This window comes from Glycine soja, chromosome 2 (genome assembly GCF_004193775.1).
Source record: "Glycine soja cultivar W05 chromosome 2, ASM419377v2, whole genome shotgun sequence".
NCBI classification, from domain to species: Eukaryota; Viridiplantae; Streptophyta; class Magnoliopsida; order Fabales; family Fabaceae; genus Glycine; species Glycine soja.
Window position 1 is genome coordinate 3,668,703 of NC_041003.1, and position 60,948 is coordinate 3,729,650.

The window sequence follows — 60,948 nt, forward strand, 5'->3', positions numbered from 1 at the left end:
ATAACTTATATCCAAATTTTCTGTCAAAAAAAAATCCAAATATTTTCTCACTATACACGACTTCAACAAATATAATTAATTATTTACGTGGAGATTTTTAAAATAAAAGAAATTAAAAGTATATCGGAACTAAAAGAAATCTTTAAAGTATTAAAAATAAAAAGAAAAAAGAAGTTATTTAAGCTTATATATTATACTCCTGTTTTTGAAACTTGAATTTATAGTTATCGGGAAGTAATACGTTGTCATCTAATTCTTTGAAATATATTTTTCCAAATACGTTCTGTAATTTTTATGATAACAACATTGAAACTTGAAAACGGAGTCTCTCTCTTTGAAGCTGACCAAAGACCGTTATCCTGTGTAAATTGCAGGCAACATTGCCTTCTTGTTGTCTTTGCATTCGTTCCCTTTCTTTGCATTACAAGTTTCAATATTTGAAGATTCCAAAACCCTTTCTTTTTTTATTCCTTTTCTACAATTTGTTCTCTGTAGAGTTCCACATCTTTGCATTCCGAGGCTAGCTCATTTCTGTTGAGTATGAATTCATCAAAAAAATCACGCACATACAGGCATGTAATTTTTTCAAGAACGAGAAAGAAAGGAAAAAACAGTTACAACGGAGATTATTTTTGTTTCTTATTATTGTGATCAAATACACAAAATGATATTATATCAGTTAGTTTTTTCTGCCACTGAAGTGGCACGTGACTAATACTCAACCAACACATATGTGGTTCAGCACATATATAGGAGAGTATTTATTTCACGTGACAATATCTATATCAATCAATAACTAGCTTATTTATTCTATTGAGTTTAACAGTTTCTTGTTAGCACCATCAACCTCCTCTCATTGCTCAGGCTACGACAGTAGAAGTCATCAATTAATCCCTTCTCTGTAAGTTCCTTTCTCTCTTCCCCATGAGTATTGCTTTCTCAAAGTTGCGTTTTTGTTAATGCATTTTTTTCTTCTTCTGAAGTTGATATTGTTCAGTGGTGTTTGAGCCAGAAATAATGGATATATTACTGTTTTCGATTTTGGGTTGAGAATATTCTCAGTTACTGTTTGTCGGTTGACTTGTTACTCCGAGGAAACGGGACATTGGGTTTGTCTATGATTTTATTCTCTGTGTAGGGTCTTATGTTTTCTGCGAAATTTTTTTGCCTTTAAGAAGGTTTCTTTAAGCTGAAAAGGCACCTCTTTCAAAACCTATATCTTTTTGGTGCTTGTGTGTACTCTCTGTATAGTATAGAATGCATTGGTGATAAAATGTAAGTAATTCTTAAGGTAAGGGATAAGGTCATTCAGCTGCATAGTGAAACCAATATCCTTTATTTTTTTGACTGCTAGTGAAACCAATCCTATTATGTGGCTGTGGCTGACAGAATACACAGCTAGTCTGTCACGGGAAACTTTTTTTGGAGCCTAGCTACAAATTAATGGAACAAGCTGGAAATACTATATCGGGATTATTATAATTTAGGATAAATTACTTTTTTATTCATCTAATTTACTTTTAAGTTGGATTTATTCTCTAAATATTTTAAGGTTGAATTAGATTCCGTATTTTTTAATAAAAATATTTGAATTTCGTCTTTTATTTTTAATATTTTAATTAGATCTTTTATTTTTTTTTAATGAATTCAATTTGATCTTTATTTTTCTTTAATTTGCTTTGAAAATTAAAAAAAACTAAAATTAATTTTAAATAGAATCAAATTAAACATATTTTAAAAAATAAAAAATCTAATTGAACCTTTTAAAAATAAATGATATAATTTTGAACTATTTTTAAAAAAAATAAATTAATATTAAGATGACCAAATTAAGTAAACCTACAAAATAAATTAGAAGATAAAAATAATTTAACCTACAATTTTTTCACTGGACACTTTAGTTTAACAACTAAAAAAACCTTATAAATTAGACTGATTACATTTTATTACTGACACATACGTACATTGTCTGATTATAATATAAAAGGTTCACGTGCATTATATTTATATAATAAAAGTATTATATTATTATTTTATAAAAATCAATCATTTTACTGTACATAATAGTCTATAATTAGATAATAATATAAGAATAATCTATACTATTAATGTATTTAAATAAAATCCCTAATTTATTTCTTTTTCTCATATATTATTTTTATACTATGATTATGCATTTTTTTCTTCATAAAAGTATAAGCTTTATATATATATATATATATATATATATATATATATATATATATATGTAAAGAAAAATATTATGTTTATTTTCTTTGACACCATTAAGTCAAAGATTAAATAGAATAATCTACATAATAACTTCACTTGAGCTGTAAGTTTTTCTTCATATCTTCCCCTGTCATGCTTTCTTAGAAGTTTTTGACTATTATATTGTATGTCTAGTAATATATTTCCCTGCAAAATTTATATATATATATATATATATATATATATATATATATATATATATATATATTCTATAACCAATATTGTAATTTTGTAACTGGTTCATTTTACTAAAAATAATCTATTAATTTTGTTGTAGCTAATTTTATAATTTCTTGTAGTGTTAATTAACTCAAAATAAGATGTAGATTAAGTACTTTTGTAAGTTTTTTTAGAGCTCAAAAACTTTTTTTGCCTTCGATTGGACCCCATCTCTTCTCCTAAATTTTCACTAAAAAAATCATGCATAAATAAAAACCTCATGACTTTGTGGACTTTTTTGGCCTGGTAGCTTTTTATACTGGGACTTTTTGCCATGGCCAACGTGGAAGGCGCAGCCTTTAGGCTGAGCCAAATTGACAGCTCTCCTAAGGACATTATAGATACATACTTTTAATATTATATAATTTATTAAGTAATAAATTAGACCACATTATATGTCCTGCATGATAAAAAAATAAGATTTTAAAAACTGGATCGATCATTGAATCGCAAAAATATTGATTGATTCAAAGTTTAATAATTTAATTGTGATTGAATTGATAATAATTAAATAATATTTTTAAAATTTTAATATAACAAATTATATAATAGTCATAACTTTCTTTAAAATATCATCATTAACAACATATAACATATAAAATTGCATATTAAACTAAATCAAATATAACATAATATTTAATTTCTACAACACAAAATAATATATCTACCAACAACTAAAAGGGGAAAATATGAAAATTATAATTGCTAATACATCAATTTTTTAGAGTTAATACAATACTGGTCTCATTTATTATAATATTTAATTTAATACATTATAAAGTTAATGTATTTCATTTTTATTAGTAAATTTTAATCACACTACTTTTCGGAGCATCTTTTTACTCTGCAATGTATGAAAAACATTGCTTTTTGTGACTTTACCTTTTACATGTTCACTTAGCTATTCATTAGAGTGTTCACTTTCACTTTGATTGATAGCTAGGTACATATTGCACTTACACAGTTTTGGATAACGTGTTCTCTTTCACACAATAGTACTTTTTTTTCACTTTATGAGAACCGTTTAGAACCGGTGAACCTCAGGTTTTGACAGATTTATACCGGTTTAACGGTTTTTTAACCGGTTCTTTTACAATCCTGTTTCATGCCTCAGAGTTTGAATAATAACCACGAAGCAAATACAACACGGAATAAAGACAACAAGAAAGGATATCCATTATATTGCTAAGTGCTTCAGTGTCTCTCATATTTGACAGTGACACGTCCAAACATACAACATCTATAAAAGCTAAGAGGAGGCTATACTTGCAAACTTGCAAGTCCCACATAGGATAATGAATGTAACATCTAATGTTCTTGTCTTTTACTACTTTGGGTCTCAAGGGGAAGATCCAGGTGTAAATAGACCATGGAAAATCTTCAATTTTGTTAACGGAGAAAGCAGTTTTAGCAGTCAAGTATTTTAATTTTGGAGTGAAACTTTTATCTTCTTTAAATGACCAAAAATAACTTGTGGAGAGGGTTAGATATGACTGAAACAGTCAGTGAGGACTGAGTTCTTGTTTTCTCTGTTATTATCAATGGGCGTTATTTTTAGTCTTTTTTTTTGTTTTTTTTTATTTCCGTTTAATTTCAATGGGGAGGAAAACTGATGGGGTTTGGTTGTGAAGGAAGGACTTTTGGTTCTAGATGAAGTTCAATATAGTTGGTTTTTTGGAAAAATGGTTTTACGCATGAATGAAAGTCATTCAGTTTTGCAATAATGTTTTTCTATTTTGGACCTTAGGTATTGTTCATCAATTAAGCTCAAAGGCAATCCTTGCTTTAATTTTTCAATATATGTGTGTGTGTACTTCAGTGTATTTCGTGTTCTGCTTTATAACAGAGAATATGGTAACTTCAAATTTTGTTGTGTTGATCAGTCAAATTTGTTATTGATGCAAAATCATGCAATGTTATCGAGAAACAAATATATTAAGCATTGGGTTGAAATAGCTTATAAATTTCTAATGCTTTATCTCATAGCAAGCAGTTTTTGATGAGGACTGAATGAAAGATTCAATTTGCTATGACGTCGATCAAATCATTGAGATGGCCGATGAGAAAAAAAAGTGGATTGTCTGATGTGGTTTGTCCTCTTTTCTTCTAATCTCATTACTTTGGATTTTGTTAGGAGAGTTTCTTGTAAAATATACTTTAGCTCTGAAGATTTCTGCGTTATATCATTGTTTTAACAATAGATTTTTTGGGCAGCGAAAATCAAGTTTCAAGACAAAACAACTGTCTTTTCTGGCAGTTTTTTGTACAATAATGTTCATTATGTATAGAATTACAAAGTATCAATATCACCAAGAAGAGGTATGAGATCACTTGAATTCTTTGGAATATCATTGCATGTACATCATAACAAAGGGTCAAAATATTTATTAAATGTTTGGCTAATTGATGCATAACAATTTAGCATCTTATTAATAATAAACTAGTACTGCTTTGTCCAGAGAGTCCTATAACTATGTCAATAATGCACGCATTGTTAAATGACATGTACTCTTGTGCTGGGTGGTCTAACTTATTCCCTCATGCATTTGTTTATATTTGTAACTATCAGATTGACAAAAAATCGAGTTCCTGGGGAGAACCAAAGGTAAAACTATGATGTCAGATTACTAGCCCAAGTAGCTTTTTTATTCTTTTTTTTTTTTCAGATTTAATCTTCAATGCTTTACAAAATCCCTACTAGTTTTAGCAAATGACAGCAATGATTGATTTCAAAATTTGTTATGAACCTGTCCGATTCACAATTCTTGCCTAATATATGATTTTGTAATTTGAATGCATTTTTTATGTGTTGGTGTAGGTGTATCCTACAACTTCTGGGAATTTGAAAGGGTTGCCACAAGGTATAGTTCATGCTAATTCTGATTTGGAGTTAAAACCATCATGGTCGACAAGTAGTTCAAGGTCAAAGGTTAGAATTTTGCATTATTCTTCTATATTTTAGTTTTATTGAAACTGTTAAAAGATAGGTTAAATTTGGGAATTTGTTGCATCACCTGTGTTAACAATATAATGATTGCTTGGGGTTTATGAAATTGCAGGCTGTTTTCTCTAACCGTAACTTATTGGCAGTTCCAGTTGGTATTAAACAAAAGCATAATGTTGATGTTATGGTGCAAAAGGTATTCTTGATGATTGCTTAGATCATTCAAATTATTTGAATTAACATTCTTCAACTAATTTCATTTTTTTCAGTTTCTTCAAGAAAACTTTACAATTATTTTATTCCATTATGACGGCGAGGTTGATGGATGGTGGAATCTTGACTGGAGTAGCAATGTCATACAAATTGTTGCTCGGAATCAAACAAAGTGGTAAGTATATGCGACCAAACACTTAGATGTCTTTTTTTTTGTTGTCTGAAATATGTTCATTGAATAGGGATTGCTTTAATTCATTTGAGGAAACTATAATAATAAATGGAGCATATTATATCTTTATTCAGTAAATGATACTTTGAAAATCAAAATGTCTCTTTGACTCAAGATTCAAATTATTAAATCGAAGTCTTATTTTTATTTTTTTTATCTTTGCATGGAACCACCACTGATATTGAAAATGTATATCATAACAATATCATGTTAATGCCTAGGCAAGACTATGGGGATTAGGAATCTTCTAGTTATAGATGATGAATTGGGAAATGTATACCTGAGCTATCTTAATATGGTTTTTTATGGTATCTGTATTCAGTAAGTTGTAACTATGAGCATATCATACTGCAAGTTGTATTGTGATAGTTTTCCACGATTTTTATTTATTTCCAATGTTATATGCTTGTATATACGTACTTACTTATATATGCAGTTGGTGGTTTATTTTTCTGAAACTTACATATTAATTCACGAGTTCTTTGTCAGGTGGTTTGCAAAAAGATTTCTACATCCGAATATAGTCTCCATTTATGATTTTATCTTTCTTTGGGATGAGGATCTAGGGGTGGAGCATTTTTCACCATCAAGGTATGAAGGGATGTTTCTTTGCTTTTCTGTTATTCCTGTTATTTTGATATGTATGTGCAGTCTACCTTGGATGTGAATGATTATCATTTTATAGGCTTGCAGGAACCTACTGGTGTAAATGTTATGAAAAAAGAATCCAATTTTATTTGTTTACATGATTATATATTAGTTTTTCCCCTTTTATGATTTGATAGCTGAATGAAAACTGACTCTGAATTTTCTGCAACACACTATAAGATGTATATTATCCTTCATTTGGTTGCTAAGAAATCTTGGCTTTTCTAGGGTGGTATCTTAAAAAAGAGGTTATTTGTTGGGGTTTTATTCTTAAACCTGATCTAATTTTAAGGCTAGTCAGTCGCCTCTTTACAGGGTTTTTTCTCGTCAAATAAAAAAATGAATCAATATAGGCTTCCTTTTTGCAGATATATTGAAATTATAAAGCAAGAAGGTTTGGAGATATCTCAACCAGCTCTTGATCCACATTCAACAGAGATACATCATAGAATTACAATTAGATCTATAACCAAGAAATTTCATAGGTGATTTTTTGTTAGACTATTCCATATGTTCTTGCCAAACAATGTTTATTGTACTTACATTCGGTGTTTCATTGAAGCAGGAGAGTCTATGAACGACGCAAACGCCGTGCAAGGTGTTCAGATTCAAGTGAGGAACCGCCATGCACTGGGTAATTGTTACTTTCTTTGAACCTGCTAGAGTTGTGTAATATTTCAAGATGTTTGTGTTGGATCTTGTTGATGTTTTTTTTTTTTTTTTTTTTTTTTTTGTTTATCATCCTTCCATCTACCATCAAGATGATTATGTTATGGTTTAGTTGACTACCTTGTAATATACTATGTTTTTCTTCTCTCTACTTTTGAAAGCATTATAACAAATACAATGAGACAAATTCCTTTGTGGTGATTTATGATAAATCCTGGCATGCATGTTGTGTTGTGAATGACACAAAAACTTCAATTCAACTTGTGTAGGTTCGTGGAAGGTATGGCTCCGGTTTTCTCTCGATCAGCCTGGTACTGTACTTGGCATCTTATACAGGTAATATTATTTGCATGTATATAATATTAAATCTAAAATCTAACCAAAGACATGTTGTAAACTCCTTTAAAACTCATCCAAAACTTTTGTTTCTTCTAATTGTACTAGTGTGTTACATACCACGGACAACTTAAATTTTTTGTCCAAAAATTTATTATTGTTGTTTATAGTCGTGTTAGTTTTTTAAAGTTACCAAAATGATTGCCAATAGGTGTCCTTAAATGAGGTTTACCTTCGTCTAGCTGCTCAAAAGAAAACTTGTTCTGATTTACTTGCATTTTATTTTGGTGGGCTTCCTGGTGAAGTTTAACCTTGTTTGTTATGAAATTTTTAGAATTCAAATTGTCATTTTTGTCATATATTACAAATAGATGAAAATAATCCTCCATGTTGGTGCTCAATATTGGCTCATCACTATCATTTGTATCTTCTCCAGAATGACCTTGTCCATGGATGGGGACTGGATTTGAAACTAGGATATTGTGCACAGGTGAGAAATATGCATTTTCTAGACACTTTTGGTGGTTGTAATTTTTTTTATTTCTTTATTTTCTTTTTCAATGATGACACTTCCTATAAGATTCTTATTACCTTGCAACTCTATTTTTCGTTCTTGGAAGTGATTGATATAGCCAATCGTGCTTATATGATATTGGGCAATTACTACTTCCTCCAACAAGAGATAAAGGTTATGGAATATTTGCACATTCTCGTGTGAAATCATTAGCATGTCAATTTTAAATGCATCATGTGTTGATATATTAAATTTATATTTAATCAATCAATCATTTGTATACTAGGACTTAGGTTGCTCTGCCTTGACTTTTTTAGCCAGCATTATATCATTAGTGAGAATAATGTCATTTTTTAGGGACGTCGAACTAAAAAAGTGGGAGTTGTTGATAGCGAATATGTTTTTCATAAGGGAATACAAACTTTGGGTGGGAGTGGTCACAGAATGACAAAGGTATATGTCTCGTCCTTTCATAATTGTGGAATTCATTGTGGAATTCATTCACTGCAAAGTGTAAACCAAAAATATAAAGTGCGTGCTCCAACATGGTATTATTCAATATTCAGTATAGTTGTAACTTGAAAATACTCTTATATACACTACCTCTCCTTCTTTATCGAATCAAATTCCTTATTCCTTATGACACTAAACTTAAGAACAAACATGGTTTTTTACATATCATTTCGTTATGTAAAAAAAAGTGTTCCTTTTTCCCTGTATTCATTTGTCTGGACAAATTTGTTGGTTTGAATTATAGCACCAATAAAGTTGTGTTGTTTGCTATTTTGTTGCTAATTAACCATTAGATATACCCATTTGATCTGATCTCCCGAAAATTCCCATATTTTTTATAGTTTTATTAACATTAGCCCTCAGATTTACTTTTTTTCTTAATAAAAACTTTTAATCCTTGACATCAAAATCATTTTTTGTATGCATACTAAATATTTGAGACATTTAAATGATTTGGAAATGTAATTGATAATTGTTAAGCATTAAGAGCATTTCATGCATTGTTGATCTCAGTATAACACTTTTTAGATTTTGTAATTTTCTTAAAATTAACTTAGCATTTGTGAAAGACATTATTCTACCATTTTTAGTAGTAGTTTGTTGTTGATCATTTGCTTGATAATAATAGATTTTGTTTCTTTTTCTGCAGGTTTCAAAACTACAAAAGACAACTATGGTAAAGTTTTAATGACATTCTGTGGTTCTTGTCTGCAATCCTATTTGGCTATTTCATTAATAATCCTAATATTCAGTTTATTGTTGATTTTCTATCATTTCCTAAGTAGAAACAAGGTGGAGTGGGAATTGATGTGCGAACTGAGGTGAGGTTTTTAAGCTTAGTTTCAAACCCAATTGTTATGGTATTGACCAAAGAGTAACATGCATTGCAAAACACTATTTACATATTAACGTATGGATTGAGCAGATAAGAAGACAATCAACAAGGGAATTTGAAATCTTCCAAGAACGGTGGAATCAAGCTATTTCTGAAGACAAAACCTGGGTTGATCCATTTAAAAGTGACCAAAGACGCATAAGAAAACAACGAGACACACAACGCCTTTCTAAGCACTTTATATCTTAAAGTTTCATTCACAAAACATTACCTTTATTTATAGGCATAATTTTGTTTGTGTAACTCAAAAATTCATTCAATTTTTGAAAAATAAATTATATTTTTCTTTATATTTTCTTGTTATGGTTTGAACTTTGTTCTTATCACTATTTTCCTTTCTGAACGAGATCTCAGATCTCTGGTTGATGCTTTCAAAGAACCCTAATCTCATGGTTATTGTTTCGTGCATTTTCATCACTATTTTCCTTTCTCTCTCTTTGAAAGTTATAATCAGTGTTTTAAATCTCCGACCTATCATTAACACCAATGATAAAACTCTTTTTGCAAAGTTTTTATGAACACTTAATATGCAGAATTTTTTAGTTTAACAAATATGATAAAAAAATGTTGGGATTTAATTTCATTAAAACATTCTTTCTCATAATACAACTATCATTCATTCAATTAAAGTTGATATTTCATATATTATTATGAACCTATAAACTTACTTAGACATGTTTGATAGAGATAAGTTTTTTCATATTTATATTATCACATCTTTTGTTCCACATATATATGTATTAATAATAAAAAGAATAGGAATGTGAAATTAATTAAAAAATTTAAAACACATTTCAAAAAGATAAAAGATTCATATTTATTTTTCTAACATCATAATAGAACTTGTCCAAATAAATAATAAAATCATTTTGACTCAAAACAAGACCGTCCAAAACTCCAAAGAATGAACTAAAGACTCAATATGTGAAACAAAATGATAAAAACTACATGTCTAGAACTTCATGTAATTAATACAGAAACTCATGTTCCAATGTTACATCCTATCAAAGCATTGTGTTTCAACGTGTTCTATCATGAGGTTCTCCATAGTCATCCATCTTACCATCCGCTCCCACAAACACAAGGTTCGAGATTATTACAAGATCCAAACACAAACAACACACAGGAAGTGAATTATCACATTCCTAACTAATAGAAAGAAACGAGACAACATGTAGATATACATATCATATAAATGAAATATCGCTTACTTAAACATAGCTCACGTCATTCCACCAGTTGTTGCGTAATATCACATCTCAACACAGCACATCTCATTCATTTTCACATCATTCACATATTCAAGGATCAAAACACAATATCACTCAACCAATCAATATCGATCAATACACAAGCGTTATGCAACAAATATACTAAAACTCAATCTTATATGCAATGTGGTACCATGTCAGTGAAAAATCTCGTCGGGTGCCTAGGAGTACATGACAAAATAAACCACATATTGGTAAGTCAAGTCACTCTCACTAGGTAAAATCATAGGGACACCAGTCAGGGTTACTCTGTTTTGCGAGAGCACTCCAATCATATGAGATCAACATAGGCTTTAAGGAACATTCAAATTGAGTGTATTTATCCTTAAGACCTACACTTCGAAGAGTCTGTCAGGGACTTGCCCTCCTAATTCGTTTCCAACCCAGAAAACATTTTAGCATGCAAATTTTATCTATGAACTGTACAAAATACACGACTCTTCAATTGTTCTCAAAATATTTTTAACTTGTCGCACCTCAAAGTGATTAAACTCGTCAGGTTCTCATAGTGGATTCCATCAGAATATTCGTCGCGCATTAACTCGTTACCTTTAAAGGGGTCTTACAGTCGTGTGATTGTACGGTTTATAGCTCACAACTCAATGCACACAACATCTCAATACACATGTGTGATCTCACAATTTAACATATATTCAAGTGGTCACTTACACATAGTTCATCACACTTCCATAATCCCAAGACAACACGTTATCACACCTCATGCATTATATACACTTCACACAATAATAATATTAATATGTTATGTTCATATGATTAAACCCCTCAAACAATTTCACATAATCATATCAAAATCAAAGGAATCAAAATCATAAGTAAAAAATATGAAAACACCAAGAGTGTTCAATTTTATCAACCAATTCACATCAGCATATCAATTGACTCATCAAACACAACAATCTTGTAATTATAATCATAAAAGAAGAATCACAATACATTAAACATCCTAAAATAAATCTCAATTTGATCCTCTAAGGATTCCTACACATGTTTATTCTAACCCTAATTACAATAAATTCATCTCTTACCTCTAAGCGGACTCACATGTATAATCTGACAGCGATAACAACATCTCTAGCATTTCCCTTAGATTCCTCAAACTTTTCTTCTGATTGCTCTGCTAGGGTTTCTAAGCGTTAGAGAGGAGAAGGGATTGGAGCCTCAATTCATTGTCTGTGTGCGGGGAGAATTTCTCCCTCCACAGTCATTATTACAAAAATCCCAACAGTGGGGATGTGCTAAAATGTGTTTTAAACTTGGTGTTAAAATTTCATGACGATCCAATGACTCACGTGTGTAGTCTGGCAGCAATAACAATATCTTTAGGTTTTCCTAAGATTTCTCAAATTTTTCCTCTAATTGTTCTGCTAAGGTTTCCAAACGTTAGAGAAGAGAAGGGATTAGAGCCTCAATTTCATTATCTTCGTGCGAAGTGAATTTCTTCTTCCATAGACATTATTATGAAAATCCCAATGGTGGAGATGTGCTAAAATATTTTTCAAACTTAGTGTTAAAATTTCATGATGATCCAATGGTTAACGAGTCTGAGATTGTAGTTTTATGGGACAAATTTGAGTGTATACTAAAAAAAGATAGGGTTTTGGAAGAGTGGGAAGGGAAAACAGATTTGAGAGAAAGAGAGCATTATATCTCTATTTGTAGTTAGGGTACTTTCAGCCTATTATTTAATCTATTTTTCTTTATTTTTTTATTTTATAAAATAAACTTTATTTTACTCTTTATCAAATGCATAAATAAAACTATTTTTCCTTATTTTATTTACCTTAAAACTATTATTTTAATTAATAAAACTATTTTTCCTTATTTATTTAATTACAAAAATCTCATTATTTTTCTAAAACTTAATTTATTTTTAAATAAAATATTTTTTAATTTATTTTACAAAAAATGAGGTGTTACACATACTCGAGAATCATGATTTTTGAAAATGTGTAAAATGTGTAACTAACACTTCTTGTTTACTCCAAAAAGTTGAATTCCTACTTTCCTCCTTAAAAATATTTTTAGTAGAAAGTGAGTTAAGATTGATTCTCAAGAATTATAATTTTCCCATAATCTTTTTTTTAAGTGAATATCAAACATGGGATCATAGTTTCTCAATCTAAGATTTCCTTGGAAAATAAAAAAATTTCGTCTAACAAACACTCCCTTAATTAATTCCTTATAATAAATATAAATTTCTTGATTAAACTATCAATTCTTTAAATAACTTTACAAAACAATTTCCATTAAGATAAGAGACTAAAAAATGACTAATATAATGCTTATTAGGGGTTACATTTTAATTTAAAATGTATTTCCCAATAACATTTTAAAATTTTCTAATCTCTTTCACTTCACCATTCCAACAAATAAACATTATTTTATAAGTTTTTAAAACATAACTTAATTTTGTTTAAAGAATAACATCAAAATATCTAAAATACTGTACATAAAACTTATCTTTAAAACATTAAATAAAATACCAATAAACGATTATATTAAAAAAAAAATCAACATTTTTTAATTTTTGCCTGAACTTATTCTGACATATGGAGTGATTACTCAACTACTTCATTAAACAACTGGTAGTAGTTTTGGTAGCCCAAAGAAATAGCCACTAAAATTCATTAAAAACCACTGTTTCAATCTGCAGTCAAGATTGTGCGTTATGGAAGATCACGAAAGCCAGAGAAAAGTCAGAATCCTGTGCCTCCATGGATTCAGGACCAGTGGTGAAATCCTCAAGCAATTAGTCTTAAGATGGCCTGAACCTGTCTTGCAAAAGCTGGACCTTGTGTTCCTCGATGGCCCGTTTCCTGCACAGGGAAGATCTGATGTTGAAGGCATTTTTGACCCTCCTTATTTTGAATGGTTCCAAGCCAATGAGGTTGTATTGTAAGGACAATTACTCAATGTTAATCATAATCATATGGTGCTAATTAACTTTTATTTATTTGTGTGCAGGAGTTCACTGAGTATACCAACTTTGAAGAATGTTTAGCATACATTGAAGATTACATGCTAAAAAATGGTCCTTTTGATGGTTTCCTTAGCTTCTCTCAGGTGCGGGCTGTGCGGTTATGATATTTTCTTAATGAAGTTTTTGTATGTTCTGTTTTTCCAATTTTGACAAATCAGGAATGTTAATTGTCTTGTCTCTTAGGGAGCAATTTTAGCGGCTGCATTGCCAGGAATGCAAGCGCAGGTACTAAAACAGAAACTCATCGTATTTTGCTGTTTAAACTTTCCCTTTATAGATAGCAAGTTGACCCTTTTTAGATTTTAGTTAGAAAAACTCAAAAGTACTTTTACCCTCAATGTAAAAAATCATTCCTCCTTCCTTTTTGTGTATTGGAACTTGTAATTGTACATTAGAATTTGCCAGAGTACTTTCCTAACTTTAATCCAATCATAACATTAATGTTATAAGTTTGCAAGGAGGCTAAAGTTAAATAAGTTTGATTTGATTAAAGTGAGTGATGACTAAAGGGTGTGGCACTTGGGAAGGTGGACAAGATCAAGTTCCTGATTGAGATATCAGGAGCCAAGTTTGGTGAAAACAGGTTTGGAATGCCTAAACTGGCTTCCAATGCATTTTCAAAACCAATTGATTGCCCGTCCCTTCACTTTATAGGTAGTTTCAACAAACCCAAGTCCCTTATGATTCTTTGCTTCATCAAATTTTCCATTGGATCTTCTATATTGTTATTATATAATTGAACTAATTAATAGACTTTGTCTGTGTTATGTGGTGAAGGAGAGAAGGATTTCATGAAGGCAGAGAGCATTGCTTTGTTGGAAGCATTCCAAGATCCTGTTGTGATTCACCACCCTAGAGGGCATACAGTCCCCAAACTTGGTTAGTGGTATCTTCTCCTTTAATTAGTAATTTTGTTAACTATGACTGTTGTCAGGACGTATTTGAATATTGGTTTTGTTTTGTGCACACAATGTGTCTGAAATCTGAGACTTTGATCTGGTGCTTCTTTCTTTCAGATGATTATAGTCTTGAAATTATGGTCAATTTCATTGACACGATTCAGAGAATGATTTAGGATGGCCATATCAAGTCTTGAATCTTATGGAGACCTTTTGTCATTGTATTTTGTGAAACTTTACTGAAGCCATGTATAATAAGAATATTTTCCATGTAATAAACTCGAATATATGAAGCCGGTGTCAATCAATTGTTAAATTTGGGTTCATTTTATATAGTTTCATGTTAATCATTTATTTATTGCATAGATACATTTACTCAGTTAAATTGGCATATAAGGTCCTAGCATCAAAACTTAGGCTGTATTCGAATCTTGTATTTGGAAGCTAGCTCAAGACCACATCCCCTCCCTTAAGAACTAACCATATAGAGGTATTATTCCAACCAATGAAGTCATGTGTAAAGGTTGCCTTAAGGAAGTCAACGCTACACTTGTATTTTGATTGCAAATTTTTTTTCAAAGGTGAGTTGAATGCTTGAGCTAGTGGGACATTAGTTCAGTATTACATAATAATGTTCAAGTTAATTTCTGTCAAAGTTAGGGATTGTTTAATTGTGATTTGGCTAATAGAATCAAGTGGCTAGTTGTATAGTTTTCTATTGTTTGATCAATATGGTTGGCCCAAAATTTTCTTATGTTTTCAACATCCTTGGGGAGGGGGAAATGGTTGAAATATTTGAAGTTGTACTCTTGGCAGTGGATTATTTCTAGGCGCGGGTTTCTGTTAGGAAGAAGATGCAGCAGTAGGCCAAGAGGAGCACCACGCTGGTTCAGCTTAGGAAGAGCACTGCCATAGTAGTTAGTCACAACCATATAGAGGTTGTTAGGTCCACTACCAGTTTGTTACTGGTTTGTTGTTAAATAATCTGTTAGAAATGTAATATGAAGGAGTGTATAAAAGGAAAGTTAAGGAATGAATAAAGCAGAGAAGAATTTCAGTAGTATACATTAGAGTAAGGAGGTTTTCCTTGTCCTCGAAACAAGGATTGTGTCCTCTGTTCCTATCAGTTTCACAATCCATGAGCTTGTTTTGAAGTGTTTTAGTAGATGGTGTTAAGCTTGAGGTAGTAGGTGAAAGATACAGGAAATTGCAACTGGTATGTTTTGGAAAGGATTTATTTTGTTATGCAATGGATTTGATTTATTCTGCAGCTTCTGTGCAGTGGAAGGGATTTATTTTGTTATGTAGTGGAAAGGGTATATTTTTGTTATGCAGTTGTTCAATTTTATGAGCTTACATGCTGATTTAAATTATAGATGCTATCGGTGATTGGTGCATTGACCGTTCGTTGTGCACTCTACCTTGTTTGATGTTTCAGTGTGCTATGGAAATTTGCATAGTATATACTGAATAGTATTTCTTCAGTTTTTTTTGTGTGTGTGAATAATACAGAGGAACAAGAATCCTCTAGGAAAAAGAAATACCAGCAAAATCAGCTCTAAGCACATTACAAGCTAAATCAACTCTAAGCACACAAAAGTCATTCCTTGGAGCATAACACAACATTTTCAAATAATTTTGCTTCTTCTTTTATTTACCTTTTCCTATTATTTCACTTAATATTTTCTCAAGATTTATTTTTAAACTACAAATTCTACAATTTCGCATTATATATTGTGAAGATTAAATTTATTTTATAAACTAATGCTATATATTCATTGATCAGCTCATCTCTTATCACAATTGCTTGTTATTCTTGATAATACTATCAAATGGGATTTTTAAAAGAAATAAAGTAGTAAATGTTTTGTTTATAAAGGACCATATTTAATTTGTTTAAGAAATAAGATTAGATTAATAGGTAGTCATTCATAAAAAGGATAATTTAATAGGTGAATATTTTCTGTAATCGTAGCCTATTATTAGGGAAAAGATCTGAGGATGAAAGGATAGCATTCACAAATAAAAATAACAAAAAACATGAATTCAATCCCTCTTGTCCATGTCTCCAAGAACATTTCAATAAAAATTTACTATCTCAAATATGATTACAAGTTTTCCAAATAAACATGAGAAAATCCTGACTATTACACAACCCCTTCTCACTATGTACGACATCTTTTCTCTTCATAAGGGAATCTTTTTATAATAGTGCTATTTATGAATATGATTTAGTAAACTTCAATATTTGTCCCATCTCTCCACCAGCCTTCTCATTATTTTTATTTTTTTATGCTTAAGAAAGTTAAAACAAAGCAAACAAAAGGCAGAAAATACAGAACAACTATATCTAACACGAATAAACTAAGGGGGCAAGCATCAAACACGATCCAGAGGCTGTCTTCAGATATATGTTTCATACTTAGCTATGCAGTCAGCTACATGCATATGGTTACCCTCTCTTAATGTGTGGTGAAAAGTGAGAGATCAATTCTTACATGTATAAGACTGAATCATATCCATCAAAGGAGCATTAGGGTGAGGTTGTTCCACTCCCTGGGGAATAAACTGCAAATTAATTATGCTGTCTGAGTCAGATATTCATAGATAAGATTCATAATTCCACAAGACTAATATAGTTAAGACCCTTATATATGGCATGCAGTTCAGCAGTAGTATTTTTTTGTCATACCACGAAAACCTGCATATCCATTAATCCATTAAGCATTTGAATCCCATGTGGAGGAGGAATCCACTGAACTATATTGTGCTTTGAGGCTGGCGATTTGGTTGATGAGAAATATCAAGAGCTAACATTATAATTAAGATGCATTTTACTACGTACCATTTAGAATACACATCTTAAATTTTCACTCAAATTAATATTTGAAAATTGAAATTAAATTTTTCAACGAAATATCTCAACTTTACGACTTAAGTTAATATCACTTAATTGTATTCAAGTGACACTGACTTAGAAATAACTGATATAAGAAATATCTCAACTTCACGGCTTGTCAGTGTTACTTGTATAATCATAGAATAAAACGTCTAATTTCATCATCCCATTTTTAATGTATAAAATTGTAGGAACTCCCGGATCTTTTAAACTTTGGTTGATGCAAGATCAGTTAGTTGACAAACGTCAAACTTGTTGAAATAATATTTTTAAGAGCTTTTTTTTTGTAAATGTTGAATTTTTATCAATTTAACTATTAAATTATGTGATATTATCCTAATGATCATTTGTATCTTTTTTTTTTTATAATCTACAAATGTGTAGTTATATAATTTAATCATAAAAAGTTCCTTATATTTTACAGGTTAAAATATAATCTGAAGTATTAATTAGTTTTTACATAATATGTTTCATAAACTTTTTTTCTTTAGAAAAGATGATATTTCATAAACTAATTAATTTAATTCGTGAAAACTTTTAATGCCATGGTTAAATTGATAAAATCTAATATTTGTAGAAGTTATTATAGGTACATATTATGTAGTTTTTCTGCAACGTATCAATTGAGGTTTTTTTTTTTAGAGGATCAATTGAGTTATATAATTCATATAACACATTTGACATTTTCTACAACAATATTTTTATCCTGTCGCATGAATTATTTTAGCTCACACTTCTATTCTCCATTAATGTCTAAATTCTCTACGCCAAAGACCTCATCGATCAGAGTTGAAAGAAAACCCACGTTCTCCAAATTCCAATGGTAAGATAGGTCTTTTCTTGCTCTACAGCTATCTCCTGACATATGAATAATGGAGAACAGAGTGCAAGCCTCAAAGTAAAACAATCATTTCCTAATTTTCTAGAACATGCAAATATCATATGAACTTTCATAAACTTAGGGCCTGTTTGGGTGTAAGTTTCTCTAGAAGCACTTTTAGAAGAAGAAAATAAGAAGAAAAAAATGAAATGAGATTCTCCATTAGTTAAAATGAGTTTTTCATTAGCTAATTTGTAGATGTCATCTCATCTTTTAGAAAAATTATATTGATGAGCTTCTAAAAATTAACTCATGGAGAGTTTATTTTTGCTTATGAAAAAACTCATCTCATCTTTTTTCTTCTTATTTTCTTCTTTTAAAAATGCTTCTAAAGAAATTTATCCAAATAGGCCGTTAGTCCAAGAACATAGAAAGTGTTCGTGAGACTGACGTGTAGAAGCACCAAGACCCTTTACAATTAATTATAATCTGAATATAATTACTTCACAACGTCAAAAAGATGTTTATTTAAGAGTGAGACATTCACTAAGAAGAATCCTTCAAAATTTCCCTAGTGGGGCAGTGATTAATCATTACACACTCTACTAACCCATTTATTTTTTTCCTTTATTTCCCCTCCTACACGTTTGGCTGAAGCTTCTAATCAGTTCAATTTTTTTGTTAATTAAATGAATAATGTTTGTGCCTTATGGCAAGAGATGATTTGGCAGTCTTTGAAGTCGTTCTCAAGGTTGAAAAAACATATATCTAGGCCGGTGTTTAGGGCCTGGCGGTGCGGTGTCACTAAAACTTAATAGCAATTTATGATATCAGAAAGTTGGGGCCTATACTTGAGGTGGACCATCATCTACTATGGCCTTAGATTAATTCACAGGCCCGTAATGCATGCTTTAATGCAACCCCGTCTGTCACACCAGGAGTTGGAGGCAGCTCGTCCCATTTCACTCTTCTATTCTCGCATTTTTTTGTTTGTTTGTTTGATACATAAAAATTAAAAAATAACTTATTCAACTTACTCAGTTAAAATTTACTAATTCTATTCTAACATCTAAGTAATGCTTTGATATAATCGTCTTTATATTGATGAGGTAATGTTCGGCCTAAATGGTAGGTTTTGGTATTTAGATGAGATCATAGGATATAATTTCAATGCAATTATTGTATATCAATAAAAAAATTTAACTATATAAGAAAGGATAAAATAAAAAATAATAATATGAAGAGATAATATGTGATATTTATTTAAAGAAACTAAAAAAATTAATTATCGTAGTTCTCACAAGTGTGAAGATGATTTACTTGAGAGTGGAGACACTAATGAAAAAAAAAAGTAAACTACATTGTTTCAAGAATGGGAAAAGAGATAGAGATAAAAAAAAATCTTATAATTTATAAATATCTTTTGAGAATTTGATTTTGTTTGTATTGAATCAAGTAGTGTCGTGTAATTTATGTTATTTACGTAAGAGTAAGGGTAACTCTCCAATGGGAGTTGCCTCTTATTTTATGTAAGACTATAAACTTAAGTGAAGAAACTATTTTTTATAATTTTTTTAATTATTTGAGTAAATTTATGTGATAATGAGAATTTTTTAAAATATAATATTTATATTTTTTATAAAAAAATTACAATAAATTATTTTTTAGTAATAAAAAAAAATATTTATCTGACACATAATAATATCATAATTAAGTAAAAATAAAAAAATTTAAAAATTTGAGTTTTTAAAGTTTTTTACCATTGGAACAAAATTATATATTAACTTCTTACATTGAATTAACACTGTAGGAACCATAAAAATATCATAAAAATAAAAAAAAAATAACTTTAAAAAGGTACTTAAGAAATTTGCTTAATGTAGTAATTGCCTTCTGTTTTTTAGTTCTCATTTATAATTAAAATACTTTTTTAGAAATAGATTGTGAAGTTCATTTAAAAAACTTTATAGTGTTATACTGTTTTTGGATTGAAGAAAAATTTATTAAAAATAATAAAAGTATATAATTGTTATGGAGGAGTATTGCATTTTGCAACTCTCATCAATTGCATTGTTAAAGATACTCTTATTAAATGTTATATAACTGTTATTGTTCTTAATTATTAAACAAAATCTTAATCAAGGAATCCAGTTAACTGTGCATAAAGCAGGTCTAGATGACCCACTTATATATATTTCACTTGCACGCGGGAATGTCATTTCGTAAGATTACGCTTTACATTTCCATCTTTAAGTAAAACTAAAGCTGCAAGCAAAAAGCGAAACCAAAGCAAAGCAATTATTTTAGGAAAATCATGCAAAGTATTAATTAACCATTTAAGCTTTTGCTCAACTGCCCATAAACATAATTGAAAGAAAAATGTACTTCTGCTTGCAGCTTGTAGTTACTATGGAATCAGTAGATAAAAAGTCAATTCATGAACAGAATGACTCATGTTATTAATATATTTTCTACATTTCTTAAAATGGGTCTAAGAATGATTATCTTATGACGTTGCTTTAGAATAGTTTTAAGTTAATGATGTACCGTACTAATGATTAGCCTACACAGTATTTTCTGTGTAGAAAATTTTATTTTATTTTACCATCTAACATTATGTCCAATACTCGGCCCATTGCCTTATGCATGATCTTCACAGGTTCAAACCTCAATTTAAATCATACTTTATAAACTGTACATTAAAATGTTGTCTAGTTATACAGAATAAAAAAATTATGCTATGCATCATCTTTATATAATCTCCATGCTTTTCGTTTCTTTTTGTTTTCTATTATTTTTCCAATTAGTAGTACATGGAATAAGTGCAGTGACTAAGGGAATATATGAGTACCTCTACCATTCTTCGGATACTATCTCATTTTAAGTGGAACAGTGTAACAGTGTTTTTATCGTACCATAACAGTGGCCACAACCATTTAAACCAGTTTATTATGGCATTGTCATACCCCAAAAGTATGCAATTCCACTGTTGCATTAAATCATTGCTTTTCTTCTCAAAGTTCTCCATTTAAATGATTCGGTAGTTTGCTTCCCCATCAAATTTCTAACAAGTTCGTGGTAAGTGATGTCGGTGTGCTCTATGAACCTTAACTTTGTAGGGAATTATTATTAAGTGTCTTCAATTTTAGCTTTTAGCCTCCGTATATTATGTCTAAATTTGCTATCATTTCTGGGCCCATTAAATAAATATTGGTATATAGTTTTTTATTAACAAGACTTTTGAGGGTTACCTAGTATTTGTTCTCATTGCCTCTGAATTCTTTATTGCATTTGGACATTTGGTGGAAGGAATGGAGATGGCTACCTAAGGGTGGATGTGCTAGCTTTTATTTATTTATTATTTAATTATTTTGCCAATTCGTTTTCAGAATATAATAACATCTTTAGGTGTCAATTGCTAAAACTGACTCCCTTTTACACTTTTCCCCGATTATTTCTCTCCGTGCCTGGGGATGAGTTGGGTAAATAATTATATACGATTATTTATGAAGTGGGGGTAGTGCACGAGTTAGTTGAAAAAAAAATCATTTTTTAATTAATCAAGCAACTTTTTTTTCTTTTTGAAAAACATATCGTATTATTGTACAAAAAAAGATTAATAATAAAAATACATTCAAACAAGTCCTAGTTTTTTTTTAGTTTGTTTTAAATTTTGGCAGAATTAATTTTAAAATAACCATATTAAAGGAGTTAATTAAATAAAATAAAATTTCTGCTCATTGTAAATTTTAATTTGTTGTGCGAAGAAAAAGTTTACAATGTGATCGCAACTTAATTAGCAAGTTGATTGAAGAATTTAGATTGATGTTTAGTCTGGTTTTTATGATTAGCCTCACACTTGATTGTGATGGCAAGTTATATTGTATGTGTTTCTTGCTTAGTTAGCTTCTTAACTTTTTATATGGCCAAGTTATGAAAAGATTCAAGTGTTAAAGCAATTTAAACACCATGATTTCCATAAAATATTGAATTGTTTATTTTTTAAAACTTAAAAATCAACCAATGAAGTATTAACACCCCTTCGTCAAATTTTTGTATCTCTTCATACTATTTAGCAACGCTCTTATACGAATATATATGTTTGTTTATAACATGTCTTGTAAAATCCAACATGTTTCATTCTCGTCTATCGACAAGGTGCCATTTTTAAAAAATTGCATGATCAACCATATGCATTCAAACGACTCTTTTCCATTGCTAGCTAAAGGTCGACATTGGCTGTATGTTAGGTTTCTTGTATGATCAATTTGTTACACCCTGATTTTCTCGTGCTAGCCGATTTGGACTACAGCCTTGAGGTTTTGTTCTCTGATATTGTGCTTTATGTTGCATTCCTTAATGGATTTTGTGGGTTTTCGCCCATATTAATTAATTAATCCCAAACAAATTACTCTTATAGAAATTAACTTTAAGATTAAAAACAATATCAGAACTTTGAAGGACAACTGTTATAGCCTGCAATTTTTCCCAATTCATATTTATCTAAAATAGCATCATCAACATATTGTAATAGATATACACTTCCCTCATCATCCTGAAAACCCTAGAATTATCCAAGTTCAATCGCCTTCCTAGCAAACTAGTTAACCCTTTGGCCACAATAAGAAAAAAAATGGGTGCAAAGGGATCTCCTTATCAATACCAAAAAAATATGTCCTTGCCAAAGACCTTTTGCACCACATGAGAAGAGCTATCATTCACTAGAGAGGCATATATCAAAAGTTTAAAATTTTATAGAAACTGAAATCATAAGGTGACAGATTAATATTTTAAAAAAATAGGGACACAAATAGAAAAGAAAAAAAAATAAGAGGACTAGAACAAAAACTGCATAATTATATAGATTAAAATATTATTCAAAGCAGTAATTGTTTTTTTTCAAAACCAATTAATTAAATCAAATCAACCTATTCTGGATATATTAATTTCATTTGAATTCGGTCAATATACATAAATACATATACATACATACATAATGTTATATAAGCGTATAAAATGATGGCAATTTATGTATATTGTGAGAAAGAAACATATATCCAAACAAATAAATCAGAATTTCGTATTTCAAATTTAATGATATGTTAATAAACATCATTTGTGTATGTTTTGTCGTGGTATAGTCGGATGTATTAATGACAAAAACAAAAGATATGGAAAAGGGAAATTGTGTGGATTATATTTATATGTTGTACAAGGGAAAAGAATAAAGGAAATATCGTAAGGAAGATGAACTCCACCTATTTTATTGGAAGGAATCACAAGGTAGCTATATGTACCAAATAATGAAAAATATGATTTGGGAAAATAAACAAAATGAAATGGAATCTAGATAAGTTTTCATATTTAAGAATTTAGGGACATGATGATGCCATTGTCATAAATTCAGACATGGAAGTCATGATTCATTGAGGGATGGGTGAGGGCACGCAAGAACAGGTGAAGAGTCACTGGGTAATGGTATCTTCCATTTTGGTGCAAGCTGGATGCAAGTGGAGTAAGCATTTGAGAATGTCAGCCCTAATATAGTAGCCTGTTGTCTTCTTTAGAATTTAGTCTTCAATAAAAAAAGAAATTACATCTGAACATCAATTGTATACATTTTTTTTTAATAATAGAGAGATAAAATGAGAGGAAATCGAAATATAAGATAAAATATTATATGATAAGAAAATAAATAAATATTTTAAAATTTATTATAATAATACTTTTCTAAATATATCAAATTTTCTCCCAAAACAAAAAGTAACAAATTAAGATCCAGTCTCACATCTAACACAATCGTAGGTTCAAAATCTACTCTTTTTCTTGATGAGAGGAAGAAAATATAAATATTTTTATAAGTATTCTTGTATTTTGGAGCCTTCATTTGTCACACCATCTCTTTCCCCTAAATTTGATCGATCTCTACCAAAAAAAGAAAGTAACAAACGAAGTAGCAGATAGAGAGGGCCACCCCCCTCCCCCTCTCCCTATCTCAAAAGCTATATATCCCATTTAAGAACCTCTCAGTTGTTCCACTAGCCTTTTCGCTCCTCCCTCTCAAGCATTCTATGCAACAAACAACATTATATATTCGTAAATGATCAATGGTGCAAAACATTTTGATGGAATTTATGAACGAAGATGCGTGGCTAATTTTCGTCACATTTCATATTATTTTTGCTTTATTTTATTACAAAAAAATTATAAGCATCTCTTACATAATATCGTCATGATTCGTGCATAAATAATTTGTAATATGAGAAAAGTGAATAACATATTCATTTTATTTACCGTTTATTATAAGTAAAATTTTATTAAAATTATAAAATTTTATAAGTGCCACCTTTTATTTAATGAGCTTTTCACTCATAATTTGAGGTTTCTAATAAATTTCTATTAACTGTAGAACATGTCTTAAAATAATGTATTAGAAAGTATTGTTAGAACTTTATATTATGCTCTTAAAATAAAATTCTTTATAATTACTCAGAAATTTATTCAAATAAGAACTAAAGAACATTGTTTTTTTTTAAGGGAAATCAGAACATTGTTCTTGTATATTTCACCTTCGGTATACCCCTTTGTTTGAAAAGCTTATTTTATTGGGATTGTCTTCCCCGTCTCACTCTGTACTGCCAATTGTCAGTTGCTAGGGTTTTTGTCTGAGACGCTGGATTTTTTTCTCGATTTCCTTCCAAGAGTTAGAAGGATTGAGAAAATGTTACATTCAGTTGATAATTAATTTGATTAAAAATGTACATATATGAAGACATGTTTAATTAAAAGTAACGATGAATAGAAGTATTAGAATTCGAACTTAGGAGAGAATAATTAATGGAACAGATGGTCTTTATTTATTTTTAGTGTGCATAAGGTCATGCCAAATTAACAGTGGTTGGTGGGTGATAGCAAAACGTTAAGATCATTACTACTCCCTTTTCTTTTTGTGCATTGCATATCTTGCAAACACACACACGCCCTTATCTCTCTAGCCACATAAAAAGAAGTGGTCCTAATTATGGCTGTGATGACGATATCAGTTCAGAGTCATATGCATTATGATTCTTAACTTCTGAGTGTATTTCTAGTTTGCTTGCAGACATATGTGTATATGCTATACAAAACCCGATTTCGTGAAAAAGATTCAGAGGGGGAAAGGGAAAGAACATGTGTGACCAGGACTGTGTATGCGTTTCGTGGTAGTAAGCTCACTCACTATATAAGTTGAAGAATCATATCTGAGTTTAATTCAAACATTCATATATTCATATATATGAAGTAATTAAACCCAATCAAGATTGTTATATTTTACTGAAAGCAAAGTATTGTTATACTTTAAAATTATGAAATTAATCTTTTGAGACGTAAACATTATTGAAGTAGATTTTATTTTTTAATAATCTTTTTCATACATATGATAAAAAATCAAATATCTATTAACATATTTAAAAAAGCCAATTATCTACTACCTATATGTTGAACTATGTTCTTTTAAAAAAATGTTAGGACTATGTTATCAATGTTATTATCTTTTATGTTATATATATATACGAATTAAAATCTCAAAATTATTATATTTTATTGAAAGAAAAGTATCCTTGAACTTAGAAGTTATAAAACCAATCTCTGAGAAATAGAGATGACTGAAATAAGTCTTTTTTAAAATAAAATCTGTTTCAAACATACAAACAGAAATTTGAAAATCTGTCAATATACTTAAAAACTCAATTTTTTACTCACTGTGTTAGATTATATATGTTGGTCAATATTATTATATTTTATGTTATGAAGTAATGATACATAAATATTTTTAAAATTTAAACATTTTATTAATATATGTCTTTTTTGGTCAAATTACAAATTTTATAATGTCTATGTTTTTTTCTAGGTGTTGAATATATTAACAGGTGTTCATCAAACTTTTTTTTATGTTATGATATAATTGCACAGTGGAAACGGCAGGGAAAAGTGCAGAAAAGAGAGTGAATTGTTGGCGAATGAATGGATGGAGGTGATGGTGGTGCGACAAGCAAGCTGGGGTTGTGGTATGGGGGCCACAGTTTTCAGTGTAAGCCAGTCGTATGTGTGTATGTGTGTTTGTGTTATTAGTACAAAGAGCAGTGTGAGAGAGAGAGAGAAAAAAAGCTGCAAGAGAATATAGAAATGCAAATCACGGTCGTCCCATTCTTTTTCTTGTCTTGTCACTATCCACTTCTCTTTTCCCCGCAATTCCCTCTCTCTCTATCTCAACGGGGAGAACTTTTCCGTCCCGTTCGTAATTTAATTAAAACTAAAACTTCATTATTCACCATTCAAGTTAATTTCATGGAGAAACTGTGACTATGTCCGTTTTTTGAGAAAGAAGAGAAGGGTGCTTTGGCGTGCAAGGAAGAGATTAATAGAGAGAGAGAAGACGGGTGAGAGGGATGCATCGTCGTTGGTTTCACTCATTCATGGTTTTGTGTTTGGTGACATAGATACAGTACATGTAAAAAGTTGCTTGTTTCTCCTTCTGTCTTGTTTTATCTGCGGTTTCCCGCCAGCTGACAAGCAAAAACAATAATATAAACATAATAAGATTTATGATATGAAAAAAATATATATTTAAAATTAAAGATAATTTGTATATCATGACAACTTGAGGCGAGGAAGGGCGTAGTAAACTCCGAAATACTTCGGGGAGTTAAAAATAAATATAGATATGAGGATTTCCGATAGCAAGCTGCTGTAAGTTTTACATAATAAGATATATGTAATTTGAGTAATCTCTTAAAAAATATTAAGAATTTATCATAAAACTAAAATTGGAAGGTTCCTATGAAAATTTTGAGTATGTGTTTGTCACAATTTAATTTGGTTTTAATCATACAATCAGTCAATCACGATTAGTTTGAAACAAATTAAAATAATATAAAGTACTATAATATATATTCATGCAGTGTAATAATAATAAAAAAATCAAAAGTAATGGGTGATAACTGATAAGTCTCGACGAGCACATGCAGGCTCCATTCATGAATTAGTTGAAGATTGGATTGCGCACGAATGTTTCTGGATAAGTTTTATATATACTAAAATAATTCAAAAGTTTCATTTTTGTTTAACATTAAAACAATTACAATCAAGCTAGCTAATTTTAAGTATATAAATAATTCTAAAGACATTAGATATATGATGTATATTCTATAGGGAAAACAGACCGATCCTGTAACAAATTTAATAAGAGAGTAACAGCAATAGGCAGCTGACATAACTTCTCCAAAACAACCTACCTACATATTAATATATTAATAAAAATAGAACGTAAAATAGAAATAACGAGCACACACCCGACACAATTTGTTTAATGTGAATAAATCTCTCAATACAAAAATAAAGATTACAAGTCATTTAGATCAAAGAAATAATTTCACCATAATTAATAAATGTACAAGAAAGTTTCCAACAAGTAAAACATGTTACAAATGGATAAAAACAGAACACCAATATTTACAATAAGAGATAAGAATATGAAACTCTAAAATACAGAACAGAGAATACAAAGTGTGTAAAACCTATTGTCCAATGATAAATGAATTCATAATTGCAATCTGAAAAACACTATTTGGGATGTGCAAAAATCACAATAATTTTTATTCATTTCCTTTCACTCTCAATGTTTTATAACTTTTTTTCCCTCACAAATAAGTCTTTCCTACCCTAATCCGACCCCTCTTCACATACAAAATAGACATTCTCATGTAGTTTTTTACTCCATATAAGAAAAGAACTAAAAAAATCCAACAATTTTGTATCAAACATAATGATAGAAGCAGTGTTATTTACACAAAATGTTCTTCCAGTGATTTTTTCCGCTAAATATATTATTTTTTAATTGAAGTAATTTTAGGCGAGACACCATCAAACATAAAATATAAACATTTCTTTGTATTGGAATTTGAATATTGATTTCTCAAGTTATGAGAGAATAACTTTTTCGAACTCTTGTTTTTTTCCTTCCAATGATTTATAGGCATAAGAGAGAAAAGTATATATAAACTAATGTGACAAAAAAATATTTTTTTAATGATATCAATAATGTTATTCTAACAACAAATGCGTGAGATAGCAATTTACAACTTAAGTTATGTTTGAGAATATGGTTGTAGAGAAACAAATGTACGTTCAATGAATGGATTTTAATCCTACTTTTCAACATCCAAACACATATTTCAACAATTTCAATGGAAAAACAAACATGTTATTAGACACTCCTAATATTTTAGTTCTTGCAATTGATCGAAATTAATTTAACAAATGTTTGTAATTTTTTTTAAAGGCAAAACATGATATATGTTAAACATAATCAGTTATAAAATTATTATTTTTTAGATCAGGTTACAATTGTTTTAACTTCAGTTTTTTACAGCAATTTTTAATTCTAATAAAGATGATTGTAAGGGGAAATTAACTTGCAAATTATTCACATATAGATTTATTCAAATTTTATATATAAGATAAAAACACGTAAAAATTTGAACCAATTCAACTAAATTATATTTTATATAAAAAATTTATTGTAAATATAATGTAATTATATATATGTCTTTAGTTTAGCATAAATAATCGTTATCTTACCAAAAATATGTCACTTTTTAACTATTTAACATTAAAATAGTCTTTGTTGATATAATTTTATTTAATAAAAATTAAATTACGAATTATGAATTTATACTAACAAACAAAGATACTATTAATATATTAAATATTAATATAACTTTCTAAAAAATGCCGATAATATAGTTTTTCTTTTAAAAATCATAACAATAAAGATTAGTTAATTTTTTAAAATAATTATATTTTACATGTAATATATTTAATTAACTTTAAAATTCAAATTTTAAAAAACTAAAACTAAAATCTCAAACACACATACACGACACGACAAAGAGATTGAGTACTCTCTCTGTGTGCGTGTGTCAGAACGTCACATCAGACGTCTATCCGTCCGCTTTGGCTGTTTTTGGAGCATCACATGATGAACTCCATCTACCCCTTCACCCAATTTTTTTTTCCTTTTTGTTTTTTTTCATTTCTTTTCATGTTAATTTTAAAATTAATCCTTTGAAAAAAAAAAGAAAAAGAAGAAGCATGCTTTTATAATTTCTTGATTAATGTTGTTGCTTAACTTGCTTACGGCCCTTTTTTAAGTATCTAAGCTGAAACAAGCGTGTCGCTTAAATTCACACTATCTTGTCTGAAACTATCACTTTTTTTAAGGGAAAAATTGTCCCCTCTTGTTATGGCTTATTTAGCCTTATCACTCTTTTAACATAACATTCTAGTTAAGGATCGGATTTCCCTAATAAGGAAATGGTGCAAAGCAACTTCAATTTTCAATGGATTAGTTATTTGGATCTTGTAAAAGGATTAGACCAAGGTAATCCTTACCTTCATTCCTGTGTAGTAATTATCATCGATAGTTGAATGCTTTATTCTTTTTACTTATTTTGGCTAAAGTCTCTCTGATTCAATTAATTGAAAGTTCAAATGCTTGACTATTTTAGCTAGTTTGCGATTATACGAAGCGACAATGGATGCAGTTAGTGTGACATGATAACAATTATCTTAACAAAGGACCTTTCGGACTTCCCCCTTAATGGGTCCAAAATGCATTGTCTGGTCTCACATATTAAAATTAAAAAATGTGTTAAAAGTGAATAAAATTAAATTAAAGTCATGGGGTAGGGATAGATAAATGTGTGAGAATGGCATTGGATGATTGATGGCTAAAGTAGTTTTGATCCAAGGGCAGGGGTGATAACATATAAGTTGCTGTTGAAGACTCGTGTTAACAGAGTAACGAGTCATGAAGAACTTTTCTTTCTGCATCAATTATTGGGGGCCGTTCCAGATTTTAATGTGATTAGACTGCCCATCACCTTCCATTTCCAAAACAGTTTCTTTTCTTTACTTTTTTCTTATCAACACAATTTGAAATTTGGATAGTTGAAAAAGGAAAAACATAAATATTATATTGTTTATAGAATAGTATTATTAATCTCACTGTAATTTATAGCGCTAAATATGTTTGTGTCCCCATTTTTTTAAAAAAGAAATTGTACCTAAACAATTTTTTTAACATTTTTATCTTGATTGTTTCCTGTATTAATATTTTTAGCACCTAATTTTAAGTACCAAATTAAAGTTATGAAGTGATATTACCTACAAAGTATAAATTAAGTGACTAATAGTTTGGTTGGAATGACAAAAATTTGTTCTATAATTATATAAATAGAATGATATTTGTGGGAAATTAATTTTTTTTCATTGATACTTTATTTCTTTAAGAATTAATTTCATCACTTTCCACCTAAAAAATATCTTACGTTACTTTCAGACAAAGAAAAAAATTATGAAGTTAAAGTTGATAGTGATGATAGCAAACACTTAACGTCAAGTAGTTAGCTAGTTTAACTTATCAGTTATGTATAATTTTTATAATATGTTATATTTTTATTTTTCATTAGGTAAATTCATATCATTAACTACTTTCAGAAAATGGGAGATTAAAAACATTATTTAAAAAACAAACATGACCATATCACGTTAGACTACATAATAACGTGGCAAGTTTATTAAATTGTTGTTAACATGATTATATGTCACTGCTTGACGCTATACTTGACACAGATGCTAAAAGTGTTAACTAGGGAAAAAAATGCTAAAAAACTATATTTATCGACTAAAATTGAATTTTACAAAAAGTTTAAGGATAAAATTCATATTTAACATTAATTTTTAAAATAAATTTTAATCATTTTTTGCGATTGATTCTTTAATTATTATTTTAAAAAATCTGTTAGTAAGATCTTCTTATCTATTTGTTTATTATATCTTTTGTTTTATTTTATATTTGTGCATCTTTCTTTAATTTATATCCTGTGAATGTAACAAAATTGTATAAGAATAATTTTTTAAACAACAATACATAAGTCAGAGTCAGAGATCTGTCTAGAGTACGCACAATAATTTTTTGGGTTGAATCTGTATGTTCTTGTTTTATTTTTCTATATTATTATATGTGCCCAGGTTATTTTTTAGTTAATGTACACAGTATGTATTGTGTATGCTCATTTCGTAAAATCCATCTGACGTTGACGTAAGTTTCTAGCGAATCTGAGTTTAACCGTGCAAGTGCTATAGCGATAAGAAAATTACGGAGAAAAAAAAAAGAAAATTTGAATTAAAAAAAGAAAAAAAAAACAGAAATTTGTATTTTTTTTAATTAAATAAAAGTATTATCATTCATATTTCTTTCTTTATTTATTTTATTTCTTCTCATATAAAAATAGCATAAATGTAAGGTTTTTTTGTTTTCTTTTTGGCTTGTTATACCTAGAATAAAATTGATACCCTTTAGTGTTATAGTATATTTATTTTGTTTTATGATATAGTGGCCTACTATCTATTATATTTTTTTAAAATAAAAGTAGCTTATTTTGTTTAATGATCATTTGTTTTATGATCATGACTAATATTTATTTTATTTGCTGTCACAAAACTAATACAAAAAATTGGCTTCACATACGGTTTAACAAGAAATAAAAACAAATTTAAAAATCCAGGAACTAAAAAAAATAGTAAATCCTAATTTATAAATTTAGTATAAACATTTCTAGATGGTGTATTGATTTTTTTTTCTTGAGCCTTGAGCTCTTGACACAGAAGAGAAAGGACGAAAGAAATTAAGGTTGTAACTCTTGTCATGTGTTGTCTTTCATTAGCAATGGTTCATTTAGAAAAAATCAAGTGATTGCCTTACACTTTACATACACCTCTCACCATATTCTAACTCGCAATTAAGTCATTTCTTTGTTCTAATCAATATAGAGTTTGTTATTCCGGCAGTTGCAGATTTAAGCATCACAAATTCACAATTTTTCCAAGCACCACTGTTTCTAAGGCACATTAGCCGCAAATAAGAAGCAATCCATTTTATAAGTTCCCTAGAAACAAGAACGTATATCTCAAATGTGGATACCTCGTGTTTTTACCAAATTTTGAATTGTTAGTCAACTATAAGTCAGTGAGTAAATAATAATGTTTTAGTAGGGTTAAAAGATGAATTACTTATTATCTACCTCTTTTATTTATAAAATGGTACTTATGTATGGGTTAATGACTTAGTGGGATGGATAGGTGATTACTCAGTGGACAAATAATCAGTTGACTGGTTACTATGCACTGACAAGGCAGGACCAGCACACCTCGTATCAATTATATACTATTGTCTAAACTCTTATCTACACTGGAGAGCCGGTATTCTAAAACTTACAATTAAAATTTAATAAATATTAACTCGTTTAATTAAAATCGTAGAATACCGAATGAAGACGAACCATGACAAATAATCCGTATATATTGTCTATATGCACTAGAGGAGAAACATGCGTGCTTGGTATGTTTGAGTAAGCTTGGGTGGTCTTTTCCAAAGATTGGGGAAGACAATGGCTCCTTATTTTCCATAACGCATTCTATGGATTGCGATGTGCCGCCTTAGCATTTATATTCAGTTTCTCACGCCAGTCAAGAGTGTGCTTTTAGTTGGTGAAGAGATGCTGACCCCATAACGTCATTCTCCTTTGAACTGCCGTCGTTTATTTGATTCCTACATCACAGAATGATATTACAGCGTTTTTTGTCAAAATGCCCAAAAGTTCATCCATTCTCACTACTCATTTTCTCCTCAAACTTTTTTAACTAGCTAGTATATTCTTGTTTTTTTTTTTTTTTGTCAATTTAAATATCTATTCTTACATGTGTTTGTAACTATAGTAGTTCATATATAAATTGTTTAATTGAATTGAAAGTATTTAATGAGATCAAGTAATAAACTGCGTGACAATTAAATATAAATCAATATAAAAGTATTTGACAATTTCAACATTTAATGTATTTTTATTAACTTATTATCTTAAAATTTAGCATGATAATTTTAACTTTGAGTTAGGAGAATAACTTATCAAGGAATGATAAAATGGGATGATTATACTCAATTTCTTTTTAAGTATAATGATTTATTACTTTTAAAAAAAATGAAACGCCATAATACTTTTTTTAATATGTTTCTTTCTTTAAAAAAAGATAAAAAGAGACAAAAAAAAAGTCTAATAACTTAGGTGTGGGTATCGAATAATTTATTTTAATCAAATCAAATTATAAGTTATTAGAGATGAGTGACTTGTCAACCATAATCTTAAATCATGACTAGTTTCTAAAAAATAACTATTAAAAATATTATTAATGCTAAGTGTTAGTGTTATATTTTTAATGAAAGAAAATTGTAGTTTTAATTGTTTAGCATTAACTGTTTTTTAATCAGTGTATTAGCGAAGTAAGTGCATGTTGACGCCAAAAGCTCGTCACCCATGTCGGAGGAAGACCGCACGTAGCAACAGCTGCCATTAATGCCGACAACTTACATTTTTTTATTTATTTTCGTGTGTAATAATTCCCTTGTCCCTGTCTTCCTCCGCCATGCTCATCACTCACACTACTACTACTACTACCCTAGCTAGTATCTATCACTCAAATTCCATTTGTTCTTTGGATAAATGGTGTACATGTACACTTTAATTTTTAGTCTAATCTAAGAAATAAAATAAAAAAGAGAGAGGCATAATTAAATGTAAAAAAGAAATGAAAATAAGAGAGATAAAAAATAAAGAAAAATGTAAAAATATTATCCAAAAGTGTGAAATTGTACTAGTGTTACTGTTCTTCTTTCTCATACTGAAAAGCACTCCTACAAGGCTACAGCTATAATAACATTACACGCACTCCCTCTGGCCCCCGCTCTCGCTTGATCCCTCCTATGTGGGAGCAAACAAAGCAATCTACTTATGCTTCGTTTACTCCACGCGCCACCCACGCGCCTCCTTGCACGAGTCCCATACGACGTCACTTCATTTCAGGCACTGGAATGCGTGCACCCTAAAATTAACCCGTAGAGTTTCAGTTTCAGTGCCTGTCATGCGATTTGATGGAGAGCGTGGCATGATTTTGTTCTGTCTCCATTTTTTGGTTGTATTATCCATATATTTTTTTTATCATATTAAAATTGATCATTTAATCCCACATTCTTTCTCTTTTTATTATATAAATATAATATAAATTTCAGTGAAAAGTATTATATATATATATATATATATAATTTCTTTATTTTTTATTCAGCAATATTTCTTCATATAATTTTTAATGTGTGATAAAATTATTTTTACACAACATTCTTGTAGTAACGTGTGAATAAAAGAGTTTTTGCAACTTGTATTTTTAATGTAAATGTTAAAAATTAAAATTTCATTTTATCATTTTGTTTTTGCAATGATTTTCTTTTTTCATTAATTACATAAACTAAAAAGTAAACTTGTATTGTGTCTTTTCAATGATATCAATATATTTATCATTGCACGCTTTTTGCTTTCATTTTGTCGAACTAAAAAAAGTAGTATAAAGAAATAACTTAATAAGTTTGCGCAAATGGCAAAGTTAACTTTGTTATGTTGAATAAAATTAATTGAAAATTAGCTGAAAACTGATATTTGAAATATGAAAAAATAGTTTTTTAAATTATAAATGTTAGATAAGATCAGTTATCGAAATAATTGAATAGTGCAAAATAAAAAATAATAATAAAATCTTGATTTATTTTAAAATGATAATAAGAAAATTAATAAATGTATTAAGGACAATAATAAAATATAAGAAGTTAGAAGTTTGCATGTTAAAAAATCTTAGAAGCTATTAAAAAAAACTTGTTTATTCAACCGTTAAATTTTTTTTCAATTAATAAAATAAAACTAAAAATTAACTAAAATATGTCGTCAAACATTAAGAGTTTAATTTTGATGTGCAATTAATATAATTCAAAATTAAAGGTAAAATTAGTTTGTAAATAGGTCCTTATACTATTACAAAAAAATTTAATTAGGTCCCTATGTTTTCTTTTTCAATTGGACCCCTATATTTTAAATTTTTAATGAGATCCCTCCATCATCCTTGATTTGAGATTTGTTTGGAATGCAAACATGGTAAGGTTATGTGGATTTTTTAATTTTTATTATTTATAAAAAATAAAAATTTTGAAAAAAGCGTTGTGGTTGACAATTTTGTGTTCCATGAGCTCCACAAACTGCTACAAAGGAGATTATGGAGATGTGAACAACATTGCAGACCAATTAATGACTAATCACATATTAGGGTTAGAGTTATGGTCTAGGAGATGTAAAATCTACGTTTTAAGCTTAGGGTTACACTTTGAGACCTTCCGGAGATAATGAACAGTTATGAATGAAGGTGGAGACATAACAACGAAGTGCAGTATGACATCATAAAATAATAAAATAATTACATGTGCTACACCAACACCAGCTAGGCTAACATAAAATTACACTTGGTATCTACATGTAGAGAAATTATTAAGTGATTTAGGATATCATGTTATTTATGACACCAATCAATAATCGTGTGACATGTGAACATATATTCACTAAATTAAATATAATTTACTAATTATCTAAAAAGAATTAATAGTGTTATCTCTTAATTTAAAAGATTTTAATTAATTTAAAATATTAAGTTATTTACATGTCAGATGATTATTTGTTAGAACCATGGATGACATGGTCATCTTAGATCACCTAATAATTTTCCAACATGTGTATATATAATGAAATATTTTGTCAAATCTAATAAATTTCGCTTGAGAAATTAACATATTGACCTGATTGCAAATTTAAAAATTAACAAAGGATCCAATTGAAAAATAAATAAAACTTAGGGACTTAATTACAATTTTTGTAATAGTATGTGGATTTGAGACTGATTTAACCAAAATTAATTTTAATAATGTTTATGATAAAGTATAAGATAAACGGATAGAAAAAAGAAAAAAGAGAAACTGATCATTATTTTAAATAATGTTCAAAATGAATAAATCAATTTTTATATAAATATATTGAGTCTTATATAATTAAATTTGTAACTAATTTGTAACTAACTAAATAAAATTGTAATAAATTAAATTAATTAGTAACTTTTAACCAACTAAACTAATGTTTAATTAACTTGTAATCGACTAAACTAATCTTTATATCTAATAATTTATATCTATCCTTTTTGTCATTTGTCCTCGCCCCATAGGGAGGAGAGTACCACGGCCACCGAAAGTGAAAACTTTTCGCTGTTAATTTTCCGTATCCATTCATCTGCAAGCGGTGAAAAACAAAAATTTACCGAGTAACCGGAGACACCCGGTGGAAGGTGACGATCTTAAGACAAAAAATCGAGAGAGAGAGAGAGAGAGTGGTATATTATGCTCTCATTGTCGTGTCCTCCGAAAACAGAGAACCGCAAAAGTATATGAACGAATACACCTTTGGACAAAGAAAGCACGAAGGCACAGAGAGAGAAACACTGCGAGAGAGAGAGTACGAGACCCCCACCACCCGAATTTCTCAAAACTTGTTAAACAGTATCGAAAAGTTAACGAAATTGAAAGAATTTCGCGAAATGGAATTCGAGGATCAAGAGGAGCAGGAGGAGGAGCTGTGTATGGGTGGCGGCGGAGCGGGTTACGACCCGACCCGGATGAAGGTTCCGGTAGCGGCGGAGCCGGTAAGGAGCACCAACGGCGGCGGCGGAAGGGCGAGGTACAGGGAGTGTTTGAAGAACCACGCCGTTGGGATCGGAGGCCACGCGCTTGACGGTTGCGGCGAGTTTATGGCGGCGGGGATGGAGGGCACCCTTGACGCGTTGAAATGCGCCGCGTGCAGCTGCCACCGCAACTTTCACCGTAAGGAGGCGGATTCCTCCGCCGTGGTCGCCTTCTCCGGCGGGGACCCGTACTTAATTCCCCACCACCACCCGCCGCCGCAGTTTGCGGCGTACTACCGTCATCCGGCGGGGTATCTCCACGTGGCGGGACAGCAGCACCGTTCGGCGGTGGGGGGGACGCTGGCGCTGCCGTCGACGTCCGGCGGCGGCGGAACTCAGAGCACGCGTGAGGACCAGGAAGACATTTCGAACAATCCGAGTGCAGGAGGAACAGGGTCCAAGAAACGGTTCAGAACAAAATTCACTGTGGAGCAAAAGGAGAAAATGCTTGAACTTGCTGAAAAACTAGGGTGGAGGATTCAGAAACAGGACGAGGCTGTGGTCCAAGCCTTCTGCAACGAAACCGGTGTCAAGCGTCACGTTCTCAAGGTTTGGATGCATAACAACAAGCACACCCTCGGTAAGAAGCCCTAGGAAAGAACAAAAACAAAAAAAGAAAAAGAAAAGTCTCCAACTTGCTACCATCTTTAGGGTTTCTTTCTCTTTTTTCCATTAAGGACTGTTAATTTTAGTGTTTCAGGATGTAGCTAGGTAAGGTTAATTATTGCTGCTGCTGGACTAATTTTAATTTTCATTCAAGTGCCAAAAAATGCAGTCTTTCATCAGTTATCTTCTTTTCTTTTTTTTTTCTCATTGTGACTGCGACATGTTCTAGTTTTAGTATTTTTGTGCAGTTTGTTACAACGGTGGTGTAGTGACGCGTTTGGAACCTTTTTTTTCGGGTGGATGATATCACGAAGGTTAATTAAGATGGCATCTAGTTTGTTTGTCTATTCTGATACTACTATGATGATAACTCTATTCTAAGACAAATATAACTTCCTCGGTAGCTTCAATGTGTTCTCACTCACCTGCATTTTCCGTTTTTCATGTCTTTCATTCCATTCCTCTCTCTCTTTTACTTCTTCGGCTAACGGCAAACCTTTTTGGGTCATACTACCACGCACTGAAAAAAGTGGGAAATCCTCGTGCTAAGGTCTCATTTCAGCGTATCCGTCATGCATTTTCAATTTTTTTCAGAAACCTAGCTATTTGTTTTTCTTGCTTTAATTTTAACGTGTTTTAATTTTAATTTATATATAATTAATATATAACTTTAGGTATAAGATGTTTTAGTTGGCAGGAGTTTGTAATCCTTGGATGGTATAGGGCATTAATTATTTGATGGGGTAGAATGTACATTATATTATATTCAATTTTATGCATTTTATTTTCCCAAATGAGCTAGAAATCAGAAACACTTTCATAAGTTGTTATATGTTGAATTCACTGTGGAGGAGGTTGAACAGGAACCAGTTTGTTTGTATTAGTGGTTGGGTCTTCCTTTCTTCATCATGACCTGGGGTCTGAGCAAGGAAAGGGACTGTTGTAATTAATGTTTTATTTTATTGCATCGCGTTTTGTGAAGTTTGTGAAGCATTATTTTGTTATGTTTATTTTTGTCTTCGGGAAGAAAATTTGGAAGACTCAAATCCTTATGTGGGGTAAATTCATGTTGGGGGAAATAATTCATGTGTTTGATTGATTTTTCTCCCCCTTTTCCTTCCATATTATCTCAGTTTTTCACTAAGAAAATAAATTTCTCCGTTGTTTTGATCAACTTTTCCTTTCTATTAAGTTAACAAACAACCTAGGCATAAGCATATAGAAGAATTAAATTAGGGACACAAGTTATAACTTTTTTTTTAGCTGCAATTCTCCAACAACTACCATCAATGAGGTTTATAGAGAATCTATTAGGATCCCTAGAATCTCAGTCACGTCTGTTCCCTCATTCACAATCATATATGGTTGAACTTGTTGCATTTAAGAAGGTGGAGTACTTAAAAAGCCTAAGTAACATACATATACAAGCTAGCTAGTTAATTAATGAATGTAAGTAGTAACAATGGTTTGTTTCTAGCTTTAATATATGCATGCTACTAAAGGGGGGACCTGGTTGATTACTTGGGGAAAGACGGAGAACTGTGCTACTACTTTGTAACCTTCCTAATTCAAAACTATAGGGGCTTGCATTGTGATGTTTCAATTATAGTAGCAGGATATTATGCTTTTTATTTTATTTTATGGACAGCTTGCTTCTTAAGTAGTTCAAAGCCTGCCCATTACCAATTTCACGTTTAAGATGCTTTGCTTGTTTTGGGGGGTCTTGATCGAGCATCAGTTAAAGCTGCGTGGCTAGCTTCAACTGTGGTCCACACAATATATATATATATATAATGTAATAATCCTTTGGTGCAAGTTTTGCTTTATTGATCAGTCTGATTCATAACACAAAGGCCTACATACCCGTATCGATCTCTCCTACAAACATGTCCATGACTTAACGGATATTGTCTATATGCTTCCTTCGATCATTCATTTAATTGCAAAGAAACTTAAATTAAGAGGGCTTATATTGAGATATTCATAAATTTCAAATACCTAATTTACTACAAGAAAAATGGATATTAGCAATGGAAATATTGCTTATCAAATCTCTCGCTATTTAGCTACGGACTCCAGTTGATAAATTTTTTTTTCTATTCTCTCTTCCTATCAAATTCTATCATCTGTTATATTTACAATTTTTTTTCCTGCAACCGCGTCAAATCAGCCCATTCTTGTTACACCTCGCAGGAGAAGCCATGCCTTTTTCAGTTGTTCAAGTACGTTCCATCAATTCATCTAATATTTCTTTGTCCTCTCCATCTCCATCAGCACATTTCTTGTGATATGTTGACACAGCCTTGGTGCAATTATGCTTCTTTATGTCAAAACATAGTGATTATGTTCGTTAATAATAAACGGGCATTCATGATATGGGTCAGGACAAATTAAATTAAATTTATTGAAATAAATGCATCAATTTAACATCATATTAATTTAAAATATATATCATAAAATAAATATGTTTAATATAAATATAATATTATATAAAATATTATCTATTACATAAAACAGCTTTTCTATTAATATATGAATATTTATATAGAATGGTGAACCGGATTGAAATAATACAAAATATAATCAGAGTCTATTATTAAAATATATCAAGTCTATTTTCAAAACTCGAACACTTTAGAATCAACTTTGTATCAGGAGTAAAACGGGACGGATTACAAGCATTCCTATCATTTACTAAAGCTGTGAAAAATATTTGTATAGTTCCTTTCATCAAGCACTTGGATGACATTGTAGGGCAAGGGCGAAAAATTAAATAAATTTAAATAGGTTTATACATCTGGAACAACATTGATGTGTGTGGGTTTAGATTTCCATTATCATACAATCAAATAGGTTGAAAAAAGTTGGTTAAGTTAATAAGCAGATTCCCTTAAAGGTAATTGGCACGCGTAACTAGCATAATTAAAGGGAAATTATTCACTTACTAGGCACCCAGAAAAAAAAAGTTATAAGGATTAAGGAATGTTATTTCGAAAATAAGTTATAAATTATAGGCATTAAGCCTAGTACTTACTACGAAGAATCTTATTTCGAAAATATTTTTTCACAATATTTTTTACCAAGAGTAAAGTATGGACATGATGTGAACGTTTCCATATCATTGCTTTGTACAACAAGAGTAGACTTAAAGAAGCAACATGAAAGTTCACTAATCAATAGCATGTTTTTCAAATAAAATAAATTATTTAAAACATATATTATAAAGGATAGTATTGAGAACTACTCTTAAGCACTTGTTAAGAAATTAAAAGTGAAAAAATGTTATAAAAATGTTTTTAATACATTTTTATTCTTATTTTGAATTCTATCCCAGTGAATTTTAATAAATTTAACATTTTTATTTATTGATTCCATAACAAGTCTGTTTAAAAATACAAATTTTCTAGTTTCATTTCTATTTTTACATGATGATTAGTGCATATAATCTAAGTTGACTTGTATAACTAATAAGAATTCATAATTCTCTTTTCACGGTGCATATTTACACCAGTACGTATAGTGGTATTAGATTATGCAGTTGGCATGAAATCATTCGTCTTGTCACGTGCTGGTTCAAGAATAATGGAAAAACACTTATATATATCATTGACTGATTACTCGCTGTTATTGTTCCTCACTTTCTTTCAACACCAGAATTTGAAAGAAGAAAAAACACCGGAACCTCAAGTGAACATGTGTTGAGAATCGTGAAAACATATTATGTTGAAAGGAGAGGCTAAAGAAAGAGGCCATATATATATATATATATATATATATATATAAGATGTCAACTTATATAGGTTATATACTTAACATGATTAAAGCCAGTTATAACGGTTAAAGTATCTAGTTTAATTGATTAAACAAAATGTATATTATTATAAATTTTTGTATATTATCTCTGATTTCTATGGATAAAAAAAGTTAGTTATAAAGCTTAGTTAAGCAAAAAAAAAAAAGTATTTAATATTTCTTATCCCCTTCTTGGCCAGGTAAATAGAAATATATAATGAATGGTGAAGGAGAAAATAAGAGGAGAATATATACGGTTGTGGTTGAGAGAGTCAACTGAAAGGTGCAGAGAAGTAAGAGGAGGAGGGACCGGGCAATAGATTCGTTTGGATTGCAAACTTTTCCCAAAGCATAGATTTGATGATTCGAAAGGGAAAAAGGAGAAAGGGTTTCCAAGGAACTTGGCTTTGTCACCTTACCTTGTGTCCCTTATGGAGAATCCCTGCCAACAACTAGAGGCAGCTGACCTCCAAATTTGCCGTCCCTACTGCTTCCCAATATCCAAACAATGACATTTTGCTTTCACAATGATTCCAAGCCCAATGTTTGGCCTCTCCATTGCCCCCACACTCTCATTAATTTATAAATATTATGTGATATATAATATGAAGCGTCCACTTACTAGTTATCACGCTAATTTTGTCACAAAATAAAATAAAATATTGCACTAACTAGACTCTAGAATCTAAGCTTCCAAACACGGCTTCCCAAATTTTCATATCTAAGGTTAGTGGGCACTTGGGCTTGCTTTTGCAATATCAAGGGCCTAGAAAGAGGATACCATGATTTTTGGGCAATGGTTTCCTGCAGTCTATAAAATACTTCTTGCACCTCCCCATTGACTTTAATAAGTTTGCAAAATTCCGAAATTACCCTGCAGTGCATAATTATTATTTAATTATTTTCCAGAATGATAAATCTGGAACACATAAAAATATTGGAGCCTTCTGAAAAAGCAAATCCAGAATTATTTTTTGTGATTCCGGATTAAACAATAGAGGGAAGGATATTGTTCGTGGGGATGCGATTGGAAAATATCACTATTTCAGTGGGAGATTGATTTGTTGGGAGAGATGAAAAATGTTATGCGAAGTCTAAAGTTGTTATAGGATGAAAAGGACAAATGAGTGTGGAAGAAGGAACAAAATGGACTATATTTAGTTAAATTTGCTTATAAGGTGCTCATGTTAGCACAACGGACGAATATTGCGAAGAACTATTCAGAAAATTGTGATTTTTGCTTGGAAACTAGTATTTGATAGGATACCTTTCTCTTCTGAATTTAGCTCATACGAATATAATTGGTGACAATGTGTTAGGGATGTGGTTTTGATAGGCAATGTTTAAAGCTTTTTATCAGGGAAAGTTGTGGTAAAGAAATGAAGTTTCAAATTTATGTGATATTATTCTTTGAATGCATTTTTTCCCTCTAGAGTGTGGTATGATTACTTCAGAAGGTGGGGCATTCAGCCAGTACTAAATTATATGTTTTCAATGCAATCCTATGATGTTGAATCTTCCAAGCCTACCGAAGATGGCCCATCAAATCAACAGCTATTAAAAATGATGGACCCCCCCTCAATGGTTGATGTGGATAAAAAGTAATAATTGTTGGATTATGAGTAATTGTCTAGCAAATACTCATGCAAACAATGGAAACACTTAATCAAAAGCTTTTAAGAAAACTAATCCTTGCAAAACCATTTTATGAACTACTTTTTAGCCGGTAACAAAACTAGTTCATCATTAAACAATAGATTAGTTCAATTAAAAAAAGTAAAGTTTAGTTCAAAGCATAAGACGGTTCAGTTCAGTGCACAAAAAAAATTCAATTGGTTCATAATATAGTTTGGTTCGAATTTTAGAAAACAGTTCACCCGGTTTGGACAAATCATTTTTCAATTCAATTCGGTTCGGTTTTTTGTGTTAAACCGAATTATAGATACCCAAAACACCTATACAATTTGAACCTAGAATCTCGTTTAAACTATCCAAACTCTAGATTGATCCCATTAAATTGATCCATTTTAGCAAGGCAGTTAAGTGAATTTAAACAAAGAATGCAAGAAGGAAGAATCCAATTTAAGTTCAATATGTAGACATCATCACATCAATTTGAAACTTCATTTCAATACAACAACTTTCACGCCTTCAATCCACTCTCTCTCCATCATTTGTTATTAGGTAAAAATCATTCCGAACTATACTAATATTGTTTATGCAAACAAAGCCAAATAGAAATCACGAATCAAATTATAAAGATCTTCAAACCTTCCACACCAATTGAAGTATCTTCTTGTCCACACTTGCATTCCGTTTCACTAGCCCGGTGGAACCTGCATTCTTTCCCCTCCCACCATGAATTTTCCAGTTGGAGAAAACATTAGGGTCATCAGTGCCTAACTTTTTTATATCCTTATTCTTTGAACTGACACATGATGATCTTCTAGCACAAACAGGACTTGAACCTGCTCTCAGGGTTTTCACCCAATCAACCTTCTTCACTTCCTTCACATTTTGTGGCCTAGAATTCCGTGAATAAGCACAACCCTTTTCAGCTTCTTCTTTGTTGATTTCTTTAATTTCAACTTTAGTTGCTCCTTCCATTCTTATGCTTATGTTCACTTCAGAAACTGCTCTAGCTTGGTAATCATTGTCAAGCTCACATGCTTCTTTTGTACTTCTTTCCTTCCTCTCCTGGTAAATCCGGTGCAACCGAAGAGCAAGGTGGTAAATACCTTCCTTGATCTCTTCTTCTAAGTCTCTTTCAATCTCCATTCCTAGCTCACTTCGTATCTTCAGCTCCTCTTCCGAAATCGGAACTGCGAGGATGTTACAGTTCTTCTTCTTCACGTAATCGCTCTCCCTTTTGCGGTTTTCAGTTTTCTCCTGCATGCAGTTCAAATCAAAGATGGAATAATCAGAAAATAGAAATCATGCTAAATATTTATGTTCAAGTCAAGGTCTTAAAAAACGATTTGCAATAGCGATTTTAGCTACAACTTCAAGGATTTTAGAGTGATGACAACCGCAGTTATAATCACATTAACCTGCATTTGTCTGCAATTTCTCACAATAACAAGCGACCACAATTTAAAATCTTAGTTCGAGTTAAATTTAATTGTGCAACTTTTGAAACTAGAAAGAAGTTGATCAACCTTTTGTGAGTCCAGCGTTGAACTGAGCCAAGTACTGCTGTAAAAATCTTGGCAATTCTCTGCTGATAAATCTGCATAAGTAAAACCCATTAATAATTTTGTCAGCAAAGGTTTGAGGAATACGAAAATTAATAAAGATTTTGATTAGAATAGAGTCTAATAAACTGAACCTAGGATATCTGCCCTGGGGTACTCTCCTTCATGACCCATGTTGTATAGTTGGTGCTTAATTGCACTAGCAGCATCAAATATGTGAAATTTATATATGCCAGCAATGGACAGTGCTGATATGGGGCCTGTGACAATTTGTAAGGAATATGACATACACTAAGATGCTTAGAGAAAATGTGACAGTAAGATACTGTGTTTCCCATTGTTCATGCAAATTTAGGCGCCAAATAGCTCTAACTGTTTTAGTATGTGATTTGGGTGTGCATGAACAATAAGGAGAGACAAATTGTGCTTTACGTGGAAGGAATAAACAAGGCACTGGTTGGGTTGCCCTTAAAGCATAATCAATGATAGGGTGCAATACCCACATGTTTGATGTGTACCTTTCCCTCGGGTTTTTAAGGTTAGTTTATAAAAGGAACCTATATTCAAGCCTAAGCCATGCCATTCACCGTGTAATAGTGTAATAAACTAATAATATCCATGGCTTCCTTGCGAATTCCATTATTACCATTCCTGGCAAACTAATTTGTCACGAATTACTATTTTGTGCATGCAAGTTGTTATTCGATTAAAATTTATAATAAATAAATATTTTAAATACATGTTATATTTTCTCTAGTTGATAATAGTGTGTCAAATACAAATTTAAAAGAAAAAAATAAAGAAAAATTATATCTAAAAAAGTAAAGAGAATAAGACTCATTTTTATTTTTATTTGTTATGTATCTTAAATTATAACATAAGAATGTAGATATGTATATCTTAAAAACCAGAAACTTTGATGTGAATTCAAATATTTAATACATTCATGTAATGCAAATGGTTGAGATTTGGTTCGATGTCCCTTTCAAATTAAGGAAAAAGAAAGGAAAAAAAATGATTGTCGCTAGCGTTTCACCTGATAAATTAAAACTCTACCATGTGAAAACAGTTGGCTAAAATTACCTAGCAATAATGTTTTTCAAATAAATTGTGTGCATGTACACAATTGAAAATCACATCCTGATAAATTTAAAATTAATGTACACATAATAAAACAAATAATGTTGTGTGAGTAAGAATACAGTGACGCGCTGTTTTTCAAATTGAATGATTAATTATTTTAATTAAAATATAACATATTAAATTTAATTTATACTATAAATAATTAATTTGGTAAAATATAGCATATGAAATTATGTGCTCTGAGGAATTTGTTTGTCTTTCTTGTGGTTTGGGCCTTTACAGTTGGACTTTTGAAATAAGTGAAGGGAGGGGTGTGTCTAGCAAAGCTAAGAGTGAGAGATAGGCACACAAGTAAGTAAAACCCTTTCCTAAACCCCTGAGAATTTTAAAAACATAATGTTTGGCTTCTCTTCTTCCTTAAGTCACCCTACTCTTAAGAGGTCGAAGAAGAATCATAATCATCTGTTCTAGGAGCACCTCTTTCCTTCTTTTGGAGTTCTATAGTAACTTCCTTAGTGATGGTGAGTTCCTTCCTTCTCTATTCTCTCTTTTGTTTCATTTGTTTCTTACTCTAAAGGCAACCCATAGTGAGTTTCATAGAAAGTCTGAGAAGTCACTATAAGGAACAAGTCATCTAATGACAACTAAAAAATGTGAGTATAAAACAAAACTATAGTTATATCACAATAAACCTATTCCAATGAACATTTATTTTGTCGTCTATAAGTCACTATACTTACAGCTTGTATCCATAACTATAGATTTTAGTTACGATACTTAAGGCTATTAGAAAAACACTTTAACATATACATATAATTTATCTTCTACTAGTACGTATAGGTTTTAGTAACAATTAATAATTTTCTTTACCAACCATCACAACCCCGTCACTATAGATTATAGTAACGATATTTAAGATAGTGAGTGAAATATGATAAGATATACTCACCATCACTAAATTGAGTTTGACATAAATTTATATGTTTTAAGATTAATTTAGTATTTTTTATACAATAATAAAAAATATATTTAACAACCACAATAAAATAAATTTTCAATCATATTGAAAGTTAACATGACCCAAAATTTAAACATGTCCATAGTGTAAATTATACAAATAAAAATCATAATTATTTGAAAAATCGCAAAGAAATATTGACTTAAATGGGTACTTGTAAAACATAAAAATTTATATCAAACTCAAATTAATTTATGTCAAACTGGTATTTTAGATTTAAATATTTTTTTTATATCACTAACACTTATAATAAATAAATAAATAATTTTAAATACATAAATTATATTACAATTATAAATAATAATATATTTAAAATATTTATATTTTATATAATTAAAATTTTATAATAAATAAATATTTTAAAATTATTTTAATTAAATTTATAATAAATAAATATCTTTGAATTATATCTTCTATCTATAATGAACAATAAAAATTGTAAGATGAGTTTATTTTAAACTATTGATAAATCTATTTTTTTTTAAAAAAAAATATTGAAATTCAATTTAGAGATAAAGGTAGCAAATGATAAGCTGATAGATAGTGATTAAGCTGTTAAGAAGATCAAGTACACAATTAAAGATAAAAAGGTTGTAGCTTGAGATGCTTGAGAAAGGAAAATTTTATTGTATTTGAATTTCAACTATTTATCCGAGAAGACTTTCAAGTCAATGCACCGCTCATTAGTTATCTATTTATGCATTAGAAAGTGTGATTCTTCTATTCAATGTCATTCTAACGGATATCCAATCACCCCTTAGAAGTTACAAGGATAGTAGGTAAAATGCATATCCAAAGAAAAGAAGAGATAAAACATTGAAAATGTTAATTTGAGAGTGATAGTCCCACACCCTCCCTCATTCTCTAAATTGTGCATTTGTTCGAGCTGAGTTGGTAGGTGAGGCCAAGGGTGGCTGCTCTCTTCAAATAATGACCAAATTAATAAATATTTGAAACCTGTTTTGTTGGATCAGCTGCTTGGAAACATCCAATAAAGATGCGAATTTGATCATGAGATTCTCTAATTGGAAAAAGTCTTGTGTACATTTAGCAATATAAGGTAAATTACGTGAGAAAAGTGCTATCTATAAGTGTTCTACTCTCTTTTATTTTTCCAAAGGCCGTTGATGATAAGTAGGGACTTTTTTTTACGCATAATCGTCTTTCTAATGAGTACTATTTTACCGGAATCAATCAAAGTTCTAAAAACATTTCATTAAAAATGTGTTTGGATAGAGAATTTTAACTGAGAAAAATAATTTATCAGAGAATTTAAATTTCTGTAATTTAAAATTCATTGTTTGGATGCTTTTTATGAAGAATTTAAAATTTTGAAATTTTAAAACAGAATTTTAAACAACTAAAAATTTGGAATTTCAATTTCCGTCTAAAAGTGAGAAATTGAAATTCTTTTTATTGTCTTCTTTCCGTCTAAGCTCCTTAAAATATGGATCAGGTGTGAACATACCAATCATATCTTCTTTTTTTTCATTCATTTTTTTCATCCTTATAATTTTAATTTTTTTATCCAAACACAAAATTTTGAAAATAAAAGAATTTCAATTGAAGTATTTGAAATTCATAGAATTTAAAATCTCTCAGAATTTTAAATTTCTTCATCCAAACACACTCTAAATGTTTTTGAGTATCTCCAAATATTGAATGCTTGTATTTTTTAATATATAATAAATATATTTCTTCTTAATTTTCCCCCCTACTTTTATTCCCTGCAATTTAACAATTGCCTTCTCTAATATATAAATAATCACAATGGAGTTGTTGTTTTTGGTAGATACGAATATCTTTTTATAGGAGGTCATCTTATGTGGAATAGGACTATTATAAGTCCAAACAAAATTTCTTTACTTATTTAAAGCAGTTAATATTACTAGTTAAACTTAAAAAATAATTTTGCATAAATTAATCAACGTGTTCAATGGTTCACGATGAAGTTGTTTTTATGTACTTCATCCATTACTTTGTAATAGCATTGGGAAACCTCGTATTTAATCAAAATATATTTACAGTTCAAAAAAATTATCTGTTAAATATATTGTTAACATTTTATTATGTAATGATAAGATGGTTAACTTATTAATTAGTTAAATGCGTTAAAATCTTTGCACTAAAAATAAATGAAAATTAAACTCGATGCATTATAGCCAAAATAGTTTATTACTTTTGAATACAAATTCTTAAAAAAAATTAGAAGAAGAATTTTATTACTTATAATAGTTTTATCTAGTTTGAACATAATTATCTTTACTAAAAAAATATTTAAACAAAAAAAAATTCAAAACTTTCTTTCTCAACCATAGTCCTTTCTTTTTATCTTTTATTTGTATACTTAATTTTAGTAATCACTTATTTCTTTTCATTTTTATTTCTTAGTTGACTTTCAATATTTTAAAAAAATTATCAATAATCATAGATAACCTTTATCATAATATTAATTATTTATTATAAATTTACAATATAATTTATAAATTAAAAATATTTATTTATTTAAACTTTAATTATAATATAACTCATACTTAAAAGTATTCATTTATTATAAATTTTAATTATATAAAAATAAAAATTTATCTTTTTTTATTAAAATACCTGTTTTTTACTTAAACATGATTATCATAAATTCTTAATACCCTGTTTGGTAAGGATGAAAAAAGGGGTAGGCAGTAAAGCTTGAAAATTAAAGAAAAAGGAAGTAAGAAACTTTCCATTCGGTTGAAGATTCTACATAACACAACAGCAGGGGCCAGCACCGTAGTAAAAAAAAAAAAAAACCAAATTGCCATTGTTAGCTCTACAAAGGTTGTCTCTCTCGTTTGTTTCACGTGATTTCATTAACGTGACTGCATGCCACAAACAACAACAACTATTGCAACCCCTCGTTCCCTCCGGTTCTGTTCCTGCATTGAATTTCATTGATCACTCTCCACAAACCCCTGTTTTTTTATGGGTGCCATGTCGCCGGTGATCACTCTTCATTGCTTAACAACTTCTTCTACCCGTTGCTCCTACGGTTTCAATAACTCCAATTCTCGTTTCAATGCATTGGTGGAAGTGTGGAACCTACCAGAGGCTCTAGCGTCTTTGCCAAGGTTAAGAGCCAAAGCTCTGCTTCCAAGTTCAACAACAATCCTGATTGGAAAACCAAGTTCAAGGACGACTCTGAAGACCGTTTCAGACTCCCCCATGTCACTGATATCTTCCCTGATGCTGTTTCCATGCCCTCTACGTTCTCTCCCAATATGAGGTTGGTTCGTCTCTACTTCGTGTTGAATGTTCTGTATCGGGAACGAACCAAGTCCGTATGGACTAATTCTAAGACAATGTGTGCACTTTAGTCTGTGACTACATTAAACTGTATTTATTTTTTTATGTTGAAAAAACATAGATAAAGTTCCTTTGCTGTTATTTGTATTGGTTTCGAATAAAATTGGAGTTTTTCTTCAATAATATGCATAATTCTTTAATGCAAACATTTATTAAGCAAATTATCGAGGTGAAACTTTAATTCTTATTGGAAGATAAGAAACAGTACCTAGATGTTTATAGTATAAATCTTTAAACGGAATTGAAATTTCACTTTAATAATTCATGTAACAAACATTAAAAGTATTATCGAGGTAAAACTCCAATTTTGATTGGAAGACAACACAAACAATGGACGTAGTTCTTAGATGTTTTTAGCATAAAACTTTAATCGGAATTGGAGTTTCACTTTAATAATTCATGTAACAAAGTTATGCTACATTAAAGGTATTACCGAGGTAAAACTCCAATTCTAACCGGAGAATCGCGACAAAAGCACCTAACAATATATATTTTTGAGTTTTTTTTTCTCGGTTGATGTGTTTTAACTGCAATGTTTTTCTTCTTTTTTTGGTCATGTCCGTGACTGTCACAGAACTCCTAGGACTAGTGACTTTCCTGGTTATCCTTTGGACGAGGATTGGTATGGATATATTAATGACAATGACAGAGTGCTTCTTAAGGTGTGTGTCTCATTCACCCTTCACGTTGTTTGAATTTAAATTGATTATGAAAAGGTATTTAGTTTGATTGATGTTATTACCGTTGATACTGTTTCCCGTGAATCTTTGTTGCATTCATGTTTCAAATTGCGGTTGCGATTGCGAATGTCGCCACTGCAATTGCGGCAGTTGCGATGCTTATTGCGGCCATTGCAGTGTGAATTTATTTTATAATTGCAACAAATATGATTGATCATGACTCTTTAAACATCCTACATCTCTTATTCTCCCTCCCAAATTGCACCTCTCCCTTGTTGCTAGCTCTTTATCATTTTACTAAATATCTAACCCTTCAAAATTTCCTATAAATCTACAAATAATGAAAGAGGAAGAATGAAATCTAATTGTGTGAGAACTGTGAAGTACATTGCAGTCCCATGTTGGCTGTTTCCACATGCTGTTTTGCGTTGAGAATTTTACTGAGATTTTCAAAAACATTGCCATTGCGGTGTGATGCGGTTTCCGCTTGTGCTGCTGCAATCATAATAGTGCGGCTGCATCAGGTGATGCAGTCCACAATTTGAAACCATATGTGTCATCAATTTCTGGTTTCCTTTGTTGTCAATGTGTTGTATTTTTTTCTATAGCCATGATATTTGGACTTTTATTGTTGCCTTCACTGATTTTGAATCAAACTAGTTCTCTTTGTGGGCACTTGTTAATACTAATTGACTAATATGAATTGACAACTTAAGCGTTTGAGTGTATTGCCTGGTTAGTTGCTTGAAATACTGTCTCTCTGTCATCAACACATCATATGTTTACTCTCGTAGTTAGGCCAATATTGTCTTGTAAGAGGAAACAGTTTTTGCTATTTCAACTAATTCTTGCATTGGAATGTCTTTTGTAAACACAATTGAAGAGAAGGGAAATGCTTGTGTTGGATTTTAGTTGATGATCTTATTCTATTAAGTTTCTTATACAAGTGTTGACAGTTCTGAATGTTAATTTCTGTTTGCTTTGATCTCTCAGACAATATACTATTCATCCTCTACATCTGCTGGCGCCAAGTGCATTGATCCTGGTTGTAATTGGGTGGAACAAAGGTAAGTATTTGATTTCACAATTCAAATCTGAAATATAGTGACTGGTTATGCATATGCCACTCTAAAAGATAGGAATGTTTCTATATTAAAAACAATGGTGTGTACTTTTTAATGGGATTTGGGAGGTTGGTTTGAAATTTGTGATGGATAGAGGATGTATTTTTTCAGTAGGTAGCACTAAGAACTCCTCCAACAAAAATGTTTCTTAACCAATCACTTTAAACCAGAAGAAGTAAAGGCTGCAATTGTTACTTGTGGGGGCTCTGCCCTGGTCTTAATGATGCCATCTGACAGTTTAGTTCGATATGAAATTGTTTCTCATATGGCTTTGACAAATTTTAGATTAAATATTAAAGCTTTGCAATAAAGTTAAGGAAGCAAAAGTTATTAGAGAAATGTCACATTTTAACTTGCATTGACTGTACCATCTCAGCAATATGTTTTCATTAAATTCTCTGGGCAGTGAAATACTCTTGTGCATAAATTATTGTCAAACAAACCAGAAATATATTCCTTGCTTTCATTCATATCTAGTTATTTACTATTTAGGATATTCCTAGTTTGGCTTTCTTTATAAACCAGCTTCTAGTTTTTAAGGTCATTAAATTGTTTCTCAATGTTTGATTCAATATTGGATGTGCTGCAGATTGTAGTCACACTCGAAATATACGATGTAACAATTGTGGGTATTCCTTTTGGTTATCGTGGATTTTCAGACGAAGAGCTGACAGAGGTTCCCGTAATCTCACGCTTCCCTCCTTGCTGATTTTTGGTCGAAATATCATTTGATTTAAGATCTATAGTTGAATCTGATGAACTTTTCTTCCTTTTAATGAATGTTTACAATATTGGGATTTCATTTGCAGCTGTCAAGGAAAGTGGTTCAGAATATTCATCTTTCAGGTGGAAGAAGCCTATTGGGAGTTTCACGTGGAGGACCTGGAGTCAGTGAAATTGTGGACAATTTGAAGGTGGTCTATATATCCCTTCTATAAAATAAATGTTGTATTTGCGGAGAAGTTTTTATTTTTTTTATACTGGGTACAATATTTACTGTGATTTGTTTGACGTGCATGTTATGGATTTCAGGAAAGAGGGATCAACATGCTCTTTGTGTTGGGTGGAAATGACACACATGCTGGTGCAAATGCAATTCATAATGAGGTTATCAATCCTTTATCTCTGTATTAATTGATCACATTCAGTTGGATCATTTTGTGATCAATTGATGAAATATATATATTTTGTTTTTGCATGAATTAAATTTCAAATCAAATATAAGAAAGAAAATGTAAGCTTGTGGAATAGCTCATTTATAATTTCTCCCCAAACTTAACCAAAAGGTATTTTAAATTTTTGGTCTATGCCTATCGTCTAGCAACTGTGTCAAATTTACTTGTGGTTTTGGTCTCTAAATGTATTGAGAAGGAAAGTTGATTTTGTAACTATTCATTTTGTATTCAAAACTTCAAATCCCTTCTCCCACTTTAAGAAGTGAAACCCTAGAGAAGAAGCCTCGTGCTGTTTACCAAAGGTGGTTTTAGTTCTCCAAGAAACACTGGCAACTTAATATCCTTCCAGTTTCCTTCTATATACGCCACTACCACTTACAAGTTATTTTTTGGAAAATAGCACTAGCAGCTATTTGCTCTTCTAAGCATAATAATTTTGGCAAGTGGAAAAAGTTTGCTCACAAACACATCTTATTAAAGTTTGGATCTTTCGAGTTAATATAAAAATGTTAGATAAAGTTTTTTTTTTTTCCTTTTTTAAGTACTGATCGAGTAATATGCTTTGGGCAAAATAACTAAGGTAATGCATGGATGATTTTTGAAATGAACAAGACATGAAGCAGTTCTGAACTTGGTTATGATATTGAGCTGCGTTCCTACTTTTATTTCTGTTTAAGCTAAAACTGAACCGCATTTGTTGAGGTACAATGCCGAGCATTGTGTTTTTGACTCTCTGAGTATGGTTTCTGGTGCATATTCTGTAATGCAGATATCTGTCTTTATTTAAATGATTTTAAACCAATGTTTCATGCCAACAATTGCTTTATTTCAGACGAAAAATACTTCAAGGAAATCGGTGTTCATGCTGACGTGAAATATATCGATCCAACATACATGATCCGTGCATGTCGAGCAAATGCTGCTGATGAAATTTTATGCACTGTACTTGGACAAAATGCTGTTAGTCTCTCTCCTTCTCTATCATTTTCCTGTTGCATATATATGATTTCACTTTTTGTTATTGGTTCTCATAAGGCAGTTTATCGGCCTTTTATTCTCAATTTCTTATCAATACAACTAGGCACTTCTAGATTATGTTTATAATTCACCCAGCTAGGCAGTACAATAAAACTATTTCTCAAGCACAAAATGCATACAATGCAACATCTCCAAAAGTACATCCATGTGTAGTACTGTATATTTGTCACTTGATATTGATTCATAGCTTTTGTATTGCAGGTTCATGGTGCATTTGCTGGATTTAGTGGCATCACAGTAAGCACTTGTAACACACACTATGCTTACTTTCCCATCCCCGAAGTGATATCTCATCCCAAGTTGGTGGACCCTAACAGTCGAATGTGGCATCGATGCTTAACTTCAACAGGCCAACCCGATTTCATTTGATTATTTTCCCATTTTAATACATTCAAGAGGCTTGGGAATTAAGGCTTCCATAGAGTATATCATAGGAAGATAGCTTCAAAAAATATTTTTGGTTAATATACCCAACATCGTAAGTGGAAATAATACTGAGGATGACATTGCCTCCTTATTCAAATTTGTATAGCATGGCAAATTCATAGTCCTCCAATTGCCTTCAAAATGAAATTTGAGAGGAATGACAGAGCATTATTTTCTTGATTTTGATCGATTTTGTGGCATTTGTTGTAAGTATAGAGTATTCCAAGAACATTCCTAGCTAGTGGAGGTCTATTGAATTTGTGTTTCAAGAGATGCCAATAATTGAATCCAGCACTGTTTCTGTTATCTATAGTGTTTCAATTTCTTTTGAATTACGACTTTAGTACAGTAACTTTCTTTGATAACAATCATGCAAATTAGAGCTTACTTGCTAGTTACCTTTTTACCTTGATCTCTTTGCATTTTGGTTGGAAGACTGAAAGAAGCAATGGGTATGTGAAATAAAATGAGAACGTGTGACGAAGTTGATATTATGTTTTAATTTAAGCCGTGTTACATGAATTAATATCTAATAGTTAATGGTGATAAATACCCTTGGTGTGGAGCCGGAAAAAAAAATACATCCCCTCCCTATAACCGTATTAAAAACTTAGGTAAAGTTAATGTTTTTGTATGGCCTTAAAGTACATTTCCTTCTGAGAATTGGTAAATAACAATGGACTCGGAATATGGATCTTCACCTTCTACATCTTGTACTAGTATATTATAGTCAGTAATCAATAATACCGTGTTTCAGTCAAAGATAAAAGTGTGCGAATATACCTCTCTGTTACTGCCTCGTATTAGGAACATAAATGTAATGAAAGAAGTTAAGTAAAAGTACTTTTCTGGCAAGGGGAATAAACCCAGGTCTTTTTATACCTGAGTACTGAATAGTGATCTTTTTATACGTTGTTCATTATTCATCTTTTCTTTTTCTTTATTTTCCTTTTTTCTCTCCCGTGAAGATATGCCAGAAAATTGTTCCTTCTTTTATGCCTTTTGAAAAGTCAAAGCTCTCAATCTTATAATTAAGCAGTTTTAACTAATCCTAGATTCCTGCATGCGATAACAAACAGGGATCCACCATCCGTGAACATATCTAAAACAAGGCATTCAAATAAATAGATTCTAAAACTTCAGTTATTTTTATGTATGTGTGTCTGAGCAACCCTTTTCAGCTTTTACTCATCTCTTTCTTCATTCACAGATATTAAACAACAATAACTATAAAACCTTATATATTTTACTAGAACGTCATTCTATTAAGTTAACTACTCGGGAAAAAAATTTCTGTCATAATGATTTTTTCCAACTCAAACATAATTATTTTCGGTAAAAATATTTGTAATCTAGACCAAACAGACTAAACAGTTTTAGATATATACTATTCACCTTTCCCGTGCTTAAAAATAGAGACTTTTTTTAATATATATTAAGTCTTGCATTGTTTTGTGAATTCAATACCTGCTCCTGAGAGTGAAAACAATTTTGCATTTGTCAGCAACGTACCAACACCAAAGTTAGTTTCGCATCGTGAAAAAATTATTGATCTTCTACGGCCACTAGAAGACACAAAAGAAACGGAAGGTAAATAAGAGCTTGAATTGCTTGACTATACATTATACGTGAGAGACAGAAAGGGCACTCGAAAACTTCGTCACTGCATTCACTCAAAGTTCTGGAAGTTAAAACTTCCACCAACCTTGATCAGTGTGGCAGTGGCATTGACCATAGTTTGGGTCCCCACCACCTAACACTGCACAGAAATACACATGCATGGAGTGACTGAAACACAGAAGATACACCAGAAAACTGATATACACCGAAAGATCGAGATTAAAGAGAATTATATATTCTCGTTACAAGTTTTGCTAACCCCATCTTTTTTACAATTTTTTTTCAAAATAACAATGTTTAAGAAACTATATAGTTTGATATAGTATTGGTGAAGATATCTTAGTCAAAGAACAAAAACAATGGTTTAGGTCCATGCGTGTTCTCTAACTTACTGATTCACATAGTAGCATAGGCGGTTTCAAGGCCCGGCTACCCTGGCCAATTGCCCAGGCTCTGGTCCAAATTCATTTGGTAAAAAAAAAAAAAGGTAAAAATTAAAAGAAAAATATTAAAGAAAGGGCAAGAAATTGGAAGGGCAAAACAATTGTAAGAGTTAAACATTAAAAGGGCAAAAATATAGGTAACAGAAACAAAAGAAGTAAAGCTTCGTCACCGCAGCAACACTGTAGAAACCTTAAAGCTTCCGCCATCGACACCTACTGGTTCTTTTCCGACTACCGCCTTCCCCTTTTTTTTCGGTTAGTAATTGTTTAATTTCAACTGATTGTGGTTTTAAATTGAAACAATTAACACAAAGGTAGCAGAGAAGAAGAAGAAGAAAAATTTGGGTTTATTTGCACCGCCTAGTAGTAGCAGACACAGAGAAGAAGAAAAATTTGGGTTTGTCTTTGAAAGGTTAAATATTTTATGTTATATAGAAGTACTAACATTGTGAAAATGAGTCCCATATTTTTCAAGTTTATCTAAAATCTCATATGGTGAAATTATAATATTGTATCATACTGATAACTTCAATAAATTTCATTATAAAAAATATTTACTTTATAATATATTTTGTCATTTTGTGTGCTGCTAAGTGTCAGATTAAGCTACTACACAGCAAGATTCATTGGTTATAAAAGTTTTATTGATAAGTCAAACTAAAGTGTGTATCTAGTAATATTATAAGCATATAGTATTATTTATAATAGCAGTAAAAAGATCTTTTACAGTGGAATCATACCACTTGTAAATTTGTTTATTGATAGATAAATTATCTACAATAAAGGTTTCTTTTGGTTATCTAATTTTATTAGTTTCTATAATGGTGTTTAATTGAATATAATATAATGCTTGTTCCTACTCTTTATAAATCATAAGAGATTACTTTTATTTTGAAAAACTATTCTTATTTAAATTTTGATTCTTATGATTTTAATTGTTAATTGAGTATTAACTTAAGATCATTTAATTTCAGAGATGAGGAGATTTTTGGTTGATAGAGCAAGTATTGAGAATGTGAATGTTGTACAACAAGAAGCCGAATTAGAACCGCCACCTAATGTGGTTAATGAGTTTAACCCAAATGAGATTGTGCGTGATCCAGGTCATAGGAAACAAATTAATGAGTATGCTCCGGATATTCAAGATCAAGTGAGGAGGGCATATATATTGAAGGGTCCAATGCAACCACATTTGCCAAGCTTTCCTCGTACTCCATTTGGAAGTGTTTCTAGAGCATTTAGTAAATCATGGTATAAGAATTACACATGGTTAGAATACAGTGAGATCAAGGATGCAGCTTATTGTTTTTATTGCTTTCTCTTTAAGCAACCCGGGAGGGCCGAACACTTTGGTTTTGAAGTCTTCACTAAAAGCGGATATAGAGATTGGAAGCATGCATCTCAAGGCTTGAAAGATCATGTTGGTAGTCATAATAGTTTGCACAACTCATGTGTCAAGCACTACGATGATTATAATAATCAAAGACAAAGTGTGACAAGTAAGTTTGCTAAAGCAACCAAGGAATCAGAAGAATTGTATAAGATTCGTTTGACTTGTTCTTTAGATTGTTCAAGATATCTCATAGCACAAGGCATGACTTTCCGTGGCCATGATGAATCCTCTACTTCGCTAAATAAGGGCAATTTTAGAGAGATGGTAGATTGGGTAAAATCTCAGAATGAACAAGTGAGGGATGCTTTTGACCGTGGTGGAAAAAATTGCACAATGACTTGCGGTGACATTCAAAAGGAGCTTGCAACGTGTTGTGCACATGAAGTTACCAAGGTGATTATGGAAGAGCTTGGTGATAGACAATTCTCCGTGCTTATTGACGAGTCACGTGATATATCCGTCAAAGAGCAAATGGCGGTGATGTTGAGGTTAGTAGTTGTATTTTCCAATTTCCAATTTTCATTACCTATTATTCTCTATGCCGCCAAGTAAACTGGTTGAATTTGTTTTAGGTTTTTGAATGACAAAGGGAATGTTATGGAACGATTTATTGCTCTACATCATGTCACAGATACTTCATCTAAGTCATTAAAGGATGCTCTTTATGGTATTCTTGATAAGTACACATTATCTATTTCAAGGATACGAGGGCAAGGATATGATGGAGCTTCAAATATGAGAGGTGAATTTAATGGTTTGCAAAGAAAAATTCTAGATGAAAATCCTTATGCTTTCTATGTCCATTGTTATGCTCACCGTTTGCAATTGGTTGTTGTGTCTGTTACTAGTAGTTGCTCATCTATTCATGATTTCTTTGAGTACATCACCTTGATTGTGAATACAACAAGTGCATCTTGTAAGAGGAGGGATGCTTTGACAGAGGCACAACACAAAGATATTTTAAATAAACTTGAGAGTGGTGAGATATCTAGAGGAAGGGGCTTACACCAATCATCTAGTCTCACTAGACCCGGGGATACTAGATGGGGTTCACATCATACTACATTGCTTCGTTTGGATCAAATGTGGTCCTCCGTGTTAAAGGTGCTTAGTATGGTTGATGAAGATGGACGTGGACCATCTCAAGCAGCAGGTTTGATAGAAAAAATGGAGAGCTTTAAATTTGCTTTTATTTTGAGGTTAATGTTAAAGTTGTTTGGTATCACAAACGAGCTTTCAAATATATTGCAAAGAAAAGATCTTAATATTGTGAATGCCATGGAATTAGTTGATGTTGTCAAAGCTCGGTTGGGCACAATGAGAGAGAGTGGCTGGAATAATTTTTTTGCCGATGTCCAAGGATTTTGTGTTGCTAAAAGTATTCTGGTACCAAATATGGATGACGAAATACCAGTTCGGGGTCGTTCAAGAGCAGAAGGGAGGACTATCACTAATCTTCATCATTATCGTGCAGAGATTTTTTATGTTGCTATTGATAAAATATGTGTGGAGATGGATCACCGCTTTAGTGAAGGAAGTAACATTATACTTGATTGCTTCTCATGTCTTGACCCAAGAACTCTTTCTCCAAGTTTGATGTTGATAAGCTTGCTCGTCTTGCTGATATTTATCATGCAGACTTTTCTGATGATGACCGAGGAACAATTAAGGATCAACTTGAAACTTATGTGCTTCAAGTGAGAAGAAATGCTTCTTTTTCCACTTGTGAAGATGTTCAAAGTTTGGCTATGAAGATGGTTCAAACTGAGAAACATTTGGTATTTCCATTGGTTTATAAACTTATTGAGCTAGCTTTGATATTGCCGGTGTCGACAGCATCCGTTGAAAGAGCTTTTTCAGCAATGAAGATTATCAAGTCTAAATTGCGCAATAAGATCAACGATGTGTGGTTCAATGACTTGATGGTATGTTACACCGAGCGGGAGATATTCAAGTCACTTGATGATATTGATATTATTCGAACATTTACCGCAAAGAAGTCTCGGAAAGGACACTTGCCTCGTAATTTTATTTAACCCGCTATTGTAAGATTATGTTTATCTCTTTTATTTTAAACTATATTTTTGTTGACAAAATGACGAGTCTCTTTTATTTTGATTGATTACTATTTACATATTATATACAATGTGAATTTGCTATCTTTAAATTTTTGCCCAGGCTTTATAATTTTTCTGGCTCCGCCACTGCATAGTAGTTTCGTTTGTGGTGCGTGACTATTAACCCAAAAGAATTTTTACGCATTATAAAAATTGAATACTGGTACTCCTGTTAAATAATTCTTAAATCCAGCTTTGCAATTTATGCTAAGTTTGTTTTAGTGTGAAACAGAACTTTAGGACGACTGTTTATGGTTAGTCCTTAGAGGGTCAGTTCAGTTTAAAGTTTTTGATTTTGTTTTGTTTTACCTTATATCTCTAATGTCAACTTGGCTAATGTAACATCTACCATGTTTCCTGATAAATGATTTACAAAATAATTGTGATTATTTTGAATTCTTTGAATCTTTGAAGATCATGCATGGATGGATGGATATGCAAACTTTCAAATCTAACTGAAAAGAAAAATATGAATGACAACTCATTTAAACTTTCCTTTATGAAAAAAAATTATGTAAGTGAATTCGTTGCTTTTTCTTTTGATCAGCTCTGTTAAATAGTCTGTGTTAAAATAATGTTTTGTCCATTTTAAATTAATTGACGTTTTAACGTTAAAAAAGAGAAAAAAAAGTTTATGTACTTATTTAAATTGTCAGTGCATAATCTTCAAACGAGAAAACATTGAAGTTTCTAATAATATATATATATATATATATATATATATATATATATATATATATATATAATTTTTTAAAAATTTTGATCAAATAAACATTATTTTCTCAAAATTGAAAAAGAGAGTAAGAATATTTTAATAAAAACGTAAAATAGTTCCATTACTTGAGTTACATATTATT

At 30.7% G+C, this 60,948-nt stretch overlaps 4 protein-coding genes and 2 pseudogenes across 12 annotated transcripts; 5 read left to right on the top strand and 1 right to left on the bottom strand.

Moving 5' to 3' along the window:
• The first annotated feature begins 298 nt into the window (after positions 1-298).
• LOC114380811 lies at positions 299-9,746 on the top strand. 4 transcript variants are annotated; one of them, XM_028339881.1, is made up of 16 exons: positions 299-901; positions 4,477-4,579; positions 4,705-4,809; positions 5,060-5,095; positions 5,309-5,419; positions 5,550-5,630; positions 5,752-5,822; positions 6,369-6,470; positions 6,896-7,012; positions 7,093-7,161; positions 7,466-7,532; positions 7,969-8,022; positions 8,404-8,499; positions 9,209-9,235; positions 9,345-9,380; positions 9,485-9,746. In XM_028339881.1, the coding sequence occupies exons 2-16, from the start codon at positions 4,520-4,522 to the stop codon at positions 9,641-9,643; spliced, it is 1,191 nt and encodes a 396-aa protein (XP_028195682.1). In that variant the 5' UTR covers positions 299-901; positions 4,477-4,519; the 3' UTR covers positions 9,644-9,746. The 4 variants fall into 4 exon arrangements, with proteins under 4 accessions (XP_028195682.1, XP_028195699.1, XP_028195675.1 ...); XM_028339898.1 differs by having other exon boundaries at positions 301-901; positions 5,704-5,822; positions 9,342-9,380; positions 9,485-9,583; XM_028339874.1 differs by having other exon boundaries at positions 304-901; positions 5,704-5,822.
• Positions 9,747-13,322: 3,576 nt separating this feature from the next.
• LOC114380836 (esterase FUS5-like) lies at positions 13,323-14,960 on the top strand. 6 transcript variants are annotated; one of them, XM_028339928.1, is made up of 6 exons: positions 13,325-13,633; positions 13,711-13,809; positions 13,910-13,951; positions 14,236-14,380; positions 14,504-14,609; positions 14,743-14,960. In XM_028339928.1, coding segments are annotated over exons 1-6 (612 nt in total). In that variant the 5' UTR covers positions 13,325-13,414; the 3' UTR covers positions 14,744-14,960. The 6 variants fall into 6 exon arrangements, 4 of the variants coding, with proteins under 4 accessions (XP_028195744.1, XP_028195729.1, XP_028195721.1 ...); XM_028339920.1 differs by having other exon boundaries at positions 14,254-14,380; positions 14,504-14,605; XM_028339910.1 differs by having other exon boundaries at positions 13,327-13,633; positions 14,504-14,605.
• Positions 14,961-36,714: 21,754 nt separating this feature from the next.
• LOC114380862 (zinc-finger homeodomain protein 1-like) lies at positions 36,715-37,979 on the top strand. Its single transcript, XM_028339954.1, has one exon. The coding sequence runs from the start codon at positions 36,750-36,752 to the stop codon at positions 37,635-37,637; it is 888 nt and encodes a 295-aa protein (XP_028195755.1). The 5' UTR covers positions 36,715-36,749; the 3' UTR covers positions 37,638-37,979.
• A 5,523-nt stretch (positions 37,980-43,502) lies between these two features.
• LOC114370437 lies at positions 43,503-44,855 on the bottom strand. The gene is made up of 3 exons (XM_028327790.1): positions 44,770-44,855; positions 44,600-44,670; positions 43,503-44,330 (listed from the first exon to the last, which is right to left on the bottom strand). Exons 1-3 carry the CDS (start codon positions 44,807-44,809, stop codon positions 43,707-43,709), a joined length of 735 nt encoding a protein of 244 aa, XP_028183591.1. The 5' UTR covers positions 44,810-44,855; the 3' UTR covers positions 43,503-43,706.
• A 283-nt stretch (positions 44,856-45,138) lies between these two features.
• On the top strand, positions 45,139-54,626 carry LOC114369634 (annotated as a pseudogene).
• Positions 54,627-57,550: 2,924 nt separating this feature from the next.
• LOC114380869 lies at positions 57,551-60,108 on the top strand (annotated as a pseudogene).
• Positions 60,109-60,948: the final 840 nt, after the last annotated feature.

What these genes read in the sequence shown, in the direction of transcription:
- LOC114380811 (XM_028339874.1), top strand. Translation starts at nt 4,520, where the DNA reads ATGACGTCGATCAAATCATTGAGATGGCCGATGAGAAAAAAAAGTGGA. An exon ending in GAGGAACCGCCATGCACTGG is followed by an intron (nt 7,162 to 7,465) that starts GTAATTGTTACT and finishes CAACTTGTGTAG; the next exon opens with GTTCGTGGAAGGTATGGCTC. An exon ending in GTGGTCACAGAATGACAAAG is followed by an intron (nt 8,500 to 9,208) that starts GTATATGTCTCG and finishes CTTTTTCTGCAG; the next exon opens with GTTTCAAAACTACAAAAGAC.
- LOC114380836 (XM_028339910.1), top strand. Translation starts at nt 13,415, where the DNA reads ATGGAAGATCACGAAAGCCAGAGAAAAGTCAGAATCCTGTGCCTCCAT. An exon ending in CCCGTCCCTTCACTTTATAG is followed by an intron (nt 14,381 to 14,503) that starts GTAGTTTCAACA and finishes TATGTGGTGAAG; the next exon opens with GAGAGAAGGATTTCATGAAG. An exon ending in GCATACAGTCCCCAAACTTG is followed by an intron (nt 14,606 to 14,742) that starts GTTAGTGGTATC and finishes TCTTTCTTTCAG; the next exon opens with ATGATTATAGTCTTGAAATT.
- LOC114380862 (XM_028339954.1), top strand. Translation starts at nt 36,750, where the DNA reads ATGAACGAATACACCTTTGGACAAAGAAAGCACGAAGGCACAGAGAGA.
- LOC114370437 (XM_028327790.1), bottom strand. Translation starts at nt 44,809, where the DNA reads ATGGGTCATGAAGGAGAGTACCCCAGGGCAGATATCCTAG. An exon ending in CCCCAGGGCAGATATCCTAG is followed by an intron (nt 44,671 to 44,769) that starts GTTCAGTTTATT and finishes TTACTTATGCAG; the next exon opens with ATTTATCAGCAGAGAATTGC. An exon ending in CAACGCTGGACTCACAAAAG is followed by an intron (nt 44,331 to 44,599) that starts GTTGATCAACTT and finishes AACTGCATGCAG; the next exon opens with GAGAAAACTGAAAACCGCAA.